Here is a 60948-nt window from a genome sequence, read left to right on the forward strand (position 1 = left end):
TACTTATATCAGATAAAATAGACTTTAAAACAAAGGCTGTGAAAAGAGACAAAGATGGTCACTACATAATGATCAAAGGATCAATCCAAGAAGAAGATATAACAATTATAAATATATATGCACCCAACACAAGAGCGCCACAATATGTAAGACAAATGCTAACAAGTATGAAAGGAGAAATTAACAATAACACATAATAGTGGGAGACTTTAATACCCCACTCACACCTATGGATAGATCAACTAAACAGAAAATTAACAAGGAAACACAAACATTAAATGATAAAATAGACCAGTTAGACCTAATTGATATCTATAGGACATTTCATCCCAAAACAATGAATTTCACCTTTTTCTCAAGTGCACATGGAACCTTCTCCAGGATAGATCGCATCCTGGGCCATAAATCTAGCCTTGTTAAATTCAAAAAAATAGAAATCATTCCAAGCATCTTTTCTGACCACAAAGCAGTAAGATTAGATCTCAATTACAGGAGAAAAACTATTAAGAATTCCAACATATGGAGGATGAACAACACACTGCTGAATAACCAACAAATCACAGAAGAAATCAAAAAAGAAATCAAAATTTGCATAGAAACTAATGAAAATGAAAACACAACAACTCAAAACCTGTGGGACACTTTAAAAGCAGTCCTAAGGGGAAAGTTCATAGCAATACAGGCATACCTCAAGAAACAAGAAAAAAGTCAAATAAATAACCTAACCCTACACCTAAAGCAACTAGAAAAGGAAGAAATGAAGAACCCCAGGGTTAGTAGAAGGAAAGAAATCTTAAAAATTAGGGCAGAAATAAATGCAAAAGAAACAAAAGAGACCATAGCAAAAATCAACAAAGCCAAAAGCTAGTTCTTTGAAAGGATAAATAAAATCGACAAACCATTAGCCAGACTCATCAAGAAACAAAGGGAGAAAAATCAAATCAATAAAATTAGAAATGAAAATGGAGAGATCACAACAGGCAACACAGAAATACAAAGGATCATAAGAGACTACTATCAACAATTATATGCCAATAAAATGGACAACGTGGAAGAAATGGACAAATTCTTAGAAAAGTACAACTTTCCAAAACTGGACCAGGAAGAAATAGAAAATCTTAACAGACCCATCACAGGCATGGAAATTGAAACTGTAATCAAGAATCTTCCAGCAAACAAAAGCCCAGGTCCAGACGGCTTCACAGCTGAATTCTACCAAAAATTTAGAGAAGAGCTAACACCTATCCTAGTCAAACTCTTCCAGAAAATTGCAGAGGAAGGTAAACTTCCAAACTCATTCCATGAGGCCACCATCACCCTAATACCAAAACCTGACAAAGATGCCACAAAAAAAGAAAACTACAGGCCAATATCACTGATGAACTTAGATGCAAAAATCTTTAACAAAACTCTAACAATCAGAATCCAACAACACATTAAAAAGATCATACACCATGACCAAGTGGGCTTTATCCCAGGGATGCAAGGATTCTTCAATATCCACAAATCAATCAGTGTAATACACCACATTAACAAATTGAAAAATAAAAACCATATGATTATCTCAATAGATGCAGAGAAAGCCTTTGACAAAATTCAACATCCATTTATGATAAAAACTCTCCAGAAAGCAGGAATAGAAGGAACATACCTCAACATAATAAAAGCTATATATGACAAACCCACAGCAAACATTATCCTCAATGGTGAAAAATTGAAAGCATTTCCTCTAAAGTCAGGAACAAGACAAGGGTGCCCACTTTCACCATTACTATTCAACATAGTTTTGGAAGTTTTGGCCACAGCAATCAGAGCAGAAAAAGAAATAAAAGGAATTCCGATTGGAAAAGAAGAAGTAAAACTCTCACTGTTTGCAGATGACATGATCTTCTACATAGAAAACCCTAAAGACTCCACCAGAAAATTACTAGAACTAATCAATGATTATAGTAAAGTTGCAGGATATAAAATCAACACACAGAAATCCCTTGCATTCCATACACTAATAATGAGAAAACTGAAAGAGAAATTAAGGAAACAATTCCATTCACCATTGCAACGGAAAGAATAAAATACTTAGGAATATATCTACCTAAAGAAACTAAAGACCTATATATAGAAAACTATAAAACACTGGTGAAAGAAATCAAAGAGGACACTAATAGATGGAAAAATATACCATGTTCATGGATTGGAAGAATCAATATAGTGAAAATGAGTATACTACCCAAAGCAATTTATAGATTCAATGCAATCCCTATCAAGCTACCAACGGTATTCTTCACAGAGCTAGAACAAATAATTTCACAATTTGTATGGAAATACAAAAAACCTCGAATAGCCAAAGCAATCTTGAGAAAGAAGAATGGAACTGGAGGAATCAACCTACCTGACTTCAGGCTCTATTACAAAGCCACAGTTATCAAGACAGTATGGTACTGGCACAAAGACAGAAATATTGATCAATGGAACAAAATAGAAAGCCCAGAGATAAATCCACGCACATATGAGCACCTTATCTTTGACAAAGGAGGCAAGAATATACAATGGATTAAAGACAATCTCTTTAACAAGTGGTGCTGGGAAAACTGGTCAGCCACTTGTAAAAGAATGAAACTAGAACACTTTCTAACACCATACACAAAAATAAACTCAAAATGGATTAAAGATCTCAACATAAGATCAGAAACTAAAACTCCTAGAGGAGAACATAGGCAAAACACTCTCCGACATACATCACAGCAGGATCCTCTATGACCCACCTCCCAGAATATTGGAAATAAAAGCAAAAATAAACAAATGGGACCTAATTAAACTTAAAAGCTTCTGCACAACAAAGGAAACTATTAGCAAGGTGAAAAGGCAGCCTTCAGAATGGGAGAAAATAATAGCAAATGAAGCAACGGACAAACAACTAATCTCAAAAATATACAAGCAACTCCTACAGCTCAACTCCAGAAAAATAAATGACCCAATCAAAAAATGGGCCAAAGAAGTAAATAGACATTTCTCCAAAGAAGACATACAGATGGCTAACAAACACATGAAAAGATGCTCAACATCACTCATTATCAGAGAAATGCAAATCAAAACCACTATGAGGTACCATTTCACGCCAGTCAGAATGGCTGCGATCCATAAGTCTACAAGGAATAAATGCTGGAGAGGGTGTGGAGAAAAGTGAACTCTCTTACACTGTTGGTGGGAATGCAAACTAGTACAGCCACTATGGAGAACAGTGTGGAGATTCCTTAAAAAACTGGAAATAGAACTGCCTTATACTCCAGCAATCCCACTGCTGGGCATACACATTGAGGAAACCAGAAGGGAAAGAGACACGTGTACCCCAATGTTCATCGCAGCACTGTTTATAATAGCCAGGACATGGAAGCAACCTAGATGCCTATCAGCGGATGAATGGATAAGAAAGCTGTGGTACATATACACAATGGAGTATTACTCAGCCATTAAAAAGAATACATTTGAATCAGTTCTAATGAGGTGGATGAAACTGGAGCCTGTTATACAGAGTGAAGTAAGCCAGAGAGAAAAACACCAATACAGTATACTAACACATATATATGGAATTTAGAAAGATGGTAACAATAACCCTGTGTACGAGACAGCAAAAGAGACACTGATGGATAGATCAGTCTTATGGACTCTGTGGGAGAGGGAGAGGGTGGGGAGATTTGGGAGAATAGCAGTGAAACATATATAATATCATGAATGAAACGAGTCGCCAGTCCAGGTTCGATGCACGATACTGGATGCTTGGGGCTGGTGCACTGGGACAACCCATAGGGAGGGTATGGAGAGGGAGGAGGGAGGAGGGTTCAGGATGGGGAACACAGGTATACCTGTGGCGGATTCATTTCAATATTTGGCAAAACTAATACAATATTGTAAAGTTTAAAAATAAAATAAAATTGAAAAAAAAAAAAAAAAGAACCTCTGGTCTGGAAGGCTTCCTGCTTGGGACTTGAACCCACCTGGCTGGGACTCAAACCCAGCCAAAACCCATGGTACCTGGTTTCAGGATCTAATAAAGTTCAGGTTCTTGATGTCTCACCACAGAAAGAATTCAGTGAGAGACAAAGTTATAGGTTGCTGCTAAATCACTTCAGTCGTGTCCGACTCTGTGCGACCCCATAGACGGCAGCCCACCAGGCTCCCTCGTCCCTGGGATTCTCCAGGCAAGAACACTGGAGTGGGTTGCCATTTCCTTCTCCAATGCAGGAAAGTGAAAAGTGAAAGTGAAGTCGCTCAGTTGTGTCCAACTCTTTGCGACCCCATGGACTGCAGCCCACCAGGCTCCTCTATCCATGGGATTTTCCAGGCAAGAGTACTGGAGTGGGGTGCCATTGCCTTCTCCAAAGTTATAGGTAAGAAGTAGATTTATTCAGATTCAGACAGAATCACACTCCACAGACAGAGTGTGGGCCATCATAGAGGGCAAGTGTAGCCCTGAAATTTGGCATGGTTAGTTTTTGTAGGCTGGGTAATTTCATATGCTAATGAGTGGGAGGATTATTCCAACTCCTTTTGGGAAGGGGTGGAGATTTCCAGGATCCCGCCCCCGTCTTGGTCTTTTCACAGTGCCTTGAACTGTCAGGGCACCTCTGGGTGTGTCCTTTCACTTACAGATTGAGGATTAAATTCTAGTCTTGTCTGCCATCTTGGTCCCATTTGATTCTAACTGGTTTGTGTTGTGTCCTTGGCTATGTCATTCTTTCAAAAGTTGTGCCCTGCCCCTTTCCCTCCTGTTACAGTGTGACATGAAAATTATCAGAAGCCTGTGCTTGTCAAAGGTGGTCCCTCTCATAAAGCTTCTTGAAGATGAATGCAATAACTGTTTATAAATGACGGAAAGAGTTTAAAAAAGAGGAGGATGCATAGGTATACATCTGATTGCGATGTAATCTGGCAAAGAAACTTGGTCAAATATTGGGATTAAATTTAACTGATTGTAATTAATAATAGCAAGTAATCCTAGTTAAATATTTCTCTCTGAGATGACTCAGGGGTCCTCTGAAATATCTTCAAGTTACCTGGAGGTCAAAAGTTTTCACCTGGGCTCAGTGCTCAAGGAGAAGTTGTGTCCAACTCCTTTCGATCCGTGAACTGTAACCCTCAAGGCTCCTCTGTCCATGGGATTTCTCAAGCAGCAGTGCTGGAGCTGGTTGCCCTTTCCTCCTCCAGGTGACCTTCCCCACCCAGGAATCAAAGCCATAACTCTCACTCATCTCAGTCTTTATAGGTGGACTCTTTACACTGAGTCACCTGGGAAACCCAAAACAGCTTGTGGAAACTGCCAGGCAATACTTAAATCCATTTACCCAACTACGTTTAATCCTGTTTTAGAAAACCTTGATCATGCAAAACTCTAAAGGCATGTACTTTATTATATCTCAGGGTGCCACCAGTATCTTTAGTTTCCTAAATACCTATGAGTCTCTCTCTGCCCAAGGAAGGCAGTATTCAGTAATGTTTCAGTATCTTATTTTGTTTAGAAATAACCTAGCTATTTGATAAACTTGTCATTTAACTTAACTCAAAATTTCTAAGCTACCAAATACCTGGGGAGATCATTCTTAAGTACACATTTCTAAAACAATTTTTCCTAAAGAGTTTACCCAGAAGCTCTTATCTCACTTGCATTACTTAATATTGCTGACCCTAAAGACTGTTTTAGTCAAAGCAGCAAGCCTAATCCACCTTAAATAGCAGATAGCAAGTCAATACTGAATATTTACCAGATCATATGGTTCTAAAATTGATCTTGGTCAGTTTTTTAGACATTTGGATTTAATTTGTAAGAGTTTACTTTTAAGCCAATTAAAAATAGATTATATACAAGTTAAGTGGTACATAAAGACTGAGCCAGAAACCTCACAGTTTTTCTGCTTGAGTTTAAGAAAGCCTTCTTTCCCCACTTTTTCCTTCAGTCTCAGGATCTATAGCTGGAGTAGATAAATGTTCCAGAGGGCTAGGGCACAGGCAGAAAGAAATAGCAAATCCTTTTCCTGGAGACATAGCTGAAGACGTCCCAGTTTAGTAAAAATACCCTGGAAGGCAGGGGGCATTTACAGCTTGGAATGGAGCTCTGGTCACCCTTAACAAGAGGGAAAATTCCAACCAACGTTCTACCACAGGCAAAGCCCAACATAATAGGGAATGGTACCCTGGTATTGTCACAGTGAGTTCAGTCGCTCAGTCGTGTCCAGCTGTTTGCGACCCCATGGACTGCAGCATGCCAGGCTTCCCTCTCCATCACCAATTCCCAAGCCTGTTCAAACCCATGTCCATTGAGTTGGTGATACCATCTAGTGATCTCATCCTCTTTTATCCCCTTCTCCTCCAGCCTTCAGTCCTGCCCAGTATCAGGATCTTATCCAATGAGTCAGGTCTTTGCATCAGGTGGCCAAACTACTGGAGCTTTAGCCTTAGCATCGTCCTTCCAATGAATATTCAGGGTTAATTTCCTTTAAGATTGACTGGTTTGATCTTGCAGTCCAAGGGACTCTCAAGAGTCTTTTCCAATACCACAGTTCAAAAGAATCAATTCTTTGTTGCTCAGCCATCTTTATGGTCCAGCACTCACATCCATACATGACTACTGGAAAAACTGTAGCTTTGACTAGACAGACATTTGGTGGCAAAGTAATGTCTCTGCTTTTGAATATGCCGTCTAGGTTGATCATAGCTTGTCTTCCAAGGAGCAAGTGTCTTTTAATTTCACAGATAAAGTCACCATCTGCAGTGATTTTGGAGCCCCCCAAGATAAATCTGTCACTGTTTCCGTTGTTTCCCCATCGATTTGTCATGAAGTGATGGGACCAGATGCCATGATCTTAGCTTTTTCAATGTTGAGTTTTAAGCCAGCCTTTTCACTGTCCACTTTCACTTTCATCAAGAGGCTGTTTAGTTCTTTGCTTTCTGCCATAAGGGTGGTGTCATCTGCATATCTGAGGTTATTGATATTTCTCCCGGCAATCTTGATTCCAGCTTGTGCTTCTTCTAACCCGGCATTTCGCATGATGTACTCTGCATATAAGTTAAATAAGCAGGGTGACAATATGGAGCCTTGACATACTCCTTTCCCAATTTGGAATCGGTCTGTTTTTCCATGTCCAGTTCTAACTCTTGCTTCTTGACCTGAATACAGATTTCTCATGAGGTGGATAAGGCCGTGTGGTATTCCCATCTCTAAGAATTTTCCACAGTTTGTTGTGATCCACACAGTCAAAGGCTTTGGTGTAATCAATGAAGCAGAAGTAAATGTTTTTCTGGAATTCTCTTGCTTTTTCTGTGATCCAATGGATGTTGGCAATTTGATCTCTGGTTCCTCTGCCTTTTCTAAATCCAGCTTGAACATCTGGAAGTTCTCTGTTCACATACTATTGAAGCCTAGCTTGTGTTGTCACACGTGAGCCTTATTATTTGTCTCAGCCAGTCAGTGCAAATGCTGTTGCACATTCATGCACAAAACAAATATGGTCCCACAAACAAAAGATCAGACAAGGTGTAGCTCAAAGATTCCATTTCCACTCCCAAAGTGGCTTGCAATGAGCGAGTAGAATTTCCCATCATACAAAATGCCAGAGTGGTTCATCCGGAAACAATACATAGAAAAATACAAAGGACAGATAAGCTCTGTCCACACAGACAGAAAATCAGAGGAGGTACAGTTTAAAACTTCCAGATCAAGAAAGGCTTCCAAACAGATTGGCTCAGCTATTGAAAGAAAACAAACCCAGAGATGCTCTATGGGGGTTCAGAGTGACTCAGTTCCCCCACGGGAGTGAGACCAGAGTGCCTGGCACAGATGGAGTGGAGAGTGTTCCCAGCCTTTCCATTCTGTGACAAAACAATTCTAGCTGAAGAATAGTATACTAATTTAGGCCACCTCTCATTACTTTAAAGAATGTGCATTGGTCAAACAGAATCACAGTGGGATCTCATTCTTCTAAGCAATAGATTCATAGCTATAGGTCGACCAGTGTGCCAGTCTTCCCTGGGGGAGTGTCAGATGTGGAAGAGGAAGCAATGGCCACAATGCATGGCATAAAACAGCCTTGTACGCAGAACTGAAAGCAAAACCAAAATCCTCACCAGACAAACGGAAGCCGCATACACACAAAAAAACAAAGAGCCCTAGGCTCAGACGGACGTCCAAGTCCCCCTAAGCTGGTGGTGGCCTTGGTCAAAGCGGCACCTCACAAATGGGATGTTTTTAGTAGAAAATCCCCAGACGGGAATGAAAGGTTCTCCAAAGGGACCAGGTGTAGTGGCCTTGGTGTGCAAGCCTGGCAATTTACCAGAAGTACTGGCAGAGGAGTTCCAAAGTCCCAGATGCTACTTTTCTGCTTCCTGATATTAATTCCTTGATCTGGAAGTCCAGGGTGGTCGAGATAGGAGAAGAGAGGAATGTCCTTCAGACACACACCTCCTGGACACAGTCCTCTGAAACCAGAGTAAGTGACACTTGTCTTTTCTGTGTTAGTTACTGGTGAGGGTCTTGTTGTTAGCATGTGGACAGTGTGGACTGCAGTCCTCCTATTGCAGGACATGACTTGTTTACCTGTCTGTCTTGTCAGAAGTGGAGAATTCTTCAAGGGCCAGTCAGATGCCTAAGGACCCAGCGATGTTTCTGAAGGGCAATGAATTGCATAGCAATACTGAGGATGCATGGATTTAAACAACTGGGTGCTCCGACATAACCTAAGGTGTTCTTTTTGTTTTGGGGGGAGATTATCTTTCTGCTAAAAACAGGATACTTTCTTTTACAATGGTTTCTGGTGAGTGATTAAGAAAGTCATCCCAGTATTAAGGTACTTTCTGCGGACAGTTATTCAAGACACTAACAACAGTCAATTTTCTCTATGGAAACAAAGCCCAAATGTGCCGTAAGAAGCAATTTTAGCAAAAAGGGTAAGATTAATCAGAGAAACAATTGCAGAGGCAAAGATGATTTGATACTGAGATATTTTCTGAAGAGGACTAGACACAAGGATCCTCAGAATTAGGACTGTGTGCTGTTTTAGGAGGAGGTAGGATCTCACCTGCTGGAAGGCAGGCAGCCATCCACGTGACCTCCTGGGGGAACATCCATTCTGTTCTAAAGAACAGGAAGGTCAGAGTTTCATTCTAAAGGTGCAGGAACACGGGGGCTACTTGGAGGCATCTACTTCAGCCTTTCCTCCAGTAGGTCTGGAGGGTCCTAGACTTTCAGGATTAGAAATCCCCTGAAGTTTGCACAGCCAACCACCAGGCTCTGTGCCCCTCACTGACCCTTAAGTCCCCATTCTGGCTCTAGGACAACTCTAGGCTATTCAGACTGAAGGGCATGGATGTGCTGGTAAGTGTTTATCAGCTAATTCTCCTGAGAAACGTGCCCTGATTCCTAGTGATGGCCGATTCCCATATGTAAATATTCCCATTCTGGTTGACTTTGAGTCACCAGCATGCTGGATGCAGAACAGCTGCACACGGCTGGCTCTTATGAACCAGTAGAAGCCAGCTCCTGCACCCCACCAGGCCTGGGCATCTTCCACCACCACAGACAGCCCTTTGTCTGTCCAGAGGCTTCACCAACTCCCAGGATAAAGGGTGCTGGCGCTGGACCACTGGGGCAACGGCCTGGGGCAGACGTTAGTAGCAGGCTGCAGACGGACTGGCACGTGACATGGCAACATGCTCCTTGGGTCTCGCCTCCGGGGCCTCACTCCAGGCCATCTCCCTTTAGGGACATGCCCAGGAGCTGTTTCTGGTGCCCAGCAAGTGGGGAATAGTGAACTGGCTTGAAGGTGGCAGTGGGTGTGAAGTGACTCTGTTCAGATGGCCCCTGACAGTGCTGACGCAGTTTGCCTCCACCTTTGCCAGCATTCCCCAGAAACTGGGCTCACGGGCTCAGCCTCGCACCCCTTGCTGTCGGTGCTGCCCCTGCTAACACAGTAAGCCTGAGAGCCCACCCAGAAGTGCTGACTGCCACGTGAAGTTGTCGGCACTGGCAGGGGCAGCAGAAATCAGAAATTGCCAGCACAGCTTGTTTAGTGAGTGGCAGCCTGGATTTCTCCAGAAAGAGGCTTGACTGGCTGTATGCAAGTTCAGAGATGGAGGAGAGAGCCCTAAGGATGGATTGGGTGGGAAATGACCGCCCCCCAGCCTGGGGGCCCAGCAGCACCTCACCCCCCTGTGCTTTAATCTCCGAATGCCACTGCAGAAATGTGAATTTTGTGAGCAGGAAGCATTCATTAAGCTCTGTGGAAGGAGGAGCACTGGACTCTCAAGATTTTATATGGGAATTATGATGTAGGTACCACTCACTTTACTGATCGATGTTTAGGTCAAATCAGTTAGATTGATGGCAGCATTTTGGAAAGTTCACAGTGCAGTGCAGATGGAAAGGACTGTCAATGTCCATCACTCTCAAGCAGAATTCATTTTCCAGATTAACTACAGACAGACCTGTAGGGAGAGGGGTACATTGGCAAGAATAGATTGAAATCTGGGATATTCCTGGTGGTGCTGGGCCTCAGAGCAGGGCACCTGCAGGGAAGGAAGTCCCCTCGTATTTACTGAGGACCTGATAATATCCAGGGGAAGGCTCAGACATTCCCATACATCAGCCTTGGAAGGTAAGGGTACTTTTCCACGTTATAGGTGAGGAATGAGGCTCAGGGCGGTAGGTTATTTATCCGAGGTCACAGAGCTGGTAGGTTATACAAAAGCTTGTGCTCTTTTGGGGAGGAGTCTTCAATAAGTGATTGGAAAGGATGGAAAGGAGAGCTGAAAAGCAGGGGCTGGGGATTTTCTGCAAAGGCAGGCTATCTAATGGTTTTTTGTTTGTTTTTGCTTTCTGGCAACCCTCGTTACAAATCTCCTATAATTTATTTTAGGAGAATTCCAGCCTCTGTCTGGTCCCTGTGTGACACTTCCTATCTTGAGGCTGTTTTGAGCCTTTCTTTCCTTGGAGCCCCCTCTTCTCCTTACCAGGTCAGCCCACTCCTCCCAGTCTGTGCTTCCCTTTGACTCCTCCTCGCAGCTGTCATGAAAGGTCTACAGAGTCACCTGGGTGACTACAGACGACTGTGTAACATGGGCCCGGCTGGTGGGGCAGGTCGGCCATCCAGTGTTTCAGCACCACGGCACTGTTTGTGTTTGGTGAATTTTACATTGCAGGTCATCCTTGGCCCTTCCTACCTAATGACAGTAGTGTCCCCCAGTCTTGGTGACAGGCAAATGCACATTGTCCTGTGCCCAGAGGGCACTGTATCCCTTCTAACTGAGATTCTTTTTCACCTCAAAAGCAAGAAAGATACCTTGCATCTGATGCAGTTCAAGATACAGGTAGTTTAACTCCAACATTAGTGTTTCTATTTAACTTTTTCTATAAAATAAGGTTTATCTAAAAGATTCTTTAAAACTTACAGCTATGACACCAATTCATGTGTTGCAAATGACACATTTTTTTTTTTTTCTTGCCTAGGTAGTAACAGCCTCATCTAGTGTAGCACCGTAGAAATTCTCCAATCATGATGAGCAAAATAGTTAGGGTAAACTTGTAGTTCATATTGAGTACTAGGAGGAATTGTTTTGAATGAGGAATGTAAGTGATCCTTAAGAAAAAACTTTTTGTTGTTATACTGTTTGATTCCTGTAATACAATGATATTAGGTGTGCCCTGAAAGAAAACAAAATGTTTGAAATCCAAAAACAAAGATTTTGGACTCTCAGGCAGGACTGATTTCCTTCCCAGCCTCCTCTGGGGACCCTACAGTTCAGAGTTACTGCCCTGATTGGAGGCAGGAAAGCCAGGGGTTTCAGGAATGGGCCTGAGAGTGGCACGCACCAGGGTTTGAGCTCCAGCTCTTGTTCTCAGCAGCTTTGTGTCCTGACTGCTCCCATCTTATGTGCCTTCACCTCTAAAATGGGGAATGACCATGGTGCCCCCTCAAGGGCTGTTTATCACTGAGCCCAACGCCGAGTCCGTGGGAAGCCCTCGGGAAGCCTTGGTCGTGAACACGCGTGAGGCCTCCCTTGTCCTCCCCTGTCTGCGCTCTCCGTCCTCTGGACGTCTCCTTCAGGGCACTCACTGCCAGAGCACTTGGGTTAGCGATGTGTGCACGCCCTGTTTGTTAGTGTGGTAGGCTACAGGCTGCATGAGGGCAGAGGACCTGGGTCTCCCTGGCTCCACAGGGCGTGGTACGCAGTACGCACTAGTAAGCAGCTGTCCAGGGGTTAAGGACGTGTACTCACTGCCTTGTCTTTGTTGTCCAGAGCCCACTGCCTCTAACAGCAAATACATACGGAAACATTTCCCTTGACCCGTGGGAGAAGCCAGGATGGAAACTTCAACCACCGCAAAGGACTATGACATGACCACGGAATACGACTATGGGGACATGACCCCATGCCAGAAGGCACAGGAGAGGGCTTTTGGGGCCCAGCTGCTGCCCCCCTTGTACTCGGTGGTGTTTGTCATTGGCCTGGTCGGCAACATCCTGGTGGTCCTGGTCCTCATGCAATACAAGAGGCTCAAAAGCATGACCAGCATCTACCTCCTCAACCTGGCCATTTCTGACCTCATCTTCCTCTTCACGCTGCCCTTCTGGATCGACTACAAGGTGAAGGATGACTGGATTTTCGGAGATGCCATGTGTAAGTTGCTCTTTGGGTTCTTTTTCTTGGGCTTGTACAGCGAGATCTTCTTCATCATCCTGCTGACCATCGACAGGTACCTGACTAACGTCCACCCCCAGTTTAAACGTCAGTGTTGGAACATTACCTCTGGTACTGTCACCAGCATTTTCATCTGGGTCCTGGCCATCTTGGCTTCTGTCCCCAGCTTGTACTTTTCCAAGACCCAGTGGTGGCTCACCCACTACACCTGCAGTCTTCATTTTCCTCCTGAAAGCCATGGAAGAAAGTGGAAGCAGTTCCTGGCTCTGAAACTGAACATCTTGGGGCTGATATTGCCTCTGTTGGTCATGACTGTCTGCTATGGACATATAAAGATTATAAAGATTATGCTCAGAACTTGGAATAAGAAGGCCAACATAATACGTCTGATTTTTGTCATCATGATCACCTTCTTTCTCTTTTGGGTGCCCTGCAATCTGACTGTGTTTCTGCTTTCCAGGATTCCCTGTGTGAGCACTGCAGCCAGCTGGACTTGGCCATTGAAGTGACAGAGGCAATTGCCTATGCACACTGCTGCACGAACCCCATAGTCTCTGTCCTTTTCTGCAGGAGGTACCGCAGGGTTCTATGGTACTTGCTCTATCAGCTGACTAAGTGTCCCTGCTTCCTCTACGAGGAGGCAGGAGAGGGTCAACTCCATGTCCATTACACAGGCAAGAAAGAACGCTGTTCTGTGTACAGACTCAGGCCCCTCAGGTCCATCAGGGACAAAGAAACCATAAGCTGCTAACATGCTGACGGGGGACGAGGCAGCTTGGGTCTCCCAGCCAGATTCTGACACCTGACCTGGAATTGTAGCCACATGGGGTTGAGGGAGCTCCAAGGTGTTCTAGACAAAATCACCATTAAGGTTGGATTTTTCTCAATGAACTTCTCTTTGGTGGAAAATGAGATGTATAGATGAGATGGTGGAAATGAATAAATGAAGTGGGACATCCCAGAAGACTGGGTCAAAGGATGACAGAGAAAGGCTTGGTACCAAAGAGAAGTTCAGACTGTTGAACAGTAGCATTTGTAAACCAGTCACTGAGCATCTGCTCAGTGATCTTGGAGATAGAGATTTCCATAGCTGCCTCCACTCCGAGCAGAGAAGCCAAGCAGGAGCCGGCAGCCACCTCTCACCTCCCTACCCCCACTCCTAGGGCAGCATTTAGGCTCCTGGAAACCCTGAGAAATCTAGAACTCCTGATGGAAGAACTTGACACCTAATAGGAAGTAGGATTGGGGAACTGCTTTTGGCAGTGAAGCTAAGAAAGCCCTTGGATGGAATGTTTATAGTCACTAAAATCAACAAATACAGGCAGCGGGCTAGACACAGACAAAATGTATAAACTGCTGTACTTCTTGAAATTGCCGTGGAACGGAAGTGGTCATTACTTCCTTTTACCATTCCTGTCTTCTGAATAGTTTTCAGAGTCTCCCTTCCCTGTCAGTTGAGGGATGCAGCAGTAATTTCTGACAGCTTCACTGCAGAAATCATTACCAGGCAGAAGGAGACAGGGTTGATTTTTCTTCCTCTGGACCTCCATCCAGACCTTGTAGCTGTATGGATCAGAGTTCTGGCTGCCACCTTGGGCTGATCAGCAGGACAGTGACCTGGTGTGCAGGGTTTGAGGCTGGCAGGGAGGGCAACATCTACCAGGAGGGGTGGGGACTCTGTCAGCGTAGGAAGTCGAGGACCACTTAAAGAAATGCATTTACCCTAAAGGTCCTTAACATCTGAGCTCTCATCTGAATTAAGATAGGACCTCTTGTCCATCATGCCTTTCTTCCTTTTCCCCTTAGATGTACATTTCTCTAAAAGTGATTTTCCCAGTTATAAAACTTGTTTCCAGAAAAGCTTAAAATCACAAAAGGAGAAAAAACAAACTTCAAAATTATTCATAATCCCCTACCCAGAGGCAGCACTGTACATTCTTTGATGGGTTAATATTTTCTTTTAGTTTTCTCTCTTCTGTACATGTTTTATGTTTACAAATAAGATGAACTTTGACTGTAGTTATTCTTCTACTGTTGTTTTTTTAAGTAGCAGTATGTGGGGATCACTTTCCCAGGCAATAAATCATTTCAGAGCATTGGTTTTGGGCCCAACACTGAGTTCTTCCACCGGAAGATACCATAATTCACTTTGGGTAAGTGACCTACCTAGACATACCTACCTTCCAAGAAGACATACAGATTTCCCAGAAATATATGAGTAAGTGCTCAGCATCACTGATCATCCTGGAAATGTTAAGTCAGAACCAGAGTAGGATATCGCCTCATACCTGTGAGAGTGTCTATTTTGAAATAAACAAGAGATTTCAAGAGTTTTGAGGATGTAGGGAAAAGGGAACCCTCGTGCACTGTTGGTGGGAATGTAAACGGGTGCAGTCACTGTGGAAACCAGTATGGAGGCTTCTTAAGAAATTAAAAATAGAGCTACTGTATGACCTAGCAATTCCACTTCTGTGTATGTAGTATCAGTTCAGTTCAGTTCAGTCGCTCAGTCGTGTCCGACTCTCTGCGACCCCATGAATTGCATCACGCCAGGCCTCCCTGTCCATCACCAACTCCCGGAGTTCAACGAAATCAAGTCATTATCTCAGTGAAATGTCTTGTTCTCCCATGTTTATTGCAGCATTACTCACAATAGTCTAGGTATGAAAACAGCCTAAGTGTCAGTGGATAAATGAATGGGAAGAATTGAATGACCAAGGCAGAAGTCCTATTCTAAGGTTCTTAATGTGTATTATTTTTTTCATCCCCCTCCCCATTTTTATTGTGGTAGAATACACTCACAATGTACCCTATTATTGATATTTAAGTTACAGTTAAGTGGTATTAAAAATACATTCTTCTAGTGTCTGTTATTACAATGTTGGCCTTTCCTATGGGCCAATTGATCTCTGAGAATCATGCTCACAGAGGATTCTTGTTAGAAATGTGACTTTCAGGGGCCTGTGTGGACTCTGGAAGGGCACTGGTGACTCTGGGAGATCTTGGTCAGATTCATCATGCACATCGGGGATTTCTCCTGGGGTTTTTCTGGTACCAGGAACATTCTGTCCTCCAGGTTGTAACCCCACATTAACACTTCATTGGTTAAATGAACTCATTTGTCCTTCCAATCTGCTGTGATCCAAGCATTAACATCAGAGGTGACACCAAGTCTGACACCTTCGTCCTCCACTCAGGGATCATCGTGTTATCTAATACAGCATTCCAGCAGAGGATGTGGTGTGGGAGCCCTCAGGGCCTCTCAGACACTGTGTGGAAAACACTCATGGAGATTCACAGGACATTACCGTCTCTAAGAAATACTCAGTGAGGAACAGGTTTAAATATGATTAACCTTCACTCTGCCAATGTAGTTTTAAAGTAGAAAAAAACTTTTCTCAAATAACACCTGTTATCATCCCTCAAAGATGCTTGCTCCTTGGAAGAAAAGCTATGACCAACCCAGACAGCATATTAGAAGGCAGAGACATTACTTTGCTAACAAAGGTCCGTCTAGTCAAAGCTATGGTTTTTGCAGTAGTCATGTATGGATGTGAGAACCGGACCATAAAGAAAGCTGAATATCAAAAAATTGATGCTTTGAACTGTGGTGTTGGAAAAGACTCTTGAGAGTCCCTTGGACTGTAAGGAGATCAAACCAGTCCATCCTAAAGGAGATCAGCCCTGGGTGTTCATTGGAAGGACTGATGCTGAAGCTGAAGCTCCAATACTTCGGCCACCTGATATGAAGAACTGACTCATTTGAAAAGACCCTGATGCTGGGAAAGATTGAAGGCAGGAGGAGAAGGGGACAACAGAGGATGAGATGGTTGGATGGCATCAGCAACTCAATGAACATGAGTTTGGGTAAACTCCGGGTGTTGGTGATGGACAGGGAGGCCTAGTGTGCTGCAGTTCATGGGTTTGCAAAGAGTCGGACACGACTGAGCGACTGAACTGAACTGATCATCCCTCAAGACTAGGGCTGGGTTGTAGAACACCAGGGGTGTTGGTCTGATGATCGGTCAGCACATGGGCAAAGCACAGTACAGTTGCCAACTGCCCACGGTCCATCCTGTCCTTTTGACAGCAGTCTCCATATCAACCCCTCGAGGTTGGTGGGGATGCTGGTGTTACCCCATGTGATCGATGAGGAGAGGAAGGGACTTGGCAGACACCACAGAGTGGTCAAAGGGCAGAGCTGGGCTCCACCCCAGAGTTTATTTCTTTATTTTTCAAAGTTTCTTTTTGAGGTGGACTATTTTTTCAATTCATTTTATTTCTTATTGAAGCAGAGTGGATTTACAGCATTGTGTTAGTTTCAGGTGCACAAGAAGGAGATTCAGTTATTCGTATGTATATTTTTTCACATTCTTTTCCATTATAGATTATGACAGGGTATTGAATAGAGTTCCCTGTGCTGTACAGTAGGACTTGTGTATCTATTTTATATGTATTTGTGTGTATCTAATTTTTTGAAGTTACCCTCTAAGCATTCATTTTCAAATTTGTTTTTAATTGGAGGATAATTGCTCTACAATGTTGTCTTGATTTCTGCTGTACAGCAGTGTGAATCACCTGTAAGTATACATACATCCCCTCCCTTTTGAACCTTCCTCCCACCTATCCCCATCTCACCCTTTTAGACTGACACAGAGCAGCGGGTTGAGGTCTCTGCTCACACAGCAGCTTCCCACTAGCTATCTCTCTTACACATGGTAGTCTATCTGTTTCAACGCTACTCTCTCAGTTTGTCCCACCCTGTCTTTCCTCCACTCTGTCCACAGTTCTGGTCTGTATTCCTCCCCTGAAAATAACTTCATCAGTACCATTTTTCTAGATTCCATGTATATGCATTATCATGTGTTGTTGTGCTTGTTTAGTCGCTAAATCATGTCTGACTCCTTTGCGACACCATGGATTGTAGCCTGCCAGGTTCCTCTGTCCATGGGATTTCCCAGGCAAGAATACCAGAATGGGTTGTCATTTCCTACTTCAGGGGATCTTCCCGACCCAGGGATGGAACCTATGTCTCGTGTCTCCTGTATTGACAGGCTAATTCTTACCACTGTACCACCTGGGAAACCCTAGTTTTGATATGCATGTCTCTAGTAATGAGTGATGTTGAGCATCTTTTCATGTGTTTATTGGCCATCTGTATGGCTTTGGAGAAATGTGTGTTTAGATCATTTGCCCATTTTTTGATTGGATTGTTTGTTTTTCTGACTTTGACCTGCATGTGCTACTTTTATATTTTGGAGATTAATCCTTTGTTATTTGCTTCAATTGCATATTTTCTTTGATTTTGAGGGTTGTCTTTTCATCTTGTTTATAGTTTCCTTTGCTTTTCAAAAGAGTTTAATTAGGTCCCATTTGTTTATTTTTGTTTTTATTTCCATTATTCTAGGAGGCAAGTCAAAGAGGATCTTCCTGCAATTTATGTCAATGAGTATTCTGCCTGTATTTTCCTCTAAGAGTTTTATAGTTTCTGGCCTTAAATTTAGGTATTTGATCCATTTCATCTGTAATCAGTGAGAGTTTTACTTCTTCTTTTCAAATCTTGATTCCTTTTATTTCTTTTTCTGTATGATGTGAAGAGGTGTTCCAATTTCATTACTTACATGAAGCTATCCAGTGTTGCCAGCAAAATACTTATTGAAGAGGTTGTCTTTTCTCCATTGCATATTCTTGCCTCCTTTGTCAAAGATAAGGTGCCCATAGGTGCACGGTTTTATCTCTGGGCTTTCTGTCTTGTTCCATTGATCTGTGTTTTTTGTTTTTTGTGCCAGTGCCATACTGTCTTGACTACTGTAGTTTTGTAGTATAGACTGAAGTCAGGAAGGTTGATTCCTCCAGCTCCTTTTTTCTTTCTGAAGATTAGCTTTGACTAATAGCTTTGGCTATTCAGGGACTTTTGTGTTTCCATCCAAATTATAAAGTTTTTTATTCTAGCTCTGTGAAAAATGCCACTGGTAATTAGATAGGGACTGCATTGAATCTGTAGAGTTTTTATGAAAAGTATAGTCTTTTTCATGATATTGATTCTCCCCGTTGAGGAACATGATATTAGCTGCTTTTGTTTGTGTTGTCTGAGTTCCTTCGTCAGTGTCTTACAGTTTTCTGCATACAGGTCTTTCGTCTCCTCAGGTAGATTTATTCCCAGGTATTTTATTCTTTTTGTTGCAATGGTGAATGGGATTGTTTCCTTAATTTCTCTTTCTGATTGTTTTGTTGTTAATGTATAGGAATGCAAAGTATTTCTGTGTATTGATTTTGTATGCTGTTGGTTTACTAAATTCATTGATTAGCTCTAATACTTTTCTGATGGTATCTTTATGGGTGTTCTATGTATAGTATGTCATCTGCAAACAGTGAGAGTTTTACTTCTTCTTTTCAAATCTGGATTCCTTTTATTTCTTTTTCCTCTCTGATTGCCATGGCTAGGACTGCCAAAGCTGGTTCTTTGAGATGATAAACAAAATTGACAGACCATTAGGCAGAGTCATCAAGAATAAAAGGAAGAAAAGTCAATAAGATTAAAAACAAAAAGGAGAGATTGCAACAGGCAATGCAGAAATACAAAGGATCATAAGAGATTATGAACAACTATATGCCAATAAAATAGAAAACCTGGAAGAAATTAGAAAATTCTTAGGAAAGTACAACCTTCCAAGACTGAGCCAGGAAGAAATAAGAAATTATGAAACAGACCAGTCACAGGCACTGAAATTGAAACTGTGATCAAAAATCTCCCACAAAAACAAAAACCAGGGGGCAGATGGCTTCACAGGTGAATTCTATCAAATGTTTAGAGACGAGCTCACTCCTATCCTTCTCAAACTCTTCCAAAAAATTTCAGAGGAAGGAACAGTCCCAAACTCTTCTACAAAGCCACCATCACCCTGATACCAACACCAGACAAAGATATAACAAGAAAAGAAAATTACAGGCCAATATCACTGATGAACATAGATGCAAAAATCCTCAACAAAATACTAACAAACAGAATCCAACAACACATTAAAGGAATCATACACCATGATCAAGTAGGGTTTATCCCAGGGATGCAAGGATTCTTCAGTCTATGTAGTCAGTCAATGTGATACACCATAGTAACAAATTGAAAAATAAACATCATATGATAATCTCAATGAAAAAAGTGAAGGTGTTAATCATTCTATTGTGTCTGACTGTTTGCAACCTCATGGACTGTATAGCCAGCCAGTCTCCTCTGTAGATGCATAAAAAGTTTTTGACAACATTTGACACCCATTTATGATAAAAACTCTTCAGCAAATGGACATACAAGGAACCTACCTCAACATAATAAAGGTCATATATGACAAACTCACCACAAACATCATTCTCAGTGGTGAAAAACTGAAAACACTCTTTTCTAAAATCAGGAACAAAAACAAAGTTTCCACTTTTGCCACTATTTTTCAACATAGTTTTGGAAGTCCTAGTCAGGGCAATCAGTAGATTCTTTTTTGAGTATGCCCAGAGTGCATTGAATTGAGGTTGAAAGTTTCCCCTCTGCCCAGTCAAGAATATATTCTTGAGTTATTTCAAAGGGTCCCCAAGTGGGTCCTCACATGTGTCCACAAGTCAGTCTGTTAGATGCTGTCACCACAGCACTTCTGCCGCCGCCTCGGCCAGCCCCGACTCAGTCTGCCTGAGAAGCCTCTTGCTAGCATCGTTGAAACCTTCACTAATGGGCTTTATTGTGAGGGTGCCAGCCCTCCAGGTCCCAGCGCTGGGCCAGGTAACTCACAGACAGTTCTGAGCCTACAGCCTACAATTCTTCAGACCTGCAAGAATCTCACAGTCCGTAATGAAAGCAGCTTAGTCCTCCAACATCGGGGCTCAGATGCAATTCAGGGAGCCAGACAGGGAAGAAAGACCACATCACCCTCCAGCCTCCTTTTCTGTCCTCCTCACCACCCCTGAGTCAATTAAATTTATTCTCTGTCCTCCCTTAGAAAATAAAGGTGCTTGCGATCATAAGTCAATGACAGCAAACATTTGATGAGGCAACCAGAGAGATGATGAAGTATTTCATGCATTAGCAGTATCTGGGTGCAAAAGTCAGACAGCCCAAGTGCCCTGTCCCGTAGTTGCTGCAGCTCACTAGCCCACCTCCTGTGGACATTGTGACCTTCAGGGCACAGAGGTCGTTAGGTCTGGCGTCTCAGTTGAAAGTCACATTGGGTTGTTCCTGGATTATCCGCCAAAAGCTAAGAGAAAAAGCCATCCTCCTGGGTGATTTGGCATCCTCCTTGGCAGTCTAGAATAGGGCACCTCCCAGAGCCTCTACATTCCCCATCTTTAGAGAAGGCACAACCTCTCTGGCATCAGACACAGCCATGGACTCCTTCCTTCTCCCACTCCTCCAGGCTTCCACCAACAGATTACTATGGCGGAGTCCCATTTCCTTTGGTGTCCTAGTTCTTCCTTTCCACTGTGATTATAAAGACATTTATTAGAGAATACTTTATTCCTCAGGTCCCTTAATGAAGTCCAGATTCTGTTTGTTTTATACAGACATATGGATGTGCAGTTCTTTGTGCACATCTTCCTTTGTGCAGATCTTCCTGAGTCCACACAACTCAGTTTGCATGTCATCTTCAGCTACTTCCATAGAAAAAGTTTAATAACTCAGTACCCTATGCAGTCTAGAAGATATAATACTGAAGGAATTTGCAAGCCTGCACTGCCAGTCAATGTGCCTACATCAGATAAACCAACTTCTCTTATTCTAAAACAGGGAAGGTGGCTCCAGAAGCAATCTGCTCTCTGACCTCCTCACACGTGTCCCACGTCTCATACCTGGAGCAGTTGGAGCAAAGACCATAAATCTAAAAAATAATACTAGTAGGCGAAATACTTAGTCATTGGTCCTCCCCAAGACTTCTACCTTCTGTATATTCACAGAAATTGCCTTTAGCCCCAGCTCTGGATTATGCCCAAAGCTATTGCTAATGAAGCTTTGCACATGGACAGTTTGCTATATTTTATAGCATTTATATAAATTGGCAATTTTTGCTCATTTCATGAACTATGAGATGCGAGTAAGGGGATTGGTATTAATAGTATCTGCGTTTTACAGATGAAGGAAATGAGAAATCAAGAGTTTGCCAAGGTGTCCCAGTTGAGCAGAATCACTCTGGTTGATCATAACCATTTATCTTCTCTTATATGATCATGTTTAATCTGGAACCATTTCCTACTTTGAATTCGGCTATTTTGAGTTAAGTAGACATATCATTACATTATAGATGGGTATTCAATATATTATGTTACTTTAACATTTACCAAGATGTAAGGATACATCAATGCCTTTAATTTGTAAGCCTTATCTGAATTTTAGCCAATGATTTCTGCAAGAAATGTGAGCCAGAAAACAGTATTCTAGGTTTCTTCTGTAAATACTGATAAATTTTAGTCACATAAATGACTGGGAGGTACTCACATAACTGAAATAAGGTCCCCCAGAGCTTGACAGAGTGGAAGAATGACTTGAATAAAGGTTGAGTTACCTGGTACTAGGCCTGGCTCTGTCATTAACTCACTTTCATGCCCACCTCCTTTCCTTATTCAGATAATAAAAGAGGAAAATCCAATTCAATAAGTATTTATCAGGCAGGGGCTTACTGTGGACATTTAACATATGACATTTAATTTAAACCTCACTGCACTCCAAACATTCCATTTTACAGAAGAGAGGGCCAGTGTCAGGGAAATAAGAAAGGGGCAAGGCAAGGTCATGTTTCTTTCCGTGTACAAAGCCCTGCTTGCTGTTAAGAAACCTGTAAAGATGAAAGAGATAGAGTTCCTCTCCTGAAAGTGCTTTCAAAATAGCAAAAGTGAACACATGCACAGTCAGTGAGGAGGGAGGCGCCAGTTAATAAGGAGAAGCAAGCGCTGCAAGAAATGGTGCCGAAGGCAAGGGAAGCCTGTCAGAGGGAGAAATCACTTCTGCCTCTCATGGGTGGGTGAGGGTCAGGTGCTGATTTATCTTCAGAGTAGATTTTAATGTGTATATCTAAGGGAGATTATGAGTTTCAACAAGCAAAAATGTGGCAGTAAGACATTCTGGGTGCAGGTAGCATCAGTAAGACAGTGATGATAAAACTCGGGGTGTGTGCAGGACTCAACCAGCAGGTCGGTGCGGATGGAACACAAGCCCTGGTGACTCAGAGTGTCCCCTCCGGACCTGCTCCATCCCTGTTAGCAGGGAGCTCCCTAGAAATGCAGGCTGTCAGGTCCCACTCCAAATGGATTGCAGTCTGCACAGGTGATTCATGTGCAGAAGGAATAAAGGCAAGTCACACAGAAAGGTAGCTTCTGATCAGATCCATAGAAGCTGCAGAATGTATTGGTTTGATGAGGCCTTGGAGCGAGACAGGGGGTCCGTGCCTGCTCTGCCTGCAGCTCCATCACTGTGCAACTGTGGGATCTCTGGCAAAGTTACTTCAACTTTATTTAAGCTACCTGTGGCCTCATAAGATTTTTTTTAATGGACTTTATTTTTTAGAGCAGTTGCAAGTTCACAGCAAAACCCAGGAGAAAGGACAGAGTTCCCTTCCCGTTCACCCACTGCCCCCAAACACCCTCACCCTCCCCTATTATCGTCATCCCCCAAACAGTGTCACAGCTGTTGAACCTACTACAGTGACTCATCATCACCCAAAGTCCCTAGTTTATAATAGGCTATACTTTTGGTGTTGTACAGTCTAATGAATTTAGGTAAATGAGTAATAATATGTGTCCATCACAATGGTGTCATTTTCATAACCCTAAAAATTGCTCTTCAAAAGGTGCTCTGCCTTTGCATTTTTTCTCCCTAATCCCTGGCAACTGCTGATCTTTTTACTGTCTCCATAGTTTTGCCTTTTTCAGAAGGTCATGCTTTGGAATCATACAATATGTACCCTTGTCAGATTGGCTTATTTCGCTTAGTAATATGTATTTAAGCTTCTTTTCATGGCCTGGATAGCTCATTTATTTTCAGTGCTGAATAATATTTCATTGTCTGGATGTATCACAGTCTGTTTATTCATTCACCCACTGAAGGGCATCTCAGTTTCTTCTATGTTTGGCAGTTGTAAATAACACTGCTCTAAAAATCTGGGTACAAGTATTGAAAATTTTTTTTTTCAGTTTTCATACCTTTTATTGAAGTATAGTTGATTTACAATGTTATGTTAATTTCTGCTATACAGCAAAGTGATTCCGTTCTATACACATTCTTTTTTTAAAATATTCTTTTCTATTATGGTTCATCACAGAATATTGAGTATAGTTCTTGGTGGTATAGAGTGAAAGTGAAAATCACCCAGTTGTGTCCAACTCTTGGTGGACTATACAGTCCATGGAATTCTCCAGGCCAGAATACTGGAGTGGGTAGCTTTTCCCTTCTCCAGGGGATCTTCCCAACCCAGGAATCGAACTGGGGTCTCCTGCATTGCGGGCAGTTCTTTATCAACTGAGCTATGAGGGAACCCCAGTGCTATAGAGTAGTACCTTGTTTATGTGCTCTCTATATAAAAGCTTGTATCTGCCAACCCAGCCTCCCACTGCATCCCTCTTTCAAGCCCCCTTGGCAACCACCAGTCTGTTCTGTGTCTGTGATTCTGTTTCTGTTTCATAGATAGGCTCATTTGTGTTGTATTTTAGATTCCACATCTAACGTGTTAAACTAGGGACAGAACCTAGGTTCCTTGCATTGTCTTCAGATTCTTAACCACTGAACCACCAGCGGGTCCACTACTGGCTTTTTCATCTTTGCTTTAATATATAGAAAATCCTTCTTACTCAGCTACTTATGATTTACAACATTTTGCTAGTTTATGTCTGTGGGTAAACTTATAGTATTTTTCTTTTCTCTCTGTTTTCAGAGAGAATTTCTATTTCATAGAAATAAAGAGAATCTAGAGAAGAAAATTACATTTCAGTATTAAACTGTTGTGGATCATGAAGCTTTGTATGTACTGAGGCTTTGTATTTATTATCTCTGTCCGGGATGGCTCCTTGTTGCTGTGTTACATTATTATAAAGTTTAATTGAATTAGTAAAAGAATATTCTAAGCTTGTTTCTAAGTCTGATCACAGTAATTTTCTTTGGATAAAGACCAAATGTCTTGTGACCTGCAGCTAGGAGATTATGTACACTGGAAAAGATATCATTTAACAAACTATCTCCAAGCTAAGTAAAAAGGACCTTATAGGTACTCTTGACTAGCACATGTGCAACAAAACTGAAGGGAATTGACTCTTAATTCCGTATTTCCCATTTAAGAAGGGCGTCCACATAGGATTATCTATAGAAAAGACTGTTAACCCCAAAGGATACCCACACCAGATGAAACGGAGACAACAGCAGTAGAAGACAGCTGACATATAAGTGTGGACCAGGACTGTGAGAATTAGCCAACCAGTTCAGTTGCTCTGTTTACTGAATGTTTGTCTTCCTGTCATCATGGAAAGTTATTTTACTTCTAAGCATACTTAGACCCCAATGTTCAGGATGAAAAGAAAATTCTGTAGTGAAGTTGTCACAGAGTATAACTATTCATGACATGTATCACTGTTTATTTTAAGTCTATTGCTAAAAGCACATGTATGTTATATGACAATTAAGTGCAAGTGATAAATGCATAGCCTGCAAAGCATTTCCCCATTAATATGCCTCTGAGTTTGTTAATGATATCTGATTAGTTTTCCCCCAACATGGAGAACTAGGGGAAAAAAAGAGGCCTAGCATCAAGGTGCATGAATGGACCCAGAGGAGGCAACTTGGCCACTTTGGCAATGTTGGGAAACTATTTTGATTATCAGTGATGTTTATGGAAAGATTTGCAATTAAAGGGGGGAAAATGATGGAAGAAAATTTCATATGTTGCGGTATGGGGAAATTGTTCTGACTTGTACATGATTGAATTTGAACTTCAGGCGAATCAGACCAGCCTTTTGTGGCCTATTAAACATGCTTTAGCCATTAAAAAATTACATTTAAAAAATTGAAATGAAATAACTATGATTCATACATCCCAAGTGGAACTACATGGCTATTATGAATGTGTGTTCAGACACGTTTCTAAGTTACTGAAAACCTGAATTCTCTAAACTTGATCATACTTCACAACACCATCAACCGTCTTCTAAACCATATGTACTAGCAGCTGCCAACTGCACCCATATGGTCTCAATGTCCTCTTTTTAAGTATGAAAACTCCTACTTTAAAAATAGTAGTAGCAAATGAGACAGCTCAAGCTATATAGCCACTGAGCAAAAGGCTACTTGGTTACTAAATATATAAGTAAAAAGTAAACACTCCAAAACTTAATTTCCTGATTGCCATCTAAAATACCACTCTTTTAAAAAATATTTCGAAGGTGTTATTTAAACGTTTTCTTCATTGTAATACATCTAATAATTTTGAATGTTTCTCCATGTGCTACAACAAAGCAATCAAAGATAGAGGTAATGTTTTCTGAATAAGAAGTATTGATGCTAAGCTTGAAACTTAGGATTCTTTTCAGCTCTGTCCCTTCCCCAAATTAGGCAGGACTATGCCCTCAGGTCAGTAGGAAGTAACCAGAGCGGTTTATCAACCCATTCTCTCAAAAAGTTGGGGAAAATGGAAACAAAGGGAACTAAAATTGAGTTTCCTTACCAAGTTTATGATTAACCTCTCAATCTAAAACTTTGTTCCCTTTCTTGTTCTCTGTCATCAAGACTGAGGAATCTAAAGCTTTATTTCCTTTTCTGTTCTCAGTCCTCAAGACTGAGGAGTATCAAAGAAAAAGGGAGGTTAAACAAGCCTCTGTGTCCTTGAAATAAAATGCTGACTAAAGAAAGTGCTGCACTGAATAGGCCAGTAAATTTGGAAAACTCAGCAGTGGCCACAGGACTGGAAAAGGTCAGTTTTCATTCCAATCCCAAAGAAAGGCAATGCCAAAGGATGTTCAAGCTACTGCACAATTGCATTCATATCACATGCTAGTAAAGTAATGCTCAAAATTCTCCAAGCCAGGCTTCAGCAATACGTGAACCGTGAACTTCCAGATGTTCAAGCTGGTATTAGGAAAGGCAGAGGAACCAGAGATCAAATTGCCAACATCCGCTGGATCATGGAAAAACCAAAAGAGTTCCAGAAACATATCTATTTCTACTTTATTGACTATGCCAAAACCTTTGACTTTGTGGATCACATAAACTGTGGAAAATTCTGAAAGAGATGGGAATACCAGACCACCTGACCTGCCTCTTGAGAAACCTGTATGCAGGTCAGGAAGCAAGAGTTAGAACTGGACATGGAACAACAGACTGGTTCCAGATGGGGAAAGGAGTACGTCAAGGCTGTATATTGTCACCTTATTTAACTTATATGCAGAATACATCATGAGAAACGCGGGGCTGGAAGAAGCACAAACTGGAATCAAGATTGCCAGGAGAAATATCAATAACCTCAGATATGCAGATGACACCACCCTTATGGCAGAAAGTGAAGAGGAGCTAAAAAGCCTCTTGATGAAAGTGAAAGAGGAGAGTGAAAAAGTTGGTTTAAAGCTCAACATTCAGAAAACTAAGATCATGGCATCTGGTCCCATCACTTCATGGCAAATAGATGGGGGGAAACAGTGGAAACAGTGTCAGACTTTATTTTGGGGGGCTCCAGAATCACTGTAGATGGTGACTGCAGCCATGAAATTAAAAGATGCTTGCTCCTTGGAAGGAAAGTTATGACCAACCTAGATAGCATATTAAAAAGCAGAGACATTACTGTGCCAACAAAGGTCCATTTAGTCAAGGCTATGGTTTTTCCAGTAGTCGTGTGAGAAGTTGGACTGTGAAGAAAGCTGAGCACCAAAGAATTGATGCTTTTGAACTGTGGTGTTGGAGAAGACTCTTGAGAGTCCCTTGGACAGCAAGGAGATCCAACTAGTCCATCCTTAAGCAGATCAGTCCTGAGTGTTCATTGGAAGGACTGATGTTGAAGCTGAAACTCCAGTACTTTGGCTACTCGATGCGAGGAGCTGACTCATTTGAAAAGACCCTGATGCTGGGAAAGTTTGAAGGCAGGAGGAGAAGGGAACGACAGAGGATGAGATGGTTGGATGGCATCACCGACTCAATGGAGATGAGTTTGAGTAGACTCCGGGAGTTGGTGATGGACAGGGAGGCCTGGCATGCTGTGGTCCATGGGGTCACAAAGAGTCGGACATGACTGAGCGACTGAACTGAACTGAAAGAGTTAATGACCAACATTAATGATCAACAAAGAGTTAATGATCTTCAATGTGAAGATGTAGAAATGAAAAATGACTGTTGAACTGGGGAACTGGTAACAGTTTAGACTATCATTCTACAACATAGCAGATCACCAAACTCACAGTTCACTGGTAAGAACATGGACCCTAGACTGGCTGAAACCAGAAGGGTGAAGACGCTTGAAACTTCACTTTGTTGCCAACCACTAATCATCTACAAGCTGCTTACTCCCTGCTCCTTGAACACTGTACAAATTCTCACTACCCTCTCCAGAAGCTTCCCACAGTCTTGAGGGCATTAGCATGTTGTGACCTGCTTTGCCTGGCAAAGCAATAAAATCTCTTTTCTACTTCACCCAAAACTCTACCTCTGTGTTTCCCTTTGGCACCAGTGAACAGAGGCCATTTTGGCAACACAACCCCTGGTCCTCTGCCTACTTCTCTGATAGACTCCAACTCACTGTCTATAGTCTCAGATTAAGTGTAGGTGTCTCTGCAGAGCACTCTGGACCCCTCCCACCTTCCTCTGGTGCATCTTTTGAACCCAAGGAGATGTCTCCCCCACTAGACTGTGACCTTCTAGACAAGAGTGTCTCACACTGGGATGTGCGAAGAAATCCTTGGGGAGGCTAGTAAAAAATGCAGATACTCCTCTGTAGGCCTAGGGACGCAAATACAGACGCATGAGAGTCTGTATTTCTGATAAGCACTCAGGTTTTACCATCACACTTTAAAGGGCAAGGGTCTAGCCAGGATTCTCAGACTCTAGGACCAGTAAGAAGCATGTGGAAGACTTGTTCAACCATATCTTCTGGATCCAACACCCCCACATCCTGAGATTCTGCAGGTCAGAGGATGGCGTCTGATAATCTTCATTACCACCAAGCTCCCAGGCAATGTCTGCTGTAGCCAGCCCACAGATCTGACTTGAGTTAACACTAGATCCAGGCATTGCCTAACTCATATTTGACTGTGTGGATCACAATAAACAGTGGCAAATTCTGAAAGAGATGGGAATACCAGACTACCTGACCTGCCTCTTGAGAAATCTGTATGCAGATCAGGAAGCAACAATTAGAACTGGACATGGAACAATAGACTGGTTCCAAATAGGAAAAGGAGTATGTCAAGGCTGTATATTGTCACCCTGCTTATTTAACTTATATGCAGAGTACATCATGAGAAACGCTGGACTGGAAGAAACACAAGCTGGAATCAAGATTGCCGGGAGAAATATTAATAACCTCAGAAATGCAGATGACACCACCCTTATAGCAGAAAGTGAAGAGGAGCTAAAAAGCCTCTTGATGAAAGTGAAAGAGGAGAGTGAAAAAGTTGGTTTAAAGCTCAACATTCAGAAAACGAAGATCATGGCATCCGGTCCCATCACTTCATGGGAAATAGATAGAGAAACAGTGGAAACAGTGTCAGACTTTATTTTTTTGGACTCCAAAATCACTGCAGATGGTGACTGCAGCCATGAAATTAAAAGACGCTTACTCCTTGGAAGGAAAGTTATGACCAACCTAGATAGCATATTCAAAAGCAGAGACATTACTTTGCCAAAAAAGATCCGTCTAGTCAAGGCTATGGTTTTTCCTGTGGTCATGTATGGATGTGAGAGTTGGACTGTGAAGAAAGCTGAGCGCTGAAGAATTGATGCTTTGGAACTGTGGTGTTGGAGAAGACTCTTGAGAGTCCCTTGGACTGCAAGGAGATCCAACCAGTCCATTCTGAAGGAGATCAGCCCTGGGATTTCTTTGGAAGGAATGATGCTAAAGCTGAAACTCCAGTACTTTGGCTACCTCATGTGAAAGAGTTGACTCATTGGAAAAGACTCTGATGCTGGGAGGGATTGGGGGCAGCAGGAAAAGGGGACGACAGAGGATGAGATGGCTGGATGGCATCACTGACTCAATGGACGTGAGTCTCAGTGAATTCCGGGAGTTGGTGATGCACAGGGAGGCCTGGCGTGCTGCGATTCATGGGGTCGCAGAGAGTCGGACACGACTGAACAACTGACTGAACTGAACTGAACAGACAAAGGGGCATCCCAGATGGTGCTAGTGGTAAAGAACCCACCTGCCAATGCAGGAGACATAAGAAATATGGGTTCCATCCCTTAGTGCAATGGCAACCCACTCCAGTATTCTTATCTGGAGAATCCCCATGGACAGAGGAGGCTGGTGGGCTACAGTCCATAGGGTTGCAAAGAGTCAGACACAACTGAAGCAACTTAGCACACACAACAGGCAAGGAAAGAGGGCATTTGGTAGACATGTGAGAAATGAGATGGAAGGGAATGAATACCAGCATGCAGCAACCATGAATTAGAGCTCTCAGAGCAGATAGAGTTGGTGGGTGCATATGTGTACATGTGACGGTCTGCAGCTTAGATCTGAGGTACAAAGAAAGGATCATACTCACCGTCTTCATTCCCTCCTGAGTTCCCGCCTAGCAGTGAGCCAGCACCCAGTGCTTGTAGGTACTGTTTCAGGGAACTGTCACCGGCTGGTTAGCAGCCCTTGGCATCTGCTTTCGTGGGCTCAGTGGCCATGCTCTGGGCTCTATGGACAGGAACCACCCCCAGAGGCCCCTGTATTGAAGTAGGTTGTGGAGAGGAAGAAAGAGGCTGGGAGGAGATACAGTGCTCCCCCTTTGTTCATAGCCTCTCAAATCCTGCCCCCCAGTGTCTGCTTCCTGCTGAGCAGCTCCCTGAGGCAGAAGAACTACAGAGAGGGGCTGACCCCTTCCCTGTCACTGTTGCCTAGCCCTACCCAGGGAGGCCAGGTGGAGGGACTGTCTCCTGGTTTCACTGCCGAGAATCCAGCTCCCAAGTGGATGTTTTCTTACAAAATAGCTGCGAGCTTCCTTGTTTCTAAGAACCAACAACAGGAAGAGACAGCACTTTTTGTTAGATGTCATCATGCCTGGATGAGCTCAGCCATCTCGTGGCCGTGAGCAGCGCTGATCCATGTGTGTTAGAAAGATGGTAGTGCCCTGGGTCCTGGATAAACTGCAGAGCTGTTGCTAATGTGCTCTCTGGGTATCTGGACTGTAAATTTCTTGCAATTTAGCCATTCAGAAATGCTTACTGTGGGACTCCTGGCAGTCCAGTGTTTAAGAGTCCACCCTCCCCATGCAGGAGGCACAGGTTCCATCCCTGGTGAGGGAACTAAGATCCCACATGTTGCAGACCATGGCCAAAAAATGCTTCTTGAGCACCTGCTGTGTGGGGCTACAGCAGTGGACAAAAGAGGGAACATTCCTCAGGAAGCTGTCATTACATTGAGAGAAACTGGACAACAACTACATATTAAATATATGTAACCCAGAAAGTAATAAGTAAATCTGGGAAGGGGGTCATTGACTTCTAAGGTGGGAGAAGAGGAGATTCAATTTTAATAAGATGGTTAGAGAACACCTCCTGAGAAAGCATTGCACGCGTGTAGAAATGAAGGAGGTGAGGGAGCAGGCTTCCCGGGCATGTGGGGGAGGGGCATCTTGGCAGAGGAAACAGCACATGCAAGGGCGCTGAGGTGGAAAGGCACCTGGCGTGTTCAGAGGCACCCTGGGAGGCAGTTTAGCTGGAATGGAGTGAGCGAAGGAGAAACTAATAGATGAAGTCAGAGAGGGGAGGAGGGAGGTGGTGAACCGCCTTGCAGGCCAATGTAAGGACTTGGAGGAGGTGTGCCTGACCTGAAGTAACCCTTGAGGAATCCCTCCAGGTGCTGTATTGGAAAGAGACTGTGGTCTTGCTTGGTTTGGACCAAACTGGGGCCAGTGGGTAAAGCAAGAAGGGATTGAAGTCTTTGTATGTTGAAAGTGGAGTCAACAGATTCTGCAAAAAGATTGCAGGTCAGGTTCCAAAGAGTGGATTCAAGTGATACTCCAAGGTTTTGGTGGCTTCCATCAGAAGAATGGAGCTGCCATTTACCCCCAGGTGTGGATGACAGCGACAATAAAATTTGGAGAGAAGATCAGGAATTCTATTTGAAAAGCTTTTGAGAAAACCAGGTGGAGACATTGAGCAGAGTGTTGGGTGTGAGCCTAGATTTGAGGGAGCTGGGCAGGCTGGAGATATACATTTGGGCCTCTTCAGAGTAGATATGACATTTTCAGCCATGAGAGAGAATAGAGCCATCAAAGGTGTGACTGTAGATTGGGAGGAGAGGGGTTCAAGGACCACGGCCTGGTGCATGCCAGGAAAGAAGCCGGAAGATTGAGCAGAAACCAGCAGCGGGAACTGACAAGGGGCTGCCTGAGAAACGAGGGAAAAGCCAGGAGACCGGGATCCTGCACACACAGAGAAAGAGTATCAAGAAGAGGGAGCAACAATGGTTTCAAATGTGCTGAGCTGTCAGGTCCAGTGCAGCCTGAGATCTGACCATTGGATTTAGCCACAGGAAGGTCACTGATGACCCTGACGAAATCACTGGGGGCTAGGGGAGAGCAGGTTCTAGAAACTGGGGTGAAGTGGAGTTGGATGCAAATAAAGACAGCTCTTTTGAGTATTGCAAAGAACTGTGCAGAAATGAATCAGTAATTAGATGAACTTCCCTGGTGGTCCAGTGGCTGAGACTATTTGCTCCCAATGCAGGAGGCCCAGGTTTGATCCCTGGCGAGTGAACTAGATTATGTATGCCACAACTTACAGATCCTGCAATGAAGATCCCATGTGCCACAACTGTGAATCAGCACAGTGGAATAAATAAAATATTTTTAAAAAGAAATGCATCAGTAAATAGAATTGAAAGTGGAATCAAGGGAGACTTTGCTAACTTGTTTGTTTCTTTACTTATTTGTTTCAGATCAAATAAGAGCTTTGTGTGTATACTGATGGGAATAATCTGGCAGACAGAAAAAAACTGGTGATACTGGAGACGATGACTAGAATGATGCCCTCGTGCTGATGAGAGAGGATGTGATCCTGGGCAGCGTGGACGAGATGGGCTTGGAGCATGGAGAATCCATCCGCATGGCAGGAGGGAGGCAGGTAGAAGGGCCAGAGAAGGGTGGATGGGAAGGGAGGTGGGATGTGTAAACAGTCTCTTCTGAGCCTTCTGTCTTCTCACTGACGTGGGGAACAAGGTCATCAGCTAAGACTGAGGATGATGGAGGTGGTGCTGGAGGTTCAGGGAAAAGGCAGAAAGTGTGACATAATGTCTAAGACGGGGAAAGCCATTGATGGGCATGAGGGACCCTGTGCATGTGGCCATCAGTAATTTAGGGGAGTCCCAGTCAGTTCCATTGTGTGGTTTCCTCCAGCCACGTTCAACTTCACAGTGCCAGTGGGGATTCGGATCTGATCAGGACTGGGTTTGTGCCAGGTGGACACAACCAGATCAGAAAAGAGTGAAGGCATTGAGGATGTGTGTACGGGAGGGACTGTGACGATGGCCCCTGGACTCTAAGGTGATGGAAGTAAGGGCACGAGGAGGCTGAGGGTCAGGAGAAACTGACACGTCAGTGGTTACACTGGAGTCAAAGCACCACTGGAGCTGAGATGCTCGAGGAGTGAGAAGGAAAGGTGGGCGGGGCGCGAGGGGCTGGGGTGTCAGGACCCGAGAACCCCTGGAGCTGAGACGCTGGAGGAGTGAGAAGTCAAGGTGGGCGGGGCGCGAGGGGCTAGGGTGTCGGGACCCAAGAACCCCTGGAGCTGAGATGCTCGAGGAGTGAGGAGTAAAGGTGGATGGGGCGCGAGGGGCTGGGGTGTTGGGACCCGAGACAGAAAGGACACAGATGTCGATGATGGTAAAATCCCAGGATTAGGGAGGATCAATGGAGTGAGAGGCTAAGGATAGGGCAAGACAGGCCCATCAGAGGACAGGAATTCCAGGAACCCTGGATGAGGGAGCTAGAGGAAGCTGTGCTTTTGGTAGAAGATAAATATGGCTTCAGAGCCCTTCCATCTCAGTACACACTGGCTTTTACAATGTGACTTTATTTCTTCCCCTGAAAAGGCAGATTCTATTTCCTGACTGCCTTGTCTGTGGCTTGGCTCTGTGACTTGCTGTGAGTGATTGACTGCAGCATAGGTGATCCTCTGTGGCCTCAGAGACTTTTCCTAGAGATGCGTTATAGGTTCTTCTCATGCCTGAGACCGTCATGCATAAAGCCAGTCTGGCCGACTGGAAGACGAGAGCCACGTGGAAAACTGAGGCACTCCAGTCAGCAAGCAGCGCCCACCATCAGACGTGGGAGTGAGGCTACGTGGGAACATCCGCCTAGCTCACAGAATCATAGAACAATCTCCTTGTGATTTTAAGCCCCAAAGTTTTGAGATTGTTTATTAGGCTGTCAAAAAAGAGATGCATGTGAAAAGTGAAATCAAGGATTATTACAAGAGAGCATTAGAGAGTAGTAACCAACCTGAGCTAACATCCCAGGTTTCTTTTCAGAAAATTGTAGTTTCTATTTATTTATTTATTGGCTGTGCTGGGTCTCCATTGCTGCTCGGGCTTTCCCTTGTGGCAAGTGGGGGCTGCTCTCTTGTTGCGGTGCCTGGGCTTCTCATTGCGATGACCTTGCTCATTCCAGAGCACAGGCTCCAGGGCATGTGGGCTCAGTAGCTGGGGTTCCCAGGGTCTAGAGCACAGGATCAGTAGTCATAGCACACAGGCTTAGTTACTGCGTGGCATATGGGATCCTCCTGGACCATGGATTGAACTCATGTCCCCTGCACTGGCAGGCAGATTCCTACCCACTGAGCCACCAGGGAAGCCCAGAAAATTCTGGTCTCTATTCTTTTTCATTGTTGAGCTATTTTGAGTGGTGCCTTGCTGTTTATTGTCCAGATGTCCAACCTACACGATAAAGTGTGAATAAGGGAAACTCCACCACCACCGCCACCCCCCCCAAAATCTTACAGCTCTCTGAGCTCCACCACCTGCCTGTCACGAATGACTTCCTGCTATAGAGAGTGGAAGGCTTCATGGAGGAAGCGTCTCTTTGGTGATCCGGGCGGGATGAGAGAGATGTGCATGGACGACAGCACCCTCTTTGACTTTGCAACCTGACCCACACAAGGGGGCAGCTGAGCAGAGCAGAGGGACTACTGGACCGGTCCCTGTGGTTTGGCAGGTTGGGGGTTGTAGAATTCTGGCTGGAGGGCCAAGAGAGCCTATGGCATGAGAAAGGGTGGCGGAAAGAGAGCCTGGGGAAGGAAATTAAACAAAGAGGAATGGAGTGGGAGGGTGGGGGAAGAGATGGGGTGATGGGGAGGTGGCAGAGGGCTACTGCCTAGGAGCCACTTGTACACCCCAAAGGCCCTTCTGTCCATCTGTGGGACGCTCACCCATTGGGCTTTGGTGTCTGAATGTGACCTGGGACCAGAAGCAACTTCCTTGGCCCTGGAGAGAGAGAGTGTGTCCCAGGATTAGGCAACAGAGAGCACTCCAAGGTCAGGACGCTGCATCCCCTCTCTTGGAAATTAACCTGCTGGTGCAGCTTTTGAATCTGAAAGGTGCGCCTCATTGACAGACAGGATCCCTGCAGCCCAGGAGCCTGGCCTCACCCTTCTTGGTTACACAGAGCATAAGCTTTCTAGGATATTGACATTGCGACAGGAAAGAGAAGCAAAGAGAGGACTGGGTCAGAATCAATTGTCATGGATGAGATGCAAAAAGGAAATCTGTAAGATCAAAGAGAAGGGGCCAGACAGCCGACAGCCATCCAACAGACCTGTACTCTCTCCAGGCGGGAGGCTGTTCATCATAGAGCCGCTCCCTGGGGCTTGTGAGGCAGACTGGGGAGCAGAGAGGGGCGGTGAGCAGTTGCTGGCACAGGCACATAGGGGTGCCAAAGAGAAATGACCCCCTGCCCTTCTAGGGCTAGTAGAGCCAGATTGTTTTGAAGACCCAGAACCTAGATTTTCTGTTTAAATCCTTCCATTTGCAATCTTTAAAAAAAAAAGAAGAGGAAGACTACTTACTGAGGGCAAGAACTCGATTGCTTCAGAAGCTCCAGAAACATTCACTGCCACCCACCTCACCCTGCTCAACTCCACCCAGCCCCACCACCCAATCCCCTTAAAGCAGAGTCGCCTGAGGAGAAGTACAGCTGAGTGAGCAGGAAAAAACCTTAGAGTGAACTTGGCATTCAGGAACTGGACACCCAGCAGTACAAGAAAGAAGATCTTTGTCCCCTTCTTGTTGTTCTGAAAGCCTGAGACCCGGAGTTCTATCTCCATCATCACACAGGAAACTGACAGCTTCCGACTCACTCAGGACCTTGACCTTGAATTCTTAAAGCATCTAAAAGCTTCAGAAACAAACACTTCGTGGACACAGTCCCCTGAAGCCAGAGTAAGTAGAACTTGTCTCTTCGGTCTTGTCAGTTATTTTTGAAGGCACCGTTGTTTGCATGTGGCCAGATTGGACTGTAGTTCTCCTGTTGCAGGACATGACTTGTTTATCAGTCCGTCTCCACAGAGATGGGGAGTTCTTTGAGAGCCAGTCAAATGCCTAAGTAACCCACCAATGCATGAAAGGCAGTGCTTTGTATAGCAATACTGAGGGTGGATGGATTTATATGAGTGCTCAGATGTAAAATAGGGTGTTGTTTTTGTTTTGAGCTGATTCTTGTTCTTTCTAAAAACAGTATACTTTCTTGTATGATTGCTTGTTGATGACTGATTAAAAAGTCAGCCCACTATTAACATACTTTCTGGCGAAAGCTATTCAAGACACTGACAATTGCCAAATTTCCCCATGTACTCAAAGACCAAACACGGTATAAGAGGAAATTGCAGCAAAAGGATAATACTAATTAGTAAAAGCTTTGCAGATGCAAAGATGATCTGATACTGAGACAATTTCTTAAGAGGCTAGACTCAAGGAGCCCCAGAATCAGGACTGTAGACTGTCTTTGAAGAAAGTAAGATCTCACCCACCAGAAGGTAGGCAGCTGGCCAGGTGACCTCCTTGTGGGGGTGGCGGGGCGCAGGGGAGGGCAAGGGGCATCCATTCTGTTCTAAAGAAGAGGAAGGTCAGAATTTTGTTCTGAAGAGAAGCGACACGGGGGCTACTTGGAGGCATCTACTTCAGCCTTTCCTCCAGTAGGTCTGGAGGGTCCCAGACTTTCAGGATTAGAAATCCCCAGAAGTTTGCACAGCTGACCACCAGGCTCTGTGCCCCTCAGTGACCCTTAAGTCCCCACTCTGGCTCCAGGACAACTCTAGGCTATTCAGACTGAAGGGCATGGATGCACTGGTAAGTGTTTATCAGCTAATTCTCCTGAGAAACGTGCCCTGATTCCTAGTGATGGCCGATTCCCATATGTAAATATTCCCATTCTGGTTGACTTTGAGTCACCAGCATGCTGGATGCAGAACAGCTGCACATGACTGGCTCTTATGAACCAGTAGAAGCCAGCTCCTGCACCCCACCAGGCCTGGGCATCTCCCACCACCACAGACGGCCCTTTGTCTGTCCAGAGGCTTCACCAACTCCCAGGATAAAGGGTGCTGGCGCTGGACCACTGGGGCAACGGCCTGGGGCAGACGTTAGTAGCAGGCTGCAGACGGACTGGCACGTGACATGGCAACATGCTCCTTGGGTCTCGCCTCCAGGGCCTCACTCCAGGCCATCTCCCTTTAGGGACAACGTGCCCAGGAGCTGTTTCTGGTGCCCAGCAAGTGGGGAATAGTGAACTGGCTTGAAGGTGGCAGTGGGTGTGAAGTGACTCTGTTCAGATGGCCCCTGACAATGCTGACGCAGTTTGCCTCCACCTTTGCCAGCATTCCCCAGAAACTGGGCTCACGGGCTCAGCCTCGCACCCCTTGCTGTCGGTGCTGCCCCTGCTAACACAGTAAGCCTGAGAGCCCACCCAGAAGTGCTGACTGCCACGTGAAGTTGTCGGCACTGGCAGGGGCAGCAGAAATCAGAAATTGCCAGCACAGCTTGTTTAGTGAGTGGCAGCCTGGGTTTCTCCAGAAAGAGGCTTGACTGGCTGTATGCAAGTTCAGAGATGGAGGAGAGAGCCCTAAGGATGGATTGGATGGGAAATGACCGCCCCCAAGCCTGGGGGCCCAGCAGCACCTCACCCCCCTGTGCCTTAATCCCCGAATGCCACTGCAGAAATGTGAATTTTGTGAGCAGGAAGCATTCATTAAGCTCTGTGGAAAGAGGAGCAATGGAGTCTGAAGATTTTAGATGGAAATTATGCTACAGGTACCACTCACTTTACTGATCGATGTTTAGGTCAAATCAGTTAGATTGATGGCAGCATTTTGGAAAGTTCACAGTGCAGTGCAGATGGAAAGGACTGTCAATGTCCATCACTCTCAAGCAGAATTCATTTTCCAGATTAACTACAGGGAGACTTATAGGGAGTGGGGTGCATCCTGGTGGCACCAGGCCTCAGAGCAGGGCATCTGCAGGGAAGGAGGTCCCCTCGTATTTACTGAGAACCTGATAATTTCCAGGGGAAGGTCAGACATTGCCTTACATTAGCCCTGCAAGGTAAGGGTACTTTCCCACATTACAGATGAGGAACCGAGGCTCAGGGAGGTAGGTTAACTTATATGAAGTCATAGAGATGGTAGGTTACACAAAAACCTGTGCTCCCTTCGGGGAGGAGTCTTCAATAAGTGATTGGAAAGGATGGAAGGGAGTGCTGAAAAGCAGGGGCTGGAGATTTTCTACAAAGGCAGGCTACCTAGTAGTTTTAGTTTTGTTTTGAGGCAATCCTGGTTAGAAAATATCTAAAGTTTTTTTTTAGGAGAATTCCGCCCTGTGTCTGGTCACTGTGTGCCACTTCCTGCCTTGAGGCTGTTCTGAGCCTTTCTTTCCCCAGGGCCCCCTCTCCTTACCATCGCAGCCCACTCCTCCCAGACTGTTACTGACTCCCCCTCACGGCTATCTCAGGGGGTCTTGGGAGAACCTGGGTGGCCACAGAGGACCGTGTGACGTAAGTCAGGCCGGCGGATGGGTTGGCCTCCTAGGATCTCACTATGGCGGCACTGTTGGTGTTTGCTGTAGGGTAATTTTTGCATCGCGATACATCCTCGGCCTGGCTACCTAATGGCAGTAGTGACCCCCAGTTTTTGTGACAACCGAAAAAACATTCACATTTACCTGTGCCCCCACGGCACTGTATCACCCCTGGCTGAGAATCTTTTTAGCCCCCAGAGCCAGAAAGATCTGTTAGTAAGTTTTGGACTTTCGTCCAGAACCGTTTTCCTTCCCAGCCTCCTCTGGGGATGCCACAGTGCAGTCACTGCCCTGTGATTGGGGAGGAGAGCAGGGGGTTTCAGGAATGGGCCTGAGAGTGGCACGCACCAGGGTTTGAGCTCCAGCTCTTGTTCTCAGCAGCTTTGCTCCCATCTTGTGTGCCTTCACCTCTAAAATGGGGAATGACCATGGTGCCCCCTCAAGGGCTGTTTATCACTGAGCCCAACGCCGAGTCCGTGGGAAGCCCTCGGAAAGCCTTGGTCGTGAACACGCGTGAGGCCTCCCTTGTCCTCCCCTGTCTGTGCTCTCCGTCCTCTGGACGTCTCCTTCAGGGCACTCACTGCCAGAGCACTTGGGTTAGCGATGTGTGCACGCCCTGTTTGTTAGTGTGGTAGGCTACAGGCTGCATGAGGGCAGAGGACCTGGGTCTCCCTGGCTCCACAGGGCATGGTACGCAGTACGCACTAGTAAGCAGCTGTCCAGGGGTTAAGGACGTGTACTCACTGCCTTGTCTTTGTTGTCCAGAGCCCACTGCCTCTAACGGCAAATACATACGGAAACATTTCCCTTGACCCGTGGGAGAAGCCAGGATGGAAACTTCAACCACCGCAAAGGACTATGACATGACCACGGAATACGACTATGGGGACACGACCCCATGCCAGAAGGCACAGGAGAGGGCTTTTGGGGCCCAGCTGCTGCCCCCCTTGTACTCGGTGGTGTTTGTCATTGGCCTGGTCGGCAACATCCTGGTGGTCCTGGTCCTCATGCAATACAAGAGGCTCAAAAGCATGACCAGCATCTACCTCCTCAACCTGGCCATTTCTGACCTCATCTTCCTCTTCACGCTGCCCTTCTGGATCGACTACAAGGTGAAGGATGACTGGATTTTCGGAGATGCCATGTGTAAGTTGCTCTCTGGGTTCTATTTCATGGGCTTGTACAGCGAGATCTTCTTCATCATCCTGCTGACCATCGACAGGTACCTGGCCATCGTCCATGCTGTGTTTGCTCTGCGGGCTCGGACTATCACGTTTGGTATCATCACCAGCATTGTCGTCTGGGTCCTGGCCATCTTGGCTTCTGTCCCCGGCTTGTACTTTTCCAAGACCCAGTGGGAGTTCACCCACCACACCTGCAGTATTCATTTTCCTCCTGAAAGCTTCACAAAGTGGAAGCAGTTCCAGGCTCTGAAACTGAACATCATGGGCCTGGTTTTGCCTCTGCTGGTGATGATTGTCTGCTACACAGGGATTATAAAGATTCTGCTCAGAAGACCAAATGAGAAGAAGGCCAAAGCCGTGCGTCTGATTTTTGTCATCATGATCATCTTCTTTCTCTTTTGGACGCCCTATAATCTGAGTGTGTTCGTTTCCGCTTTCCAGGATTCCCTGTTCACCCGTAAGTGTGAGCAGAGCAGACAGCTGGACCTGGCCATTCAAGTGACGGAAGTGATCGCCTACACTCACTGCTGCATCAACCCTGTGATCTATGTCTTTGTCGGCGAGAGGTTCCGCAAGTATCTGCGGCAGTTGTTCTACCGGCTGGTGGCTGTGCACCTGGCTAAGTGGTTCCCCTTCCTGTCCACAGAGAGGCTGGAGAGGGTCAGCTCCATGTCTCCCTCCACAGGCGAGCATGAACTCTCTGCTGGGTTCTGACTCAGGCCCCTGGAGGCGGATGCAGGACCCAGCAAGAGCGACCTGCCAGGCACGCTGGCTGGGGAGGAGGCAGCTTGGTCTCCCAGCAACTCTGTCACCTGATGTGGGATTCTAACCACATGGGGTTGAGGGGATTCCAAGCTGCTCAGGACAAAATCACTTCTGGCATTTGAATTTTCTCCATGAACTTCTCTTTTGTAGAAAGGAGATGAATACATGAAATGGGACATCACAGAAGACTGGGACAAAGGATGATAGAGAAGGGCTTAGTCCCAAACAGGAGTTCAGATTTGTGAACATTAACATTAATTAGTGAACCAGCCACTGAGCATCCACCGCCTTCAACACCGGTAACCTTGGAAACTGATTTCCATAGCTGCCTCTGCTCTGAGCTGAGAGCCAAGCAGGAGTCTGCGGCCTCCTCCATCCACTCCACCCAACCCCCATGGCGCTTGGAAACCATGAGGAACCTCGAGCTCCTGATGGAAGAACTTGATACCTAGCATTAAATAGGATTGGGGAACTGCTGTTGGCAGTGGAGCTAAGAAAGCCCTTGGGTAGAATTTTTATAGCTACTGAACTGGAAGAATTCAGGCAGTGGGCTAGACACAGACCAAATGTATAAGATGCTGTACTTCTGTCTTTGTGAATATTTTTCAGAATCTCTCTTCCCTATCACTTGAGGGATGCAGCAGTAATTTCTGAGAGCTTTATTGCGGGAATTCTTATGAGGCGACAGGAGACAGGGTCGCTCTTCGTCCTCTGGACCTCCATGCAGGCCTTGTAGCTTATGGATCAGAGTTCTGGCTGCCACCTTAGACCCAGCACCAGGACAGTGACCTCGTGTGCAAGTGGACAGGGTTTGAGGCTGGCAGGGAGGGCAACGTCTACCAGGAGGGGTGGCGACTCTGTTAGTGTAGGAAGTCAAGGAGCCCTTAACTCAAAGAAATTCATTTACCCTAAAGGTCCTTAGCACCTCAGCTCTCGCCTGAAGTGAGACATGTCTTTATTCCCTTTTCCCTCAGTTGTACATTTCTCTAAAAAATAATTTTTCCAATAACATAAATCGTTGACTGGAAAAGCTTAAAAATACAAACAGAAAAAAGACAAACAAATGTCAAAATCATTCATAATCCCCTAGGCAGAAACAGCACTGTACATTCTTTGATATATCTTTTACTTTTATCTTCCCTGTGCCTATTTATGTTTATAAGCAAGATGACCTTTGACTGTGGTTACTCTTCTACTATTGTTGTCTTTAAGCAGCAGCATGTTGGGATCACTTTCCCAGGCAATAAATCATTTCTAAGCTTCGGCGTTGGGACCTGCGCTGAATTCTACCTCTGGAATGAACCCTAATTCATTTGCCAGTGTCCTCACGATTGTTTGTGCAAATCAATTCAGTCCAGCAACAGTGACCAAGGACCTGCTTTGTTTAAACCCAGCGCTCTGAGCCCCAGGAGACACGGGTGCAGAAGGGCCGTCTGCCCTCCCTGAACTATTAGCACAGTGCAGTGGACAGGTGCATGGACGTCAGCCCAGCCCCAGCGGGCAGGGGGACCTGCCTCCGAGCCCATGGGGCCAGCACAGCAAAGGTGGGGCAGGACCCCCTCAGTCAGAAAGCAGCCTAAGTGAACGGGGGTCCCACCTAACAACACAGTGACACCACTGAGCGGCCTCTTTCTGGTGGATGCTAGAGTTTGGGGGTCTTACCAAATCGCTCTTTCACTCAGGGACCTACTGTGTTTTCCTCTTTATGCAAAGAAGATGATGTCATGAAGGTGTAGGGAATTTGTGTGCGAGGAGGAAGCGGTCAGTTTGCACTGGGCTTATGCTTCCACACAGGAAACGTGGGCGAATACAGGCCTCAGGGGTAAGGTCAGGGTCAGCTCTCCACATGTAACCCTGCCAGCCTTTTTCTGCAGTGTGAAGAGGAGGTTTAATGGAATTAAGAAACATTTGTTTACTACTTTGGTAAAATAACACTGAATCAAAGTATAATATTTGATCCACTACAGTATCACAATGAGAACTATTTCACAACATTCTCCAATTCAAGTTTTGAAATAATACTTATGTAATTACTTATTACAATGGCAATCTATGTTCTTTGTAGAAAGCTGGAAACAAGCAAAAAGCCCAAAGAAGAAAATGGAAGCACCTGTTATTCCACTATTCAAATGCGGCCTCTTAGCATATTAGTAATTTAGTGCATCACCTTCCAGTATTGTTTTCTAAATGCACATGCGCACATGGGTGTGCACACACACACAACCAATCACACTTAACATTTGTTTTGTGTAAACTCAATGAAGTTTAACACATAGCAAGCTCGGTAACTGCTGGTTGAATGGATGACTGTTTCATTATAAAATAAGGATTAGAGTAGTGTATACGCTATGAGGCTATTCTGAGGATTAAATGAAATACAGGAAGGAAAGTGGGGGTGACCTTTCTCCAGCTCCATCAGATGAGAGATCTGACTGCTCCTGCCAGACACCTCCTTGGTCACTCAGGACACCTCCAGCCCTTCCCAACAGGGAATGCCTGTCTCCCATTCCCTCCCCTCCCCACTCCTGTATGATCAGAGCCCCGCCTCATTATATTGTTGTTCTTAACTCTTGTCTCCATTTCATCCTAGACAGAAAGATACTTTTTTTTCTCCAGAACTCTTTGAGTTCAGTTCAGTTCAGTCGCTCAGTTGTGTCTGACTCCTTGTGACCCCATGAATCACAGCACGCCAGGCCTCCCTGTCCATCACCAACTCCCAGAGTTCACTCAGACTCACGTCCATCAAGTCAGTGATGCCATCCAGCCATCTCATCCTCTGTTGTCCCCTTCTCCTCCTGCCCCCAATCCCTCCCAGCATCAGAGTAGAACTCTTTGAGAGCAAGTTGCAAATAGGATCCTCATCACCTGTTAGCATAATACTTTGAGATAATTTTATTTAGGCAAGGATGCACTCCCGTACAGTAAAATCTAGAGACTAACATAGGTGCGGCATCACCATGTAATCCACAGCCCTGTTTCTGATTTTGTCCACTTTGCAAGCAATGTCCTTTAATGTCCCAGGATCTGGAACCACTTGTTCCGTGTAGTCACCTGGTCTTTCTAGTTTCCTTCATTCAAGAATCTGGGCCTTTTGTGACTTCATCACTTTGTAACACAAAAAACTACACTTTCACTTTGTTTTTTTTAATCTGACAGGTGGTTCCTTGTTTGGAATTTACTGATGTTCTCCCGTTGATTAGATTCACATTATTCAAAAAATCAGGACAATCACAGCAGTGATGCTGTGTTCTTCTCAATATCAGAAGGCATATGGTGCCAACTCGCCTCACGACTAAAGATGTTAAACTTCATCCGTTGTTTTATAAGGTGTTTACCAAATTCCCCCACTGTATTTTGTACATGTTAATTCATAAGTGATTATTATTAGCTGACACTCTAAATCTTTTCTATCCCACTCATGTGTGTATTTACATATATTATTGCTACCTCCTGGATTCCCTTTTTTCTCCAGTGGCATACCACCTAATATTGTGTTTCTTTTGATGCACAGATTGTCCCAGATCTATCTAGTGAGATTCCCTTTAAGTTGGATCTTCTGTCCTTTCGCTGTCCCTCTCCCGCCCCCAGGGGTCTCAGTGCATTCACGAGAGTGCCGTGGAACTCTTTCAGTTTTCAAGGGCTGTAAATTGATACCTGACATTTCTTGGACACCACAGGAACTACTAGTGTGAGGTAGTTGACAATTCCAATATGAGATTGTAGTACATGCCTTTCGAAGTTGTCATGTCTTTTGCAGAGTGGGGTTTCCAGTGGTTTGAGATAAGTAGTGAGAAAGAGGAAATGAGGATGGCAGTGCCCAGTGGGATTCCAAGGTTTGAGAAGCTGGGCCATGCCCAGCAGCTGCACATATCCCACTGGTACTGACTGTTTAAAAATAAAATCAGGGCACTCCCTGGTGGTCCAGTGGTTAGAACTTTGTGCTGTCACTGCCGAGGGCCTGGGTTCAATTCCCGGTCAGGGAACTAAGATACTACAAGCTGTGCAGGGTGCCCCCCCCAAAAAATCAAATATTATTATTTTTTATTTATATGGATTGTCTTTTCAAGCATGCTTCAGTTGTTTGGATCTAACCACATAAGAAGTGGAATTGTTGGGTATTTAGGTCCAGGACACTGAGAACAAAAAGTATGAAGATAATAAGGGCATGATGAACTGAGAGAGCTTGGGAACCTTTGGAGGTACGGGTTTGTTTGGGAACTGGAGTGTATACCGCTGTGGGAGCTTGTCGGTGAGTCTGTGCAGGCTGTTGCCTCCGCATCCAGTGTTGAGTCATCACTGCAGAGGAGGGCTCCAGAGGGCACCACCAGACCCCATAGGACACACTGGGACCTGCAGGGCAACCTGCACTTTCAGCCTGGTGATGCCTCGGTGCCCCAGGACGCAGGAGCAGTGGACTCTGGGTGCAGACACTCCCCTACACCATCAGCGGAGCCTGTAAGCCAGCACGCCGGCCCCTGCTATCACCTTCAGAGCACAGCACTGTGCCTGTTGCTTCACTCTTGAAACTCACACGGCAGTCGTCTCCTGCAGGCGCTCACCTGGACCCTGCAGGGGATTCTGGGCATGGCCTTTCGGCGTGACTCTGAGGATGCCATACAAAGCACCACCTTGGGGGTTTATTTTGTTCTGTACCTTCTTTCAGCGCTCTCCAGCATTTCAAATGAGCACACCATAAGAATGACTATTCTTTGTGAAAAGAATTGATGAAAGAAAAGAGAGAGGGAAGAGCAGAGAGAAGAGCAGGGAAAGAGACAGAGGAAAGAAAAGGAGTGATGCCTCTTCCGAGAACATCCAGCGTCAGCATTCCTGAGCAGGAGGTAGTGCTGGGCGGGCATGGAGGCTGGAGCGGGAGCCATGAGAAAATGCTGCGTTTGAGTTTTCTGTTCAGGAGGGGCCCCGTGCACACAGTGAGCACAGTTTTAAAACACAGGTATATAAATACCGGAAGATGCCAGGTAAGGGCTTCACCATGTCCCTGAGCCTTGCTTTTCATATTAAGCAAAAAGAGTAGCTTATAATAGTTATAAGTTATAAAGACTTGGGCTGAAGCTCTGTGGGGTAGTGGTAATTGCTCGGAACCTTCTTGGTACCACACTCTTAGTCCCCAGTGTCCCCTGTCCCTCTCGTCTCTCACCCTCCCCAGCCTCCCAGGTCTCTGCCCCTTCCTACTTTGTAACAATGTGCATTGCTTGCTTGCTGCTAAGTCGCTTCAGTCGTGTCCGACTCTGTGTGACCCCATAGACGGCAGCCCACCAGGCTCCCCTGTCCCTGGGGTTCTCCAGGCAAGAACACTGGAGTGGGTTGCCATTTCCTTCTCCAATGCATGAAAGGGAAAAGTGAAAGTGAAGTCGCTCAGTCGTGTCCGACTCTTCTCGACCCCATGGACTGCAGCCTACCAGGCTCCTCCGTCCATGGGATTTTCCAGGCAAGAGTACTGGAGTGGGGTGCCATTGCCTTCTCCGAACAATGTGCATAGAGCTGCATAATTGCACAGAGCTCCAAACAGGGATTTAGTAACTACTATATGAAGAGTATCTACCCCAGGGACCCCCTCATTTTATTTTCACTTCTTAAAAGGTTTTCCTCAAAAGGAAGATTGCGTGCATTTTCTTTGAAATAGTGTCACACCCCAGTTATTTCCTCACATTACTCAGAAGCGCAGATGCCTTCAGGAAGCTGACACATTGTGGCCATTCACAATTGACATCACCTCAGTGCCTGTGAAGACCAATATTTGACTCTACCGCATTTGCTTAATTGGATACTTGGTTCCTAAGAGGGAGGAAAAGAGAAGTCAACCCCATAATTTAAATGTTGAATGTGTGTCTTTGCAAAATTGCAGAAGTTCAAGCAGCTTTGTACTTCCGTTTGGTCAAAACTGAGTTTTCTTTACCTTTTTCAGGAAGTAAGGTGGGGACTTGTCCTGAAGGTGAATATGATGGGCATTATTAAATACGGCCACAGGGAGGTTGCTGCCATAGTTGTGCTCATTGTGAGACAGAAGTAACACTCTCTGGAGGGCCAGCATTCTTTTATAGCAGGGAAGAAAACAGACTGCTGCTTCCTGCTTTGAGGGACATCTTTTATATACTGAAAAAAACAGGAAGCAAACAAAACTCCTCCGATGGCCCTGGTATTGATTAAATAGATTCAGTAATGTGCTGCAGCCAACTTGCAGCAGTTCATGAGAGCCAGTTGTGAGATCTGTCCCCACTCCATGATACTATGTAACATTGGTAACCTGAAATTGGAAATGTTTAGATTATATACACCCGGGGGAATTTGTAAGTGCTACTTATTAGGGCTCTTGGGTTTTTTGGTTTTTTTTTTTTGGTTTGTTTGTTTTTGTTTCTTTTTAGAGACAGTTGTTAAGCATTTATCAGGATCTTGCTATTTAAAATATGTTCATGAAATGGAATAAGTTCCTGTCAACATTAATGTTGTAGAAAACTATTTCATAATAAGACAATTGTGTTTGCAAAAATATGAACTTAGACCCTCACCTCACACTGTATGCAAAATCTAAGTCATACACTTAAATGTAAGAGAGAAAATAAGTAAACTTTTAGAAGAAAACACAAAAAATCTTTAGACTTTGATCTAGGCAAAAGATTTCCTATGTACAATACCAAAAACATAGTTCATAAATGGGAAAAAAAAATGGATAAAATGGACCTCTTTAAAAATCAGAACTTTCGCACTTCAAAAGACAACATTAAGAACATGTAAAGATGGATTTCCCTAGCGTTTCAGTGGCTGGGGCTCCAAGCTTCCACTGCGGAAGCATGGATTCGATCCCTGGTTTGAGAACTAGGATTTTGTGTACCGCATGGCACAGCCAAAAAACAAAAACAAAAGAACACCTGTACGACAGGAAATAGACTGACAGACTAGGAGGAAATGTTTGCAAAACACATATCGGATGCAACGTGTAACCAGAATTTACACAGAACTCATACAACTCAATAATAAGAAAACAATGGAAACAGCAAAAGAGACACCGATGTACAGATCAGTCTTATGGACTCTGTGGGAGAGGGAGAGGGTGGGGAGATTTGGGAGAATAGCATTGAAACATGTATAATATCATGTATGAAACGAGTCGCCAGTCCAGGTTCGATGCACGATACTGGATGCTTGGGGCTGGTGCACTGGGACGACCCAGAGGGAGGGTAGGGGAGGGAGGAGGGAGGAGGGTTCAGGATGGGGAACGCGGGTATACCTGTGGCAGATTCATTTCGATATTTGGCAAAACTAATACAATATTGTAAAGTTTAAAAATAAAATAAAATTGAAAAAAAAAAAAAAGAAAATGTCTACTATATTAAGTGAAAAAAAAAAAACAAAACAATGGACCCAAGCAAACAATAGGCAAAAGATGTGAACCGATATTCCACCAAGAACATTTATGAATGGCTAATAAAGTATGAAAAGATGCTCAACATCTTTAGTCAGTTCAGTTCAGTTCAGTTCAGTCGCTCAGTCGTGTCCAACTCTTTGCGACCCCATGAATTGCAGCACACCAGGCCTCCCTGTCTATCACCAACTCCTGGAGTTCACTCAAACTCACGTCTATGGAGTCGGTGATGCCATCCAGCCATCTCATCCTCTGTCGTCCCCTTCTCCTCCTGCCCCCAATCCCTCCCAGCATCAGAGTCTTTTCCAATGAGTCAACTCTTTGCATGAGGTGGCCAAAGTACTGGAGTTTCAGCTTTAGCATCATTCCTTCCAAAGAAATCCCAGGACCGATCTCTTTTAGAATGGACTGGTTGGATCTCCTTGCAGTCCAAGGGACTCTCAAGAGTCTTCTCCAACACCACAGTTCAAAAGCATCAATTCTTCAGCGCTCAGCTTTCTTCACAGTCCAACTCTCACATCCATACATGACCACTGGACAAACCATAGCCTTGACTAGACCTCTGAACCTTTGAACCTTTGTTGGCAAAGTAATGTCTCTGCTTTTGAACATGCTATCTAGGTTGGTCATTACTTTCCTTCCAAGGAGTAAGTGTCATTTAATTTCATGGCTGCAGTCACCATCTGCAGTGATTTTGGAGCCCCCAAAAAATAAAGTCTGTCACTGTTTCCATTGTTTCCCCATCTATTTCCCATGAAGTGATGGGACCAGATGCCATGATCTTAGTTTTCTGAATGTTGAGCTTTAAGCCAACTTTTTAACTCTTTAGTCATTAAGTAAATGCAAATTGCAAATTAAATCCACAATGAGATACCAATTCACACCCATACCCACACAGCTCCCATCCTTCTTAGAACTGGTCATACAGTCAATTAGCAGTTTATCCTGTACACTTATTTTCCCACCCAGACACTTGATCCCTAGATGTCCTCATGGCATAGATTATTTTTAACATTTAAAAATTTATTGACAACTATTGAGATAAATGTTTCAAAACTAGGATGAGAATTCACACTCATGACTTTCAGTTCCATGTTTGACCCTTTTGGAGGTTGAAAGATTCCTTGGAAGGTCATTTCCAATGTGTAATACTCTCTGCAATAAGCCAGCAGAAGGTCTTCCACCCCTTTTGCATTTTTCCACTGACTGAGAACTTGTTTTCTTCCATGCATTCAGAAAGAGAGGGTGCCCTTTGTCAGAGTCAGCCAGTATTTGACCAGCCTGAGATCAAGAGCTGGACCACAGATGTTGAGAACAGAAGAGCATCTGGAAAAAGACCAGGATCAACACTAAGGCCTTATCTCTAACCACTCACATCTAGAGGAGCTACCTGGTGTGAAGCGACTGCTGGGTTCTCCTATGTTAGTTGTTGGATGCTTTCCCACGCTGGTTCTTAACTTAACCCAGAGGTGATTTATCCAGAGTAGCCCTTTGTTTTCCCCCAGGTGTTGACTGGGGTGGGAGATGGGGAGCAGAGTCCATTTGTTACCTAAGCCCAGAGATAATCAGATCTTTGCTGTGAGTTTTCTAGCAAATGTTATCCAATTGCTTCTTATTGACCTAGTTGTAAGTTAAGACCTTGTCACTTATGGCCTGATCACAAGATGACTGTTTTCCCTGAAGTGCCATCTATCTCTGATCTTACCACCTGGTTCTTGTGCCTGACAAGTGTTTTAAGTATCAGAGCATGAATTTTCTTTCTTTCCTCTTAAATCTCATCTTGTTGGTTTGAGTTCAGTGACCCAATGTGTCAAGATCCATTTTACTCTTTATCTTTGCATTGATTTCCTAATTTGTATTCTCACCCTCAAAATTGGCAAACAGGAAATGCCACGTGGAACATGAATCTGCAAAGTATTATAAAATAATCACTATAAGAGAACTAAAAATTTGACAGGCATTGTTGAGCTGTATTCACTTCCTCTCCCTTGAGGAAGCCAGAGATCAATGCTGTAGAGATCGAAGTAGCACAAAGTAAGTTCACTGGGCACAGTGGCATCGGAATGGTGGGTACAGGGCAGAGGGAGATGTGAATTCTGGCATGTGCTCACATGTGTGTACGTGGGTGTGCAAAGGGCAAAAAGCTGAGGCTTCTGTGAGACTCGGTGAGAAAGACAAAAGGAAGGAGGCCTAGGAGAGCAGCCCTAGTGCGTTTGGATGAGGACAAGGAACAGCGAACGCAAGATTCTCGGAGGTGTCTCGTCACGACTTCCACAGTGTTGATTTTGCTGTCTGTCTGCTTGGTTTCTCTATTTCGACGCCTGATGTTACTTGGAAATGCAGCTGTGCTTTTTCAGTTCCATGCAGTGAGAGGGTGGGGGAGCCTCTGCAACTCCAAGGCCCCTTTGCAGACAGATCAGCTGAGGGAGAAGGGGAAACAGGTGATATGGGCCAAACCCAAAGCAGTGGAGGGAGGAAGGGTGGGCAGCTTGGAGACAAGCTCAGACCCTTAGGCAGAGCCGCCCCTGTCGCACACAGGTGGGGTGTTTTCTCCTCCAAAGGGGAGGCAGCGGGATGGAACAGGAAGCAGGGGTCTCTGCACTCCTGACTGCAGGCTGCTGACAGTCACAGCGCTGAGCGGGTACCTCCAACACACGAGTCTTTATTCGTTGTCATGTCTGCGCTCTACTACGCTGGTATATTAGGTTAGAATAACACCAAAAGAAGACCAAAGTATGATATAAAAATAAATATAAAGAGCAGTTCTGTTTTCTCCCCATGCCCCGGTGGAAGGTCTTATACTCCCTTGCCCACGTCTACCCCTCCAGGCATCTGCCTTTTTTTTAATGGGGAATTATGCGGCATGTGATTTATGTCTCAGTACAGCTGTTAGGTGAAAGAAAGGTAGAACACCAGCTGGCAGGAGATGGGGACATCTGGGAAGGCTTTATAACTCTAAGATGAGGTTCAAGGAAGAATTTGTCAGCTTGTGTGTGGGGTGGAGTGAAGGCTATGCCAGGGCAGCTGATGCAAAGACCTGGAAGTGAGAGGGGGCTTTCCTCGATTCAGGAACTGAGAGTAGCCCACAGAGACAGGCGCAGGATGGGGTGGGGCGGGCGAGGAGGGCCCAGACCCCCAGAAGCCTTGTAAGTCAACCAAAGCTTAGCGAATGAGTGTTCAACCTGAGAGTGACGCGCCCAGGTTTGCATCTTAGAACCATCATCCTGGCTGCAGAAAGTATGGAAAAGGATAAGACAGGGACTCTCTTATCAGGAGGAGGTTGTCCTCAAGGGATGAAATGGTGGGGACCCGGCACCGGGGAGGGGCACTGAGGACAGAGCCAAGTGGGCAGAGTGCGAGGGCAGGCCCCCAGGTGTCTGTCTTGAGCAGTTCACTCAAGGGCATTGCCACTTGCTGAGATTGTGAGCCCAACCTGGGCAGGGAGCCTGCTGATGAATTGAGTTCTAGGGTTACCACATGTGGCTACAAGACGCTCAGTGGGTACCTGGAGGCAGTGCTGCCAGAGATCGCCTAAATGCAGGCATTTAATAACTAAAAGATTTCAAACAAAAATCCAGCTTTCTGGCTTCAAACAAAAATCCAGCTTCTCTGCGAAACCTGACACTGGGAACTCTGGCCACTGTGGGTTTGTATTCACTCTTGTGCACAGCTCAGCAAACTAGTCTGAACTGGCGCCACACCCAGCCCTGGGCCTGTGTGACCCTAGACATAAGATTTCTTTGTTTTACATTTTTAGAAGGTTGTTCAGTTCAGTTCAGGTGCTCAGTCGTGTCCAACTCTTTGTGACCCCATGGACTGAACCACGCCAGGCTTCCCTGTCCATCACCAACTCCCGGACCTTGCTCAAACTCGTGTCCATCCAGTCGGTGATGCCATCCAACCATCTCATCCTCTATCGTCCCCTTCTCCTCCTGCCTTCGATCTTTCCCAGCATCAGGGTCTTTTCCAAGGAGTCAGTTCTTTGTATCAGGTGGCCAAAGTATTGGAGTTTCAGCTTCAACATCAGTCCTTCCAATGAATATTCAGGACTGAAGAATGTATGGCAAAGATCTTGGCCCACAGAGTCTACAGTATTTGCTCTCTGGCCAAAATGTTTTTTGCCGACCCTGCTCCTGGCAGGTGTCTGCTGGAGCTGAGTTGCTGCTGCCACCTTTCCACGGGTGCAAGGCCCCTGGTTGCTTCACTCCCCAGGCCCTGCTCTTGCTCAGCCCGACTCACTCGTGTACAGTTTCTCCTTGGCTCCCCGCCAGGTCTTGGGGTCCTGAGAATGTGTGACAAGAGGAAAGGGCAAGAAACCAAGGTAAGGACAACCTTTAAGAGACAAGCAAAGAAAAGGCTGAAAGGAACAGAGAGGTAGGAGAGAACCTAAGATAGGGATGTTTTCCAGGTCAGGAAATAGAGCTTTTCAAGAAATATGTGTGGTCAGGTTCTCTGGTGCAGCTGAGCAGCCTGGCAGGGGGAAGCCTTTAGAACCCCCAGTAGATTTAACAAGTGACAGTGAGGTGATGAGCTTTAGGGGAGTGGGGAGTGCAGATGCCAGATTTGAGTGGTTGAGGAGCAGCTGGCTTCCAGGTCAGCTATGGAGGGAGGGAGAGACTGGGCAGCCACTGGCAGGACTTTATCAAGACTTGATCAAATGGGAAAGGCTTGAGCTACAGAGAGGGAGAGATGGAAGGTGGGGGCAAAGCTGATGGAGTCATGTCTGCGGAGGGAGTCAGGATTTGCCTTGGCCAAGCGTCCGTTGGGAACAGGGCCCAGGGACGTGAAAGTGCAGGTGGAGAGGGAGATTTTCTAGCAGGAAGTTTGTGCTTTGTCCTATTGGCTTCTGTTTTCTTGCTGAAAAAGTGGCGGGTCACCTGCCGATTGTAGGGGTTGGGGGAAGGTAACAGAATTCTAGAGTGAGAGGGTCTGAGCTACACACGGCCCAGAATAGGGAAACTTGACAGTGTTGCTGGGTAGCTCAGGAGCCTGTGAGTCACAGAGGCATGACCATCTTCCCCTCCCTGCTCTCAGGGACCCTGTAGATGTCAACTGATGGCCCCAGTCACAGGACTAGGCAGCTGCAAGCGTGTCAGTCCACACACTCCAGCCAGGACTTCCAGTGGCACAGGAAGAGTTCTAGTTACAATTTAAAAAACAGAAGAAAAGAAAAGCAGAAGGAGCTCTTTCATAAAACTTTGGTTTAAAACCAATACATTTCAACATGAATTACGATTTAGCATCTGCAGAGTATCTCATCGTTTTAATGAGCAGTCACATTGAATTCCACTCATGCGAACTGCACGGCAGTGACAGCGTGCCGAGTAGGGAAGGGCCAAGGGAGGCGCGCTTCATTTTCACAAGTAAAAGGATCGAAGCTCACATAATGTGTAAATGCCACGTCCAGGAATGTTAGGCTTTGGATAAGCCTAAGAGACATTACTTTGCCAACAAAGGTTCGTCTAGTCAAGGCTATGGTTTTTCCTGTGGTCATGTATGGATGTGAGAGTTGGACTGTGAAGAAGGCTGAGCGCCAAAGAATTGATGCTTTTGAACTGTGGTGTTGGAGAAGACTCTTGAGAGTCCCTTGGACTGCAAGGAGATCCAACCAGTCCATTCTGAAGGAGATCAGCCCTGGGATTTCTTTGGAAGGAATGATGCTAAAGCCGAAACTCCAGTACTTTGGCCACCTCATGTGAAGAGCTGACTCATTGGAAAAGACTCTGATGCTGGGAGGGATTGGGGGCAGGAGGAGAAGGGGACGACAGAGGATGAGATGGCTGGATGGCATCACTGACTCAACGGATGTGAGTCTGGGTGAACTCCAGGAGTTGGTGATGGACAGGGAGGCCTGGCATGCTGCGATTCATGGGGTCACAAAGAGTCGGACACGACTGAGCGACTGAACTGAACTGAACTGAACTTATCCACAGGTACAACTACAACCAGAATTCTGAACTCATCCCGTGACGAAGGGAAAGGCACTGGGGCCCATTTAGTTAAGCTTGAGTTCAAATTCCAGCTCAGTTTTCTTAGCCTTGTGACCGTGGACAATGCTTCACCTCCTCTCAGTGTTGTTTCCTCATCGGGGAGGCGGGGTATTGACCACAGTCTTGACAACAGACGGTGTAGAGCCTCAGTGGGGTCTCAGAGGGAGAGCCCCACGGAGCAAGCACAGGGCACAGGGGAGTCCGTCAATAAGGGCTCAGGTTTCTAATTGTCACAGTAATGTGTCTTCCTGCACAGAAAGGAGAAGATTTCAGAAGACCTGGCCCTCAGCCTTGTTTCAACTGCCAGCTTTGTGACCTGAGCAGGTCACTTTTCTTACTGGGGACGTGACCTCATTGATTAGGCTTCTGTACATTTCCTGCCTCATTCACTTGACCAGCTTAGATTATGTGCTGTCATTTGCTGCATTAAAAGAAAAACCTAAAATTTCATGGCTTAACAATAACAAAATTGTTTACTCTCTGTTAGGGTTCTGCGAGTGACCGAGCGGTTCTTCTGCTTCGTGTGGCATTGACCAGGGTGCTGGGATGGCTAGAAATTCCAAATTGGTCTCTCCATCACCCAGCGGGCAAGCTGGTGCTGGCCGTTTATCAGAGTTCAGTTTTCCATGAGGCCCCTCTGTGTGACTGCACTGGGCGTCTCACTGCAGAACACTGGATTTCAAGAGGCAGCAAGCAGCAACCGAGAGTGAATGTGCAAGAGGAAGAAAGCAGGAGCTGCCAGGCCTGAAGACCTGAGCCAGGAGAGTTCCAGAACATTAGGTCAAAGTAGTCACCGGCCAGCCTCAGTACGAGAGGAAGGAAATGCAGTCCACCCACCCACCAAGTTCCAAAGACAGAACTGACATGACCTCTTTGGAGATTACCCACCCCCCAGGTAGAAACACTTTTCTTCACCAGTTAATAGTTCAGGAAGATATAGCTTTCTTCTCTGAGGCCCCACCCTTCTCAAATTGTGGAAGAACCTTGGGGACTTAAAGAGCCTCAGTCCTTCTTCCAAACGCAGGCCGGGAGAGAACTTGAACGGGGCTATGGTGCAAACTGTGTTAGCACACCCGTCACTGTCGAAGCCCGAACGGGCTCAGCCTCAAGGACACTTGCCTGTTCAGGAAGTGATGTCCTCACTGCTCTGGCTCCATCCGGACCCCTTACAGGTGTCACACACTGGCCCCCAACACTGTCGCTCCTTCAGCTCACACGTGCTCAGCCATCGTTCACAAGGTGTGACACCATGCCTGTCCAGGGCTGCTAGTCTAAGCTGCCAGCTATTCCAGAATCACTGCTACGCATGCACGCACACATGCACGCACACACACACACACACATACCTCAAAGCCTTGGGCCCTGGAATCAAGCTCAGACCCCTTTCCCCCCAGCGCGTTTACCTTTGCCCATAGAGCCCTCATCCTTTCCGGTCACCATTGACCCCTCAGCCAGGTTCACTCAGCTTTTAATGTGTGCAGTCCTTTCCCTCCCAAGGCTTTTGGCTCCTCGTGTGAAATGATTTTTCCCTCCCTAAAGCTCCAGGTCACAAGGAGACCCAGGAGGGGCAGCTTTCATCACGCTGTACAAAGCACATGGATGTGGCACTCTCTTCACAAAGCATTTCTGTTCTCCTTGTTGCCATTAAGTTTAATCAACTAAACGGGACATTCAGGAAATACTGCTCCCAGGTGACCTTCAGTCCAGAAGCCTCTGGTCAAAAATTAATGATATAGGGAGTTTACTCTGTAAACCCTGTGAGAATCTTAGCAGAAGCTGGTCCTTGCCAGAGGGGAGGGAGTGAGGGCTTGGGCAAAATAGGTGGAAGGGATTAAGAGGTACAGACTTGCAGTTATAAAGCAAATGCTGCTGCTGCTGCTGAGTTGCTTCACTCATGTCCGACTCTGTGTGACCCCATAGACGGCAGTCCACCAGGCTCCTCCGTCCCTGGGATTCTCCAGGCAAGAATACTGGAGTGGGGTGCCATTTCCTTCTCCATTGCATGCATGCATGCTAAATTGCTGCAGTCGTGCCCGACTCTATGCGACCCCATGGACAGCAGCCTACCAGGCTCCTCTGTCCACAGAACTCCCCAGGCAAGAATACTGGAATGGGTTGCCATTTCCTTCTCCAAGGGATCTTCCCAACCCAGGAATCAAACCTGGGTCTCCTGCATTGCAGGCAGATTCTTTACCAACTGAGCTACAAGGGAAGCTCAAAGGTCGATAATTATTATTAATAATACTTGAAGAACACATTTAAGTCAGTCTTTTGCAAAGAATGATTCTAAAGAAAGCAAAAAAACCCAACTTTGGTTCAGTTGCTCCCTTCACAAAGTTGAGTTTATTCTCACCCTGAGTTTAGATTCCAGCCCTAAGCAGAATCCAACCCTGACCCCTGCCTTTGCTTCTTTGTAAGTTTTAAATTTGATATAATTTCAAATTTATACACAGACATTTCAAAAATGGATCAAAGGACCCAAGTTCAGAGAACATTTTATCCATATTTGCCAGTTGTTAGTATTTGCCACCTTTTGTATTATTGTTCCCCTCTTCCTCTGTATTTAATACATATGTTGTTTTTCCAGGTAAAAAAAAATTTTTGAGAGTAAGTTGCAGACACCATGTTCCTGAAGACCTCCTAAGTACTTCAGTGCGTATTTTCTAGGAACAGGGACATTCTCCTATGTAGCCATGGATCAGTGATCAAAGTCAGGAAATGTAACATTCATCCAGTGCTGTTTTCCAGTCCACAGTCCATATTCAAGTGTTGCCAGCTGCCCAGTGAGCTATGTCTCCCTGTAATTCAGATCCAGTCTGGGTTCTTGCTTTGTGTCAAGTTGCCAAGTCTCCCCAGCTGCCCTTCATCTGGAAGAGCCCTCAGCCTTTCTTAGCCCATGTCTCCTCTTCAGGCAGGTGCATTTCTGTGCAAGAATTAGGAGTGTGGAACCCTTCACCTCTTCACAGTCGGGCCTGCCGCTTCCCCTCTTTGCCCCCTAGTCCTTCTTGGAACTGCATTTCTTCTGTAGATTAGGAAGCCTCACTGAGCAGCCTTGCCTCGGGGCAGAGAAGAGACAGATTGGTGGGGTAAGCATCTCTGTTGTTTCTTGTGACTTCTCTCCAGTCTGGAAAAAGTGATTCTGATAACTCCATGCTTGTTCCCTTTTTGTTTTAACCATGTTCTGTTGTAAAAACAGTGTGCTGGTCATAACAAAGGAAATTTACTGAAGCAGAAAGAGAACGGAATCCTGCTTTAAGAACCTGCTTATTCTTACATGTACAGTCTACTACTGTATTTTATATAGTTGAAGTCATTGGGCTCTTTTTTTTTGGTCATCTGCTTTTTCACATTTTTAAAAAAATGTAAATTGTTCTCAACCACTCTCCTCCACCTAGGCCATTCAGGCCAAGGTTCAGACAGGATCTAAGATAGTTTGTGAGGCCCCTGCCTGGCCTCATCATCCCTAGTATGCACCCCAGGCCAGGCCCTCGGAGGCCCCTGAACCCCCAGGCCCTTTCTCTGCACTGTCCTTCAATCTCACTGTTGATGCTGACCCATGGTTCCCACCAGGTAAAGGTCCCTGTGATCTTGGGTGGCCTCAGCCTGCAGGGTCTTGAAGCAGGGGTTGAGATTCCCTGGCCAGAGATTGAAGTCCGGCCACAGAAGTGAGCGTGCTACATCCTGGTCACTGAACCACCAGGGACAGCAGCCACCGACGGCGCCCTGGCCCATCAGCAGGGTAGGAATGAATGTCCACATAGAGATGGGAAGTAGTGGAACGAGTGAAGTGTTTATTCAGAGGAAAAGGAGTCCGTGTGGATAGGCACACCGGTGGGCTCAGAGAGGGAGCCACACCCTCGTGGTAGGGTGAATCACTCATATGCGGCATTTCTTCTGGGTTTCCTTTGGCCAGTCATCTTGTTCTGCCTGGCTTTGAGTCCGTATTTGGTTTATCTCAGGTTCCTTCCATGTGGGCACACATACACACCCCTTAGCCAAGATTGATTCTACCAAAGAGGCCTATGGGGTGACACCCCTCCCTTTTGACCTTCAAGGAGCATTTCTGTGCATGTGTAGATGGTAAGATCTTGACTTTGAAAATGTGGAATACATGGTCTGTTTATCTCTTACTTGGGCAAATCTCAGCTTCTGTCTGGTTCCTATATTTTGGAGTATCTGTGCACAGGGGGCAAGCTCCAGCTGCTGAGCCTGGGGCTGGTCTCTCTCTTGCCTCCCCTGGAGGCAGCCTGAGCATCACTTCCTTGTTGCAGGTGCTCCTGACGCTGATCTTGCCACCCCAGCCCTCCCTGCAGCCCAAGACAGTCACTCGCTGCCTGTCCCAAACAGCAGTTAGCGGTTATCGTTCTGTTTTGAACATGTGCTCTGTGAGTTTCCTGTGGGCAGCACCTGCTCCCTGTATTTCCGTGTTCCCCAGTACCAAGCACAGCACACAGTCTGGGAGCGAACCCTGCAGATGTGAGCATCAGTAGCAGTATCCTTCTTTCACCCTGATTTTGCTCTAACCAACACTTGTGTCCACTGAAAAGAAAGGCAAAACCTAAAATTTGAGAATTCTGTTTTATTCAGGGAATTTCTGTGGACTTAAGCCTGGAAGACAGATAGCTCTGAGGGACGATTCCAAAGAAGTAAGGGGGAGCCCAGGATATATAGGAGTTTTGCAACAAAAACCAGGTAGTCAGAACATCAAAAGAAAGTGAAGAGGAACTAAAAAGCCTCTTGAGGAAAGTGAAAGTGGAGAGTGAAAAAGTTGGCTTAAAGCTCAACATTCAGAAAACTAAGATCATGGCATCTGGTCCCATCATTTCATGAAATAGATGGGGAAACAGGGGAAACAGTGTCAGACTTTATGTTTTTGGGCTCCAAAATCACTGCAGATGGTGATTGCAGCCATGAAATTAAAAGACGCTTACTCCTTGGAAGGAAAGTTATGATCAACCTAGATAGCATATTCAAAAGCAGAGACATTACTCTGCCAACAAAGGTTCATCTAGTCAAGGCTATGGTTTTTCCAGTGGTCATGTATGGATGTGAGAGTTGGACTGTGAAGAAGGCTGAGCGCCGAAGAGTTGATGCTTTTGAACTGTGGTGTTGGAGAAGACTCTTGAGACCTTGGACTGCAAGGAGATCCAACCAGTCCACTCTGAAGGAGATCAGCCCTGGGATTTCTTTGGAAGGAATGATGCTAAAGCTGAAACTCCAGTACTTTGGCCACCTCATGTGAAGAGTTGACTCATTGGAAAAGACCCTGATGCTGGGAGGGATTGGGGGCAGGAGGAGAAGGGGACGACAGAGGATGAGATGGCTGGATGGCATCACTGACTTGATGGACGTGAGTCTGGGTGAACTCCAGGAGTTGGTGAGGGACAGGGAGGCCTGGCGTGCTGCCATTCATGGGGTCGCACAGAGTTGGACACGACTGAGCGACTGAACTGGACTGAACTGAAGGAAAAATCGGACATCTCCAGTTAATGAATTTAGCACTTTTCTGTGTACGGGAGGAGGCAAGAGTATAGACCCACTGAAATCATTCCTTTGATTTGCACCTTAGCCATCTAGGGCGAGTATCTGACTTTCCTCCATCCTGAATCCCCTCCGGGTGCACAGCTGGGGTGGCTGCAGTGGCTGCTGCAGCAGCATCCTTTGTTCCCTAATGGAATGGGTATATTTTTCATCCACCCTGGTAAAGACCCCTGTCTTTGGAGACTAATGGCATCTGCCTGGGCCCTCCCTCCCTCATTGTTCCCATTGTTCCTCATCCCCTTGCTTGTCAGCTCCTCCTCTCTGGGTTTGGAGTCTACTTTAAATCCGACCACGATTCTTTGCTTGACCAAACTTTAGTCAGCCTGCTGAATCTTCTCCTAGGCCTATCTCTGCACTTCCTTGTAAAATCCAGTTTTAGCTAGAACCCTGCTAAGTTGGTTTAGTAGGAACCTCCATCCTCCATACCTGATTGGATTCCTCATCTTCCACCAGCCCCAGGTGGTGTCTGATCACCCTGGCCTGCCTACAGAGTTTACCTGTTTACCTCTGGCATTCCCGCTTAGTGATCTTCATCCACTGCTCCCTCACTCTCTGTTCCTTGGCTATACATTTCCATTTGCTCACTCTGCTATTTGGAGTTGAGCCCCCAATCCCTGCCCTACTGCAGAATTCATTCCAGTAGGCCCTACACTGGTTTGTACAGCCTCCTCTTAAATAAAGTGTGCCTACTGTGCTTTAACAAGTATCCTTGAATTATTTTTTTAAAAAACAAACCCCCTCTCTCTTAGTGGCTAGCTGAGTGATCTTGGGCAAGTGAACTTCTCCACCCTTGAGTTTCTTGACCTCAAATCCTTTGCCCTCCCCATCCCTCAGTCACCCACACTCTAAACATTGTCACCTCCAGGATCTGCTTTACAAGGAAATCGTTAACATCTCCCTCACTAACCACAGCTTCCTTTATTTCCTACTCTTCATGCCCTTGTTACCATTACTTCTACCTCCCTTCAACCCCATCAAGACCTCTGACACCTTGGACCTGCCATTTCCCTTGCTGTCTTGACTTAATTATTGATCCAATCAGGGTGCATGGTTACTGCCTCTGTCTCCACAGTTCTCCACACTGTCCTCTGCCACCTCAGCCTGGAAGGCCCCAGCCCTGCTACTATTTAGCAGTTCCACCTGTGTTTTTATGCCCAACTGCCTAGAGAAATTCACCCACATCTGAGGACTTCACA

General features: G+C 45.4%; 1 protein-coding gene, 1 long non-coding RNA gene, 1 other non-coding gene and 1 pseudogene across 4 annotated transcripts; all 4 read left to right on the forward strand.

Moving 5' to 3' along the window:
- Nucleotides 1–12347: 12347 nt before the first annotated feature.
- LOC133235478 (C-C chemokine receptor type 1-like) lies at nt 12348–14703 on the forward strand (annotated as a pseudogene).
- Nucleotides 14704–36004: 21301 nt separating this feature from the next.
- On the forward strand, nt 36005–44051 carry LOC133235483 (C-C chemokine receptor type 1). 2 transcript variants are annotated; one of them, XM_061397032.1, is made up of 2 exons: nt 36005–36266; nt 39660–44051. In XM_061397032.1, exon 2 carries the CDS (start codon nt 39725–39727, stop codon nt 40790–40792), a length of 1068 nt encoding a protein of 355 aa, XP_061253016.1. In that variant the 5' UTR covers nt 36005–36266; nt 39660–39724; the 3' UTR covers nt 40793–44051. The 2 variants fall into 2 exon arrangements, with proteins under 2 accessions (XP_061253016.1, XP_061253017.1); XM_061397033.1 differs by lacking the exon at nt 36005–36266 and adding an exon at nt 36277–36859.
- Nucleotides 44052–44753: 702 nt separating this feature from the next.
- Nucleotides 44754–44826, forward strand: TRNAD-GUC (transfer RNA aspartic acid (anticodon GUC)). Its single transcript has one exon. It is a non-coding gene; the product is annotated as a tRNA-Asp (tRNA).
- A 5324-nt stretch (nt 44827–50150) lies between these two features.
- Nucleotides 50151–55014, forward strand: LOC133235488 (uncharacterized). Its single transcript, XR_009732562.1, has 2 exons — nt 50151–50255; nt 53256–55014. It is a non-coding gene; the product is annotated as an uncharacterized LOC133235488 (long non-coding RNA).
- Nucleotides 55015–60948: the final 5934 nt, after the last annotated feature.

Source organism: Bos javanicus, chromosome 22, assembly GCF_032452875.1.
Source record: "Bos javanicus breed banteng chromosome 22, ARS-OSU_banteng_1.0, whole genome shotgun sequence".
NCBI classification, from domain to species: domain Eukaryota; kingdom Metazoa; phylum Chordata; class Mammalia; order Artiodactyla; family Bovidae; genus Bos; species Bos javanicus.

Excerpts from the sequence above, each read along its gene's own strand:
- LOC133235483 (XM_061397032.1), top strand. The coding sequence starts at position 39,725 with ATGGAAACTTCAACCACCGCAAAGGACTATGACATGACCACGGAATAC.